Source organism: Camelus ferus, chromosome 2 (assembly GCF_009834535.1).
Source record: "Camelus ferus isolate YT-003-E chromosome 2, BCGSAC_Cfer_1.0, whole genome shotgun sequence".
NCBI classification, from domain to species: domain Eukaryota; kingdom Metazoa; phylum Chordata; class Mammalia; order Artiodactyla; family Camelidae; genus Camelus; species Camelus ferus.
The window spans coordinates 6,940,749-7,012,837 of NC_045697.1; positions in this window are offsets into that span (position 1 = coordinate 6,940,749).

The window sequence follows — 72,089 nt, forward strand, 5'->3', positions numbered from 1 at the left end:
TTCTTTTACGTTTAAGGTTCACTCACACCCAGGACTCAGAAACTAACTCTAAGTTTAGTGCGGGCAGTAAGCAATCATGTGAACTTATACCCAGTGGGAGACAGACAGTAAGGGTGGACAATGGCCAGACCACAGGTAACAACAGGACTGTGACCAGCAATCTCTGCAGCATCTGGCTGCAAGAGGTCAGGACTTGGTCAGTGACTGCCTGCTTCCCTGATTTTTGCCCTGCCCACTTTCAACTCAGGGCCAATCAGAGAAAGGCAAAAACATGTGGCCCTGAAATCAAGCACATGGACTCAGCCAGAAAGCCTACAAACCAGCTTCCCGAACCTCCGCTCAGCGCACTCCTGAGGCTTTCTCTTTCTCCTCTGTAAGGCTTCCCCACTCCTCTGACTGCCTTTGAGTCTCTGCTAAACCCAAGTGGTGGTGGTGGAGGCCCTTGCAAAGTCTAAATTAACAGCCTCTGCCTGTTCTCATTTTGGTTGTCTTTGTTAATTTCTCCAGCAGTTGCTGCCGCCACCCAATACTCATTAACAGACAAACGAAAACCCAACAGTTACATTAAGAGCCTCCCATCTCGTGCCTAGTTCATCCTTCTTTCATTAATTTTTGCAAAAGAAGTAACATTGATGGAAAAAAATATGTTTAATTATATTATACCCATTCACTTCAATATCAAGTGAGAATTAGTCATGATTAGTACAAATACAGTTTAGCAACAGGCAGTGATCTTGAGGTAAGTAAAATAAAAAAAGGTTTAAAAGACCTGGGTGTGTAAGTGCATATATGTGTATACACACGCGCACACACACACATGCATGCGCATGATGTAAAGGGACCCATTCAGAAAATAAATATGGAAAATAAGAAATAATAGGTTTGCTTTGTGATTAGATTGTGGGCTGCATTTTGAGTTTTTTATTCTTGTTACAATATTCTTTGTGAATTTGTTTTTAAAAGTGAAGGAACAACTCTTGCCTAAAAGGATTCAACAGGTCCTCCAGGTCTGTTCTGTGACAGAAGCCTTTGTATCTTGCTTAATTGCCACTCCTAACAACCCACTGAACATCCTTCACACACTGTAGAGCACTCTGATGCTTATCCTACAAGAAAATTTTTAATATCAAACAACCTGTTTTATATGCCTAAATGGGGCACTGGCTGAGGTGCACTGATTTTTGAACTTTAAGGATTGTGTGTTTGTCATGGTGCAACTGAGCACACCTTCTGATGCTGCCACTTCTGCTGACAAAGACGGTCCAGGATGGATCAATGGAAGAAAGCTGAGCTGGGCATCCTCTTGCTCTGATTACAGCAAATTACACTGACATGGGACTTATGAGTGACTAGAAAACCATGTAAAGCCATGAGAAATACCTACAAAATATGATATATTCAGCACTTAATCAAACCTTAAACAATGGAAAGAACCAGGATTCAGGAAAGAACCCTGTAACTAACAAAGCGTGAGCCATCTTAGGTGATTTGTGTACTTTGAGGTTCCCTGTTTCCCACTGGGTAAGACAGGATTTAGTATGTGATGATTTCAGGGGACCCCTGGAGCTGTGGCATTCTATTCCAGTATAGCTCCAGATACTGCACCAGACTGCATATTACTTCTATCTGGCCTTGTATCATTAATCCTCAACTGCACTGCTATACTGGTAGGAGAAGAGACTCATCAGATCAGAGAAAAAAAATCTAAGAATGTTAGGAGCTGGAAAGAAAAAAAAAGCTAATTTGTCTGTTACAGTTCATTTCACATGTAGAGGGAGTTAAGATGGGAAAAGTATATCGCAGAAGGTAATTACATTTTGTCTGTAATCAATAGAACACACTGGGGAGAGAAAAGCTACTTGTATTACACTTAGAATTAGGGGCTTCACATTGTAGCTTGAATTATCCTCGGTCACAGCAGCTGGAACAAGGCTGTCAAAGCCCTAGCGTATTCCAGAGTTTTCAACTCAAGCTCTGTCTTCTCTCCAAATCTCTGCACCCCGGCAGGCAAAAGCATCAGGTCACAACCATGATGTAGATCAGACTCAAGCACTGTGATCAGTCCTGAAGTGTGATGGGAATCACTTGTCACTATTAATATTTAATTAACTCATGATATCAAATGATTAATTTGAAACATGTAAATCAGTGAGGTTGATTGCATTATGAAATGCATCTTGAGTGAGCAAGGGTGCGGTAGAATTAGATTTAGTGGACTGATGGCTGTGCTTATCATGGGGTGTGTCCACTGGGATGTCACATGTGTGAGTGCTGGTGTGTGTCAGAGTGAGAAGAATCTGCTGATCACTGGGCTGACTGACAGGTGCCTTCACTGCTGCAAGTCTAAAACAGGACGTGTGCTGTCACCAGAAATTCTCAACTGTGGTCCTCATGCCAGTAACAGCATCTCATCGCCCTTTCCAAGATGCCCAGCTGAGAACCTCAGAGTCATCTTTAATTTCTCTATTGCACAGGACAGTAGTCTTTTGATTGTAGGGGTTGGAAGTACAGTTCAAAAAAGCTTCCAAAAAGACTGACTATAGTGGTCTGTGTTACCTGAATTACAGCTTTTGACTCAGCTGGATCTGAGGATTCCAGCAGTATCTTCAGGTGCTTGCTTTTCTTTCCCTTGTCTCCTCTAGAATTTTCTCTAAGCTAACTTCATTCTCCAACTGTTGTTCTCCATTTAGAAAAATACGGCAAAGGGTAGCTTGGGGGTTAAGTTGTTCTTCCATTTTCCCTAGGAAAGAGCAGATCGTTTTCCCAGTAATCCCAGACAACCTATATCAGTCTTTACTAGCTGTGCCCTTCACCCCAACAAGATGGGGCACTCCAGTTGGCCAACCTGAATTCTGTCCATTCCCCTGATTTGCCCACATGATTGGAGACTTGACCAGTGCATGAGAGAAAGACACTGAGCATCAGAAAGTGACAGGTGTCAGGTGCATCCACATTTCTTTTACCCAATGGCCAAGGAACTGGCAAGTCATATGGATTTTACATTTTAAATGCATCTTGGTCATTTCCTCCTTTAAATTCCACTGCTATTCTCTGAGTTGAGGGTCTTACCATTTCTCATCTGGGCAGCTTCCTTAGTTTGTTAATGGATCCCTGTATATTTTCAAGATCTTCTCTTATAACTTCAATACACCTCCTGACAGCTCCTTCCCAATTCCTCTCTGGGTGCATTATTCTTGAGACACACCGATCTATTCATCATATCCATCATGTTCCTTGATGCCTACCTTCTTTGGTAGACTGTGACAAGACTGTTCAGTACCTTTCCTCCTTGGTGACTGTGAAAATCACTGATCATGTTTTAACAAAGATGAATATAAGACTGTCTCCCGTCCTACATCCTTTTCTAGAGCCTTGCAACTCTGCCACACAGAGATGTCTAAGCCCCCTCCATTTGGATATAGGTGGGCTTTTGATTCATATATAAGCAACAGAATGGGCATGAGAGGTGCTGTGAAACTTCTGAGTTTAGGTGATAAAAGGCAATGCAATATCTACCCTGTAAGCTGGGACATTTACCTTTGAGGCCCTGAGCTGCTGTTGTAAGAAGTTTGACTTCTCTGAGGCTGCCGTGCTGTGAGGGAGCTCAGGCTACACAGAAAGACCTTGTGTTGGTGCTCCAGCTGGCAGCCCACATCAACTGCCAGTCCAATTACATGCAGAAAGATGCCTCCAGATGATTGCAGGCTCCAGTCATGAAGTTATACCAGTCTTCAAACCTTCCCAGCCGAGACCCCAGACACTGGGGAACTGAGAAGAATCTTCCCACTATGAGGCGATCAAATCCCTAAACCACAGAATCTGTAAACATAAGAAAATGCTTCTTTTACTCTACTACATTTTGGGTGGTTTATTGTGCAGCAATACTTTCTGGAGCCCTAACCCTTGGCATGCTCCTTCTCATCCCCATGCTTGGAAAATTGCTAATTTATTTTTTGATTCAAACTTCTGCGTAATTAATCCATGTGTGTTATTTCCTTGTGGATGTCTTAAATTCCTCTACTCTGCTGTGAACTCCACAAAGGCAGAGACCATGTCCTATTCATGCATGGTAAACAAGGTAAAGGAATAAATCAATGAATGAATAACATGAATAATGTAATCAGTGAGGCTTCTATAAGATAATGAGAACATAGTATTTGGACATTTGAGAAGAGATAAAATATGAATATCTTGCAAGATATCAATAACATCAAAAGTTATCAATAGTAGATATCAGACATAAGCTTGAAGTTCTGGGGTTTGGAAACCAGGGGCTGGAGCTATGGACAGAAAAATATCTGGCCTTAGAATCAGCAAAAGTTCAGAAAAGATATGAAAGGAAGGCACAATTTCAACTTGGGTAAATTAGAGCAGAGCTGAAGTTCAAGATGGGAGCTTTACAGCTAAGGGGGGAAATTGAGAACAGGATCAATATGTGGTACAGTTAGGCTGACTCATGATTGAGCCAGAAATTTCTTATCTTTAAGCCCAATTCATCTTGGAAATTGGACTCAAGCTAACCCTAAACATGATAGTCCATTGGTCCAGTTGGGTTGAGAGAATAAACGGAGGATGGGAAACAAGGAAGGTCAGCTTACTGTGTTCATTTTTATCACTATGATTAATAGATTCCCTTTCTCCAAATGAATTTGGCCCATTTTTCTTCTCCACTTTATCTCTGCACTAGCCCATGGTCCTGGGAAATGGCAAAGTTCCTTTTTATAACTACACTTTCTTCATTTGTTTTACTTCTTCCCGGAAAAGAGAAGTAATGTGGCATCCAGGAAATGGTTACAAGAGGACTAGGGGATGGAGGGTGGGATTGCCGCTCCCTGTGTTACTCCTGAGCTGCCTGTGACTCTACAGGGACTGAGTCCAAGGTTGAAAGTGAAGATAAGATGAAAAGCAACATCCGTGGTTCCATCAGCAAAAGGTATCAATGTCCATTGATCACATAGAGTTACCATGTATTTGGTTCCTTGACATTAATTCTTAAAATTAATTAAGAGATCTTTCAAGTGATGGTTTGTTTTACCATATTTGTTAGCTGCCTGATGATAGTGTAGTGCAGATGGTATGTCCATCAATATTATAGATCTCTGCCCATTGATTAATCTTCCTTTCCCGTGGTTAAAGGAATCAACTCAGATTACCCTTGTATTAACATATTCTCTTACCACACCTTCTACTGCTCCCTTCTCACCAAACAACATACTTACAGCTTCTCTCCTTAGCAGTGTTTTCCATCCTCCTATCTTGTTGCTCATACTCTCCTTCCACACTTGCACCTGACTAGATATTTCTCATTATTCTAGATTCACAGGATACTTTATCCAGAAATCTTTTCGAACTGGGTTAAAAGGATCTTAATCCAAGACCGAGTGCATGTGGCATTTTACTAAGGTTACATTATTAATTTCCCTGTACTGGCAACTTCTTAGTGAGCTACCCAGGGAAGAGGGACCAAATAGTCTTAGTTATTGTGCATTGATGATGTATTAGATGTGCTGGGCTCATGTTAATATTTATTCAGCTGAGAAAAGATTACCACCTTCTCATTCTTTTCAAGTACAATGTCTCCTTTAAACACCTCATAACCAACCCATAAGATGTGTTATCTGTGATTCCTTCTCATACTACATGATTTTTCAGAAACACAAGAGAGTAAGAGACTAAGTTGTCATTATTTTGGTTTATATGGAAAAACATGATTGGGATGAATTTTTCACTTTTAAGTTCTTTTTTGTTTGTTTGGCAACCATTGGCTGACACTTTAAACCAACATACAAACTTACATGATGCTCTTCACCTAATGTACCAGTTGCCAATGTGGTATCTGCCAACCCAATAAATATAACTTACTTAATGCATTGAATAAAAATTTGACCAAGATGCACACTGGTTTGCATATATAGAAATTAACTCTACTTCCGTGATACCCAAGGACCCAGATTTTTTTTAAAGCCGAAAAGTGGACTTTCATACTGACCTTCCTGTTGAAGTTAACATTTTGACTGAGTCATTGACATTATCTCATCTTAATTTTCACTATTGCATGTCAAAGCTTAATTCTGAGCCAGGCACTAAACTGAGCATTGTGCAAACATTTTATCATTTGGTTCTCATTTGACAGAACACAATTTATGCTCATTTTATAGAAGAGAAAACCAATTCTTACAGCAATTCAATAAAACTCAATGATGGGGCTCTGGGTGTTAAAAGTTAGGATTTTCATAAAGATCTTTCAGTCTCTAGAAGTTACACTCAAAAGTAGTAAGTTTCTCAATTTGACTCAAATTTAAGTATTCCGTTATAATTCTATATACTTTTAAATTATGATTTTATTGTTTTCTAAACACTTTTACATTCATTATTCCAGTGGAATCTCACTTCAGTTAGTGAGCTGGGCAGTTCAAGAAAAGGCTAAGACAAAAGAGGGTCATTCAGTGACTGGTGGGGAGAGCCAGCATTGGAAACTGGGTTTTCTGACTCATCCCAGGGATTATTCTCTTGAGAGGGTCATTTTAATCAAAAGCTTTATCACTTAAGTACCCTCGTGGCCTCCCCAAATGAATGCTTTTTCATCCTCCAACAAATTCCTTCTGTATCTTCTCTCTCTTTTTTCATTTAGAAAGAACATCTCCTTTTAATGCCCATTTTCCACTGCATTAAGGATGAGAAGCAGCTTTACTGTGAAAACTTTTTAAAAAGTTACTTCTGTCTGTACAACAAAAAAAAGAAAAGAAAAGGAATCTACTAAAAGGAAAAATTAAATTATATATCTGATAAGGGATTAATACCCAAAATATATTAAATAACTCATACAACCAATAGCAAATGTATGTGTGTGTGCATGTCTATATATATATATACACACACACACAATTTAAAAATGGGAAGATTTGTTGATACGGCCATTATTAAAAAGACAAAAAAAAAAATGTAAGTGAGGACAAGCGTGGGTGGAGAAAATTGGGAACCCTTGTGCATTGTTCATGAGAATATGAACTGGTGAAGTCACTGTGGAAAACAGTATGAAGTTTCCTCAAAAAATTAAAAATAGAACTATTTTATTATACTCAACAGTCCCATTTCTGGGTATTTATCCAACGAAAATAAAAACATTAACTTGAGAAGAAATATGCACCGCCATGTTCACTGCAACATTATTTACAAGAGTCAACAGATGGAAACAACCTATGTGTCCATGGAATGATGAATGGATTAAAAAAGTGTGGTATGTATACACAATGGAATATTACTCAGCCACAGAAAAGAATGAAATCCTGCCATTTGCAGAAACATGGATGAACCTCAGGAGCGTTATGCTAGATGAAATAATTCAAACTGAGAAAGACAAATACAATATGATCTCACCTATATGTGGAATCTAAAACTAAAATACAAAACTCATAGATACAGAGAAAAGATTAGGGGTTGCTGGAGGTGGGGGGCTGGGGTGTGTGGGAGAAATGGATAGATAAGGTCAAAAGGTACAAACTTCCAGTTATAAAATAAATAACTCATGGAATGTAATATACAGGATGGGGACTACAATTAATAATGCATATTTTGAAAGTTGCTAAGAGATTAGATCTTAAAAGTTCTCATCATAATAAAAAGTTTGTAACTGTGTAAGGGGATGGGTGTTGACTTATTATGGTGATCATTATCAATGTATACATATATCAAATCATTTGTTGTACACCTGAAATATGACATAATGTTATACATCAATTATATTTTAATTAAAAGTAAACAATTAAAGAAAAGAAAAGAAAAGAAATAATAGTTTGAAGTGCTACCTGTAGGCTTAAAAACATTCAGACTTTGGCATAATAACCACCTTTTTATGCAGACTCAAAGGGATTGTAGAAGGTAATGCAGATCTCAGGGGTTTAGAAGACATAAATACACTCACTTTTTGATGTTGTGAACACAGACAGTGTCCCTTGAATTACCTACTAAGTGGAAAGGTTGAAAAGGTTGACCCCTTAAGTCATAATCATGGTGTAGGTGCACATTTCATATGTTTGAAAGTTATATTTGAAAGTCTGAAACAGTGTCTTTAATAATCATAAAGTGTAGAGAAGGATTAAAGTACCTTAATTATATATTATTTTTTCAGTGATTACATCTCTCTCTATATTTTTAATGTATACTGAATTATAAATATGTGATCTATATGTATTTTTTCAGTATTAAAAATGTTGAAATCTGACAATGCTTTCATAAAGAAAGATGGGTAGAATTATTTCTTGTGAATCAAAATAAAACCCAATGTTTAAGGATCCTGGTTGTATTTTAAGACCCAGAGAACAAACCTTTGGAGGCATTTCTGGCCCCCAAGAGGGTGTGAAGAGAAGCAAATTAACATGTATTCAGCAAAGCCAGCGATCAAATTCAGGTCGGCTTAGCACAGCTGGTTTATACTCTCTGTGTGATAGTCATTTGATTTTTTTAAACTGAGAATATGTATTTAAACATACACACACACACACTCTCTCCATTTGTAAAAAATCAGCTAAATCTTCAAACAGAAACACACAATGTTCCAGCCCAAACAGTGGTGTTTATTGCTCATGAGCAGCAACCTTATCACTTCTGAAGGAAGGCAGTAGGTGAGCGGATGTTGGACCCTGTAAAACCTCCACCCCTCCCCCATCTTAATGCGAGGATCCCAAGGGATTACAGATTCTCTGGGACATACAGAACACAACTTGAAAACCACCAATATGATCCAAGTGCCCTGTTGGTTTTGTTTCCTAGGATCCAGAATTGGAGATCCAGAAAACCTCTCTTGTCCTAGGTCCCTCAGTTTCATCCACAACCCAAACCTATTGAACTTCATCCCTTGTACTTAAACCAGGTCCATCTAGAATGGGGATCAGTGCCCAGCACACAGTGGGACCTCAGTCGACACTCAGTGAATAAAGGAAACTATAGAAAATTACCTCCTATCTAATGGTGCTCAACAGATACTAATTTAATTTATCCCTCAACACTCTGGGTTTGTCGCATTAACCTTATTTTTTAAAGGAGAATCTTAAACTCAGTGATTTAAGAAGCTTATTTATGATCACAGTGTTGCTAAATGGTTGAACTGGGATTCAAACAGAACGAAATCTAAATCTAGTGTATTTTGAAAAGCAACTACCTTCTCTCTACAGGTACTGGGAGAACAAAATGATGTGGAAAATTTGATATGAAAACCTCTTCACAAAAGCCTAATTGACTATATAAATATAAAACATTATATTTATTTCAATGTTGCCCATTTTTCCCATAAGTCTTTCACTCCACCTTGTAAAATTGATTATCCAGCCAATGATGCAGGCCATCCAAAGTGATAGAAAATTATCTCTAAACGTTAAAAGCATATCGCACTGTTGGGATTATGTACCGGGGCAGCCGCAGTTCTTGCTACCTCGGCAGCTTCAACCCGAGGCATCATTCTCTCTTGAAAAGAGAGATTTGCTCTTTAACAGCGGTAGGACTATGAAAATTACATCCACGAGGCTCAGTTTCCTCCTTCCAAAGCCAAGAGCAGTCATATGCCTCTCGAAGGTTTACTACGTAGTAAGTGATTAGGACACAAGCCGACTGGGAGTCAGGCTGCTTGGGGTGGATCCCAGTTCCCCCACTCATGAATGAGAGTGTTACGTGATTGCATCCGTGAAAATAGTATTAGAAGAGTTAACACATGGAGGGAACCAAGAACACTGTCAGCACAGCACATTTCTTGTCGTAAGTGCTCAGGAAGTGTTGGCTACGGGTGTTTTAAAATTATCTCCTGTGTCAGGAACACCTAGCCCAGGGTTTGACACTGCCTGAAGCGGTGGCGGCATTCAGAGTTTTTTGCAGCTCACAAGGTGCTGTCGTGAGCTCCCGTTCATTTCATCTTCACGACCATCCTATCAATGGGGGCTGGGCATCCTACTCCCTTGGGGCTTATCCTGCCGCCTCTGCCAGATGTCAGGGGATCCCCATCTCGCTCAGACCTTTTCTCTACCTGGCTGTCTGCTGCCACACTTAGGCTCTCAAAGGAGCATGACAAGGACAGCTCAACTGCACACCTTTGTGAAAACTGAGTCTCACTTCATCCCTGAATCCTACAGCTTTCTAAGCCTGGGGTGCAGCGTTAGTCAGTGCAGACTCTGCAAGGATCTCTTTGTAACTTCAGCTTCTTAGAACAGGTAGATAGCTAGATATGAGTAGAGGAAGAGGGGGCACAGGTCAAGTTGTAGGAAACCATATGTCTTGTAAGCAACACATGTCCTTGGGCAAACAAAGAAAAGCAGGAACCTGTGGACTGACAGGAAGCCATATATCTTGAGGTGACATGGGTCCCAGAGGCAGATAAAGAAAAGTGGGAAAAGGCAAGAATCTCTGGCATCTGAATGTAACCATTTGCTCATTCTGCCTTTATTACAATTAAACTAGCCTTGCAGATAAGAAGCACACACCACGCACTGATGCCATGGCACTTCTGACCCAGTCCAAGCAAGGACAGAAATCCCCCCTCCCATCGGGAAGGTGGAGCTGGGATGAAAATCAGGAAATACGTTACCAAACCCTCCCTCTCCAGTGAATATCCCCTACATTCGTTTTTACACCTCATATAACCAGCTTGCCAGAGAGACTTAGCGCAGCCACTCACCCGAGTCTCCCTGCCCTCCCCTTGAGAGCATCCTATCACTTAATAAATCCTTACTTCGCTTTCCTGACCTCCTTGTTTGTCTCTGAATTCTGTGATAAGACAAGAACTTGCTCTCAGACAACAAGCTCAAGGTCTTATATTCATTCCAAAACGGGTTCTTCTGAACACTTGGCTGCAGACAGACGCGACAGTTTCTTTTTTTGTTGCTGTTATTATGGTTGCTGTTGTTTTTAATTCTGTAATCAAGTGAGATTAATAAATACTGCAAGCCATAATAAATTTTAAGCTTCTAAAAAGTCTTACAGTATTTTCCAAGCTTATTTAACTCACAATTTTCATTTTTTTATGTTGTAGTACCACCTATATAACTTTAAATGCACAAAGTACAGTTTTCATGTATATACATGTTTATATGTAATTGGAAAAAGAATAAAAATTTGAGATAGGTGACTCCACCTTAAGATTGCTGATGCCTTTGTGGGAGAATTAATAAGAGTAGGACTGGGTAGGTATTGACTTCAGCTGTGTATAGAACTTACTATTTTTTAATGGTTATCTTATGACATTGGATATGCCACCTCAAGAAATCCTGCTTAAGAGTTGTCTCTGTTTTTAAATATTATTTTTCACTTTTAACAAATGTTCCCTGGACGTCCTCTTCTTTTTTTGCCACACATGATATTTCTGTGGGTTTGGACTGGAAGGGCTCACAGGTGTGCTCAGAGATACCCCGATGAGAAAAGATGCCTGCATTTTTACCATCACACCACCTCTGCACAGATTCTTCAGAGAAAGTTTCAGCAGAATCCTTTCCTGTCAGGTGAAGGTCACGGTCACAATCTCCCATCAATGATTCATGCAGTGACCTTCAGGAGTCCAGCCACCATCTCCTCCTCCTCTGTGTCCCCTTCTAGGAGGCAGGCAGGGTGCTGAGAAAACAAGCTAACCAGAGCTTCCTGTAACATGGAACAGCTTCAGAGCAGGAGATTCAGAAGGAAGGGCTTAGGTTTACTTTCTTCCAGATTCCTCTTTCTTGGAAAGTCATAGAGAATATTGAATTATTCTCCCCTTTCCCATAGAACCTTCTTTGAGAAACTCTGCCAGGGAGACCAAGGACAGGCTTCAGCAGCCAGCTAATGACCCCCATTTTCTCTGAAACCCATCACAGCCTCCGGCACCTCCCACAAGGACAGCTAAGCCAGCTTGGAATTTCACGCTGGTATCAGGGAAACACGGAACAAGCACAAATAGCAAAAATAAAATGGACCCCTTTGCTCCTGCCACCAGTATCACACTTCCTTATGGGCACCCCTTTCAGTGTTTGGGGGCTTTCCCATTTCTATCTGATGCATGTCAGTTGATGTATGTTAGTGATCTTAACTTCAGCAAAGAGTAAGTTAAAAAAAACAACAACAACAGCAAACATGGCAGTGGCAGAATTAGATCTTGGGACTTGATTTGAAAGGAAAAACATTCCTAGTCTTCTGACTTGTGTCCTCAAGATTAAGGACGAGGGTGGGGACAGTCCGTGAAGGGAAGTGAGAGATAGCGGCTTGCATTACATGGACATCTATTCTGTCCCAAGAGCCGCGGTAGGTAGAGACAGTATTCTTCCTTCTGAAGGGCTTGACTATAAGGTGCCGTGGGTAAGACCTGCTCCGGAAAAAGAAGATCTTGAATTTTCTCCACTTTGTCATTAACTTACTTGTCAAAAACTATACTATTGTGTCAGAGATTGATGAATGCTTTCTGAGGTTAATCATTTATAGAAATAGGAAGGTGTAGTGTAGGGAGGTCTGCATAGGTAAGTTGACATCAAGTTCCCAAACAAAAGTCAAGAGATTGACAGTAAGTCTGAAAGATGATACAACAGTAGAAATCGCCCATGAATTAAAGGCAGGTGCTATGAACTGAATCCTTGTTTCTCCTCAAAGTTCATATGTTGAAGCCTTAGTCATCCTCAGTGTGAGGGTTTGGAGATAGGGCCTTTGAGGGTTATTTAGGTCACGAGAGTGGAGCCGTCATGAGGGATTAGCGCCCTTATAAGAAGAGACATGAAAGACATGCTATTTCTTTCTGACGTCTGAGGATATAGAAAGAAGGCAGCTGTCTGAAAAATAGGAAGAAGGTCTTCAACAGGCACTAAATCTGCCAGCCTCTTGCTCTTGAACTTCCCAGCTATCAGAACTGTGAGAAATAAATGTCTGTTGTTGAAACCACCTCATTTATGGCATTCTGTTGGAGCAGCCCAAACTGACTAAGACAGGAGGAATCACATATTCTTAAGTACCTTTTTTTTTTTAATACTCCCAGACCTGTGAATGCAGGTCCAGAGTCAGGAAACTTTTAACTCAAAATGAATATTTTCTCATTTTATATCAATATCCTACCTTCATTTTGCATCATTGCACCTAAAGCAATTGCATATCCATTGCTCTATATTTGGTGATCCGCAGTGCCACGGACAAGGCCGGTGCTGTTAGTGCTACTGAGCATGTGGGAAAGGAGGTGAATCCTGCTCAAGGTCATGCCATCTAAGTAGCACAGTTAGAACTAAATCAAAGTGTTCACCTTCTTTTCTTTACACCATGTTCATCCTTAATCTAAGTGGGTTAGGTAGAATCAAACCTCAGTAATCAACATGATGCTGCACTCATATTAGGTGTGTAGAAATAAGCATATAAGAAGGTTGAACTGCTTGGTTGAGACAGCACTTTTTCTATTTGGAACGCTACCTGTCCTTCTCTGTGGAGACGTTATCAATGGCAGCCTGCTAACTTTCCCATCAGAGCATGACTCTATTTGTTTTCATCCCAAAGTAGCACAGGAGTGATTTTTCTACTATCTTTTAATTTTTTTTCCATGGTGGGAAAATCCTCCTGTGAAATGCCCTGGAAAATAGGATTTGAAACTTTGATTAGCGGCAGGTTGATTTTATTTTATGGTGGTGTAAATTAATCTCTCCATGTTCAGAAAGTCCTGTCCCCGTAGGATCTTATCTTTTGTGTACTTCAAAGAACAGCTCCTAAGCCTGAGACGCTGTGAAATTTCAGCGTTAACACTGAAAAGTAATAGCTTTGGTTACACACAACAAAAGGCAGGTTTTGAGGTCAGATTGGCTTTTTTTGTTGTTTTATTTAGAATCAAAGAGATTCAAAACACTACGTGCTTATTAGCGTTTCACACTTTGTATTAGGTGTGTATCTTCAACCATACCTATGTCTCTTATGTCCCTTCCCCAACCCCCTCCTCATTTGGCTTACTCTTATTCATTCATTAAGTTATTGATTAATTTTCTCTTCCTCAAAAAAAAACCTTGATTCCTCTATACACTTGTCACCACTCAACCAGTGTCAGATGCCAAACCCTTTCCTTACTGTTGGTGTTCCTGTAGCTTCTGTACATAACTTCTATTAGCAGATATCATGCCAATTGTTAATTGTGTGCTTAACTCTCTCCCAACAGAGTATACACTCCTTGAGAATAGGAATGAAAGCATTGTGACCTCTATCACTTCCAATGTTTGGCAGACTAATCAATATTTGGTAAATCATCAACATGAATTTATTGAATTGATGATGAATGAGTCAGGGAACAAGTGAAGGATTGCCCTTAATCTCCAGAACAGCCAAAATGATAGATAAATGCACGTGAAATTTTGAGAAGAGAAAGCTAAGGATAAGAGAACTTAACTCATAACCATGGCTGTGCAAAGACTAAACTGCAAAGCTGAAATTAAAATCCAAGATTTTGTTATTTCAAATCTGATTCTACCTAGAAGCTGCAGATTAAAATTTGGAGAAAATGCAGTTATGATTGTTGGTTCTTGCATAATGATGAAATCCAGCAAGTGTAGCTTGGCAGATATCCTGTTTTTTATGGCACACGGTTTGAAAACTACAGAAGCTCTAGAAGTGTCTCTGAACTAGTACTTCAGTTGAAATCAAGAAGGGATCTGAAAACTCTAGCCTCCAAAGAGCTAAAAAAAAATGAGATGGCAAGACTCAAAGGGTGATGAGTTCAGTGTTAAAAACAATAAGAAACAGTTATGTATGGTAAAGCACAGGGACTTCTGAGAATGGATCTGGTGATTTCAAAAGAGCTTTGATTTTGAGAAGTGAGGTGTGTTTGATTGGGTTCTGCCACTTGGAGGGAGCATTGGTCAATAGGATCAGGAGCTCCACTCTGAAGTCCCTCAGCCCACCTCCTCCTGAGCTGCCCTGGAATATTTTCCCATTCTATCCCTAAGAAATTGAATTTAAATGAAAACAAGCTCTCTTACTACTGGCTTTTAACCAATTATTGTAAAGAAGGAAATCATCATTTAAAAAATAGAAATGAAATCAGCCTATATATTTGTGGCAAAATGTATATGTTTCACCACTACCCTAACACAGGCTTAAGAATATTAATCACTGTTTTTTAGTATTAAAAAAAAAGGCCTTAATTGGTCTTGTTTGGCAGGAACTTGAGTGTCCTTGAACAATGATGGGATGTGATGTTAGAACGTTGGAGTTGAAGGCCAGCTCTGCCAAATGAATTTGGGCTTATGTCATAGTTTCTCTGATTCTGAGCATATAAACTATGGGATTCCCAACACCCATTTCCCAGGGTGACAGACAGGACTGAAGGAGGCTACATTTGAGGAAAACACCCAGGACAACTCCCTGTGGAGGAGGACCGTGGAACTGTTGCTGGTTTCTTCTCTCAACACCATATTTACTAGTTGTGTGACTTTGGGTCATTTACATGATCGATTTGACTCTCATTGATTCTCATCTACGAAACAAACAAACAAACAAACAAAAGCAGTAACTATCTTGTATTTTTTTGTGTGTGTGTGAAAAGTTGGTAAATTAATATATACAACATTCTCAGAATGCTTAACATAGCAAATGCACTTAAAATATTTTTATTTCCTTCCTTCATCTCCGACTGGCACTTTCTTCAGCCATGAAAATGGGATTAAACATTCCTGTTACAAAAGGTAATTTTAAGAATTAGACTTACATATTGATTATGTTCTAAAGCTTTCCAAAAGTTTTGGTTGTTAATGTCATGACACAGCACTTGTTATGCAGCATGAAATGCCCATTCTCTCTCCATCTTATGCTTTTCATGAAGAAGGAACAGACAAAGGCACTCATGTCCAATAACCTTAGGGCTCGTGTTTTATCCAAACTTCTTGACGAGAACATTTCATGAAAGAGAGCTGTGCACAGTGGACTCAAGCAATCTATGTGGAGGACCATGCCTCTTATCCATGCTCACTGGGGCGTGCTGCGCTCCTGTATTCAGAGGCAGACACTTTCTCAGAAATAGACTATAGAGCTTCTGAAAAGCTGACAGCTGCTCCCAGGCTTCCCAGATCCTTTCTAAAAATCCTGATGATTGCTCTGTAAATGAACTGGTGGTGAGTAATAAATGCAGGGGCAGTGGCTGGTAGCCCAGTTGATCATAGAAGAATAGATGGGTTTTCTTCATGTCTTCTATTTCCATCTAAATTTACTTTTTCTGAGGAAAGCAACCATTAAAAGTTAGAGGAGAGTACATTAGCTTGGAACCAGAAGATATGAAACAATATTTTGTGTATGTTATTTTCCAGTGAAAACACTTTGAATGACTTTCCTTTGCCTACTGAACAAACCATGTGCTACAGATTGAGTGTTTGTGTCTTGTAGGGGCTGCCACCGCAGTGGGTGTGGTGTACAGAGCATCCAGCTTAAAGATCTCATGGAGTTTGCTTTGGTAGATTTTGGACTTGCTGGGACCTGTCAATCTTTTCTTTCTGATTTCTTCCTTTTGAAATGGTAATAACTATTCTCTGCCTGCCCCACCCTTGTATGTTGGAAGCACATAACTTGTCTGGTTTCACAGGTTCAGAGCTAGAGAAGAATTTTGTCTCAGGATGAATCATATCTCAAGTGTCACCCATACCTGATTTAAATGATACTTAGATAAGACTTTGGACTTTAGAATTTAGAGTTGTTGTTTGAATGAATTAAGACTTGAGTCCCATGGGGGGAGGGTATGGCCGAGTGGTAGAGCATGTGCTTAGCATGCACGAGGTCCTGGGTTCAATCCCCAGTACCTCCACCAAAGATAAACCTAATTACTCCCCCTTGCAAATAAAATAATTAAATGATACAATAATAAATAAAATTAAAAAAAAAGACTTGGGTCCCATTTGAATGGAATGAATACATTTTGCATGTGAAAAGGACATACATTTTGGGGATCCAGGGGTGAAATATTACGGACTGAATGCATCCCCCCAGAATTTGTATGTTGAATCCCTAATTCCCAGCATGACTGTATTTGGAGATAGAGTCTTCAAGACAGTCATAAAGGTTAAATGAAGCCATAGGATTAGTGTCCTCATAAGAAGAGACACTAGAGAGCTCTCTCTTTCTCCCAGAGTGCACGTATGAGAAAGGCTATGTGAGGACAGAGTGAGCGTGTGGCCACTAGCAAACCAGGAAGAGATGCCTCACCAGTAACTGGCCCCAGCAGACTTAGATCTGGAACTTCTAGCCCTGAGAGCTGTGAGATTATATACTTCTGTTGTTTAAGCCATCTAGTCTGTGGTAGTTTGTTATGGGAGCCCAAGCAGACTAAGACATTATGAAATCACCAATCCTTCAAACAGCCTCCATCCATCCTTCTGTTCTTCTGGACACCCCGTGGTCTGCCGAATCCTGGCCCGTTGATGCTCCAAGAGCTCCTTACATTCCACCTTTTACACTTTTGCTCACATGGGAAGCGGATACTCCATGCAACTCTATTTTATTGAATAAAAGTACATTGAGTTGAAATGAAGCATGTGGTAATTTTAATTTTATGGTTTAGAAAGGGCTTGATCTGGACAACTTAGGAAAAGGATTTTCATGGTAACCAAACATGGTGACCCAGTTAACGCCAACAAACCCGGCTACTCTGTTGTGTGCTCCCTAGATGCTTGAGGCAAGTGTGCTTTGATGGAATGTGGCATTGCATGGTACAATAAAAGGACACCGTATGGTGCCTGAGACTAACCTGGATGTGTCTCCTTGCTCTTTAACTTTCCAGATGCTGATGGCGAACATATTGCTGATCCTCCCTACACCTTGGTTTTCTTAGTCATTAAATAGGAATATTTTCTACTTGATTTATAGTTCATTTTATTTGATAAACAAATGAGAAATGAATGAGATCATAAGTGGGACAGGTTTTGTAAACCAGAAACTCTTGCAGTTGTAGGAGTTAGGTGTTCTGCCAACCAGCACCGTGCCTGACACATGCTGCAAGTTTCATAAATGTCTACAGAAGAAATGCTCTTGGAGACGTGTATTTTGTTTGGCTCCAGTTCCTCCCACGAAGCGTTACCAGCCCTTCCTTGGCCAGTGCTGTGCATTTCTGGCAGCAGCATAAAGATGTGGACTTTCTCATTCTGCTTTTAGTTTCATACATTGTGTATGAAAAAAGTAGTTTACCTTGAACAATTTCCAGGAAAACAGCTAAATGAAATCATGATTCATTGCCCTATTATATTATGCCTCTAAAATTGCATTTTATTTATGAAGAAAGGTTTCTTAAGCAATTTGGTCATTAACAGTAAGAATGTTGCTTCTTTTTAAAACAGATTTCCACTAGTATGTACTGTAATAGATCTCCAGACGTCTCCAACCGTGCACTTAAACATTGTAATGAAATAATCTGTGTGTTTATTCTGTTCAATATTTGCATTGACTTAATCTTATAAATCAAGTTTTTTATTTACCTTTTTTAATTTGCATATTTTATATCTCATTTTATTCTTTTCAAGTTTCATTGTTTCCAATACTTTGCAAACAACTTTAATTACAATAATAATAGCATGATAACAATCATAACGATATTAATGAAAGCCAACACTAAGTAGAACTTACTATATCCCAAGTACTCTTCCAAGTATTTCCACTTTCTTATGTTTATTTTTTTGTATTTACCTCAACATAAGCTCCATGAGGGCAAGCTCCGAGGCTGACTTGCTCACTCACTGAGAAATGATTAAATGACCTCATTATGTGCACACTAATTTCAAGTGTCTACCAGCCCTCTGTGGCATACCAGTAATGAGCTGATTACAATTATAGCATTTTTCCAGCAGAGCAGGTCTAGTAGGACCAGTACTTGCCAAACTTCATAAGCAGTTAGTGGCTAAATGTTCTTGAAACTACTAACTATCCATAAAATTTAATGTAATATGTCACTTTACAGTTTTCAGATTTACTTCAAATAATTCCCGTGACAGTTCTGAGCCATAAGCAAAATTGTTACCTCTATGTATTAGTCAGCTCCAGCTGCCTTAACAAAATGCCACAGACTGAGTGGCTTAAACAAAAGGAACCTATTTTCTCCTAATTTTGGGGGCCAAAAGTTTGAGGTCAGGGTACCAGCATCAGCGGGTTCTGGTGAGAGCCCTCCTCCTGGTCTGCAGACAGCTGTGTCCTCACACGGTCACGAGGGAGAGAGCAAGCTCTCTGGTGCTGTTTTTAGAAGGGTATTGATCCCATCATAAAGAACCTCATCTAATCACAATTGCTTCTTAAGGCCCTGTTTCCAAACACCATCACGCTGGGTCGTTAGAAGTTAAGGCTTCAACATATGAGTTTTGGAGGGATACCAATATTCGGTCCATAACACCCCATCTCCCCACTGAAGACACCCAGGCTACGAGACAGAAACTGGTTTGTCCGCATGCGGTTGGTCCAGAGCAGGCAGCGGGAGCAAGACTGGAGCCCAGCTAAGTTCTTCCAATCCCAAATTCTACAGTCTTGCTAGGGACGAAAGCTTTCCACGTCCCTTTCTTTGGAAATTCTTTTGCTCAACATCGATTCCCACTATTTCCTCCTGGTCTTCCTCCAAGGGACTCAGGTGAGTCATCCTCACATGGAGGTGAGTTCCCCGATGGGGGTTACATTTGACAATGTCTGAGACACACTGGCTTGTCACAACTCGGGAGAAGAGCTGCTGTCGTCCAGCAGGTAGAGGCCAGGGCTTCTGCTCAACATCCAACAAGGCACGGGTCATCTCCCCACAAGAGAGAGTCATCCAGCCCCAAATGTCAGAGTGCCAAGGTTGAGTGCCCTCGAACAACATGAACAAAGACTTCGCCCAGAGCGTAGCACATCTTGGTTTTTCGAGCTGGGACTTTTCTTCTCTGACAGGTAGATGTTTCAGGATTTCTGATCACTTTCCATGGCCTGGATTCTCAGTCACTGTTCCTTCCTCAGAGACATCCCAGATCGAAGCTCTGATTTCAATTGTGGTGTCTTACAATTTAACCCAGTGCAGAAAATACCCATTCTTGAAATTCCTGTCTACAATGTCAGGTGTCAGGGCTGTTGCTAAACTCTGGATTCCCCGGATAAAGACAGTGTGAGAGAGAATATGGAAAGGAGAGGATTTATATTAAAAGAAGGAGGAGGAGGAGGCAGAGGAGGAGGAAAGAAGAGAATGAGAGGGAAAGTGGAGTTGGGATTCATGAGGTTTAATTTTTGTCCCATCAGATACTATAATCAGTGTCACCATGGGACTATTATTGAATTCCTCCTACATAAAGTGAAAACAATTACATATGCCTTATAGGATTGAGTATTCACATAAAATAATACGGATATGAATATTAAAGTGATAATAATGGTGATTATTAACATTAATTACAGTTAATAATAATAACATACAAGTATTTATATATAATATTTATACTTTATATAATTTTATATCCATATTTATATCGATGTATAGTTTTAATATATTATCAGTGTATATTTGATATCATTATTGTATGATAGTAGAATAAAACTAATAGTTAGTAACATTTATTGAGCACTTTTTGCACAAATGTTCAATAATAGCAGATTTTATAAACAGTACATTCAGAAAGTGTTGAGAGTACAAAATGGTCAGGAGGTGGAATGTGTGAGGAGTCAAGACAGGAAGGTCAGGGGGAGTTGCTGACGTACACAGAGGCACAAACACTGTTATTATGTGGCACTGGCTGCCCCGGCAGGGACTGGGGAAGGTGACCTGTTTGGGTAAAGGGAACATAGAGGACAGAAACTTTCAAAAGGACTTGATTGAATGTCCTAGTGGATCAAACAGCTCCTGCCCCAAAGGTCCACAGCTGTGAGAAAGTGCAATGCTGTGTACTGTGTAAATGCTCCATCAGTCATCCTGTGTGGAGCATTTACGTGACCAGCTCTGCACAGAACATCCAAGGTTATCCCCTACAGCTTGCCTGCAGTGCCACCACTTCTCTGTCATCTTCAGAGAGCGCGCTCCAAGTTGGGCTCCTGGGTCTCTGGTTAATTAAGCATCTAAGGGACGGCACTCCTAATAGGTAGCACATTTCCTTTCATCCACGAGACCATTGTTCCCTCCCCACCAGGTACCGCTGACCTAGAAATAGGCTGTATTGTACCAACGCTGGGCCTATTTATGAAGCAACCTATTTTCTGCTGCAGGTCAGCCAACAATGGATGAGCCGGCACAGAAACAGGGGTGATGCCTGTGTCGAGAAGGGAGTTAAGTCACCAGTGAAGCCTTAATGACAAAAAGGAGAGGCAGCTGTGTGAAACTGATGGAATTCAAGGGCAGAGGCACCCACACACTGAGCAGCGGATGGGCTGTAATACTGCTGTCCTGTTTTCCTGAATCCCTGCGAGTCTCTCTGTCTTGACTCTCCTCTCAGAGGACAGCTTGCAATCTGCTGCCCAGGTCATAGTTAGTGCCCAGTATTGGTGACTCTTACAGAGCTGTAACATTGGTGGTGTTGCAAGGTAAGGTGTGAAGACTTGGAATTTTCCTGGAATGGCCTCACTATTCCCCAACCCTCTTCTGGTCCTGGTCTGGTGGCTCTCGACTCTAGGCTCTACCTTTCCATGATGCCCCCACTTCTAAGTTCTTGGGTGGGCGTTGGATATCATGCCCCCAGCCGTGTTCCCTCTTACCATCTCTAGATTATCTTCACCCCCATTGCTCACATACTATTTACCACCTTGGTTCTTCCCACATTAGACTATCCTTGAGGACAATTCCTCGCTGAGCAGGAATTAAGACAGGTAATCAATAGGTAATCAATATGGGGACAGATTGTGACATTAATAATCACAAAGAGAATTTGAGCATTTTTCATAGTGCATAGAAGCCAATCATATTTTCTCCTGTGTCAACAGATACCTTAAAAGTTGCTTCTAATCTTTCAGTTGATGCAAAATCCTACTATAGGTACAAACTCTCTGAGCAGCTGCCTGGCCCAAGTCTGAACAAATTTATGGGCAGGAAAAGATGTGGAAGAAGAAACGCTTGTTAATCAAGTACTTTGCACTGGGTAGACTTCTCAGACTGTGTGATCTTAGGCTGTCTTGGGTCAGGGAAGGGAAGGCAGATGGTAAAGGAGTGTTATGAAGCCAGTAACCTTTGTGGGAAACTAGAAACTGGGTCTGTTGCAGGAATTCTGGAGCTCATGTGGAACAGTCACCTCAGAATTATCCGAACAGTGGTGGAGGAGGTGTAGTATTTTTGCACAGACTTCTTTGTTCAGGGGTTAAAGATAGCTGCTTGGTGGGCATTCATTTCCTGGTCCATCCTTCTGCCCGCTAGGCAGCAAAATAAGCTCCCAGGGTGAGGGAAGGCACTGGGGAGGGAAATGCAGGTTCTGGCCCTGGACGCGGGGCTGCTGTGCACTGAGATGTTTAAGGCAAGGGGACACAGGCTGGCCACTGCAGCGTCAGCCACAAATCCCTCAACATACATTACTGGGAAGAAAGAATCAGCTTTTCTTGAATCCCTGGTATAAAACAGACCTTGTGTCTGGTGCTTTGTGTCCTGTCTCATGTAACTTAATCTTCACAATAATTCTTGGAAGGTGTTATCAGAGGTCCCAGTTTCATTTTCAGAGACTCAGAGCCCTTAATGTTTCTTGCCACAATCACACAGTGAGGTCAGGGCCAGCTGAGGGGTTTATTTGGAGGGACCCAAAGCCCCTGTCTCTTTCATTATCCCCTGTATGTCTGCAAGAGTTCAAGCACATCTCTTTCCCACCCTTACAGAAATTGTTTCTGAACTCACAGATTGAAAAGTGACTAAGGAAAGAGAGAGAAGGAGGAGAGGTGGACAGCCAAGTCTGCAGCAGGGAGGAGGCTTTGAAATGTGGCACTTCTCAGACTGGCTCCTCTCTCTATTAATGGTCTAGAAAGGGGGGGAGATGGCCCTTTAAGGAAATCTGTAGATGACACAAAATTGGAAGATGCTATAGACACTTGTTAGGATGGAGAGAACTGCCTGTGTAGACAACCTAGTGGTGGAGGGAGAGACAGAAACAGTGTACTCCTACGCGGCTCCAGCAGAACTCAATAAAGAATTGATAAAAAGAAGCGTTTTTGTTTGTTTGTTTGTTTGTTTGTTTGTTTGTTTGTTTGGAAGGGGAGCTTGAACAGGACAAGGAACTGCCATATGGCTGTTTTTTCAGCCCTAGAGCAAATTAAACAGAGACCCCACAGACGGGGAGGCTGAAAGAGTGAGACAGAAATTCACTTGACAGGAGCTTCAGAGCTGCACAGGGTCCAAAAATGCCAGAGCTATTTCCAGCGGTGGGATAATTGTAGTGACATTTGATAGCGAGGGAGGAAGAGAGAGATCTTTCCCCCAAGGAGACTGGAGATCCCATGACCTGATGCAGGGATCTTTCTCATTCCTCAGACTCAAAGGGAGTATGAGGTCAAGCAAAAATCAAAGATCCTAGGAAGAAACTGAGTGACTGACTGATCACATCAAATGCGTGAGAGACAATGCAGAGATCACTAATTCCCTGCATTTCTCATTCTCAACTTTCACATATATCCTGGGAATCCTTGTAAAAATTGCAACGTGAGAACTTTGCTCTCTCTCTCTTTCACCCCAGGTGGATGGGGACTGGGAGAAGGGAGAGAGTGAAACTCACAGAATTCATGCAACGTGCCCAAAGCCACACAATGCAGTGCAACGGACTTCTCCTGCTTCTGCCAAGATCTACTGCCTTTTTGAGCCCTACTTCTTGTCTTCATAAAGTGAGGGAGTTGGGACAATTCACTATTTTCCTTTTCCCCTGATTTTTGGATCTTAAACACATTATCAAAAATAATTGCACAGAACTTCTTTTTCCCCTAGCTTTATTGAAATCTACTTAACAAATGAAAATCGTATAAATTTAAGATGTACAACTAAATGCTTTGATATCCAAATACACTATGAAATGATTCCCACGATCAAGCTAACTAACATGTCTATCACCTCTTGTAGTTCCCTTCGTTGGTGAAAACACTTAACATTTATTCCCTCAGCAAATTTTAAATATACCATATAATATTATTAACATTGTACATGATTCTGTCTCCAGAACATATTTATCCTGCATAAGTGAAACTTTGTACCTTTTGACCAGTATCTTCCAATCCCCCACCCCCAAGCCCCTCGCAATCACTATTCTATTCTCTGCTTTTATGGGTTGGACTTCTTTAGGTTCTACATTTAAGTGGGATCATACAGTATTTGTCTTCCTTTGTCTGGCTTATGTCACTAGTATAAAAGGAACTTAACACAATAGCCCAGAGAACCCAAATAACCTGATTAAAAATGTACAAAGTACCTAATAGCTATTTCTCTAGAGAAGACATACAAATAGTCAACAGGTTCATGAAAAAGGTGCTCACCGTTGCTCATCATCAGAAATGTGCAAATCGGAACCACAGTGAGACAGCACCTCACTCAAAACTCATTACACTTACCAGACAAAACCTAGGATATTCTAAGCAAAATGAAAATGGGAGCCTAGGAATCCCATCTGATCTATTAAATTCTCACCCCTGAAGTTGGACCTTTCATGGAAGTCTTTATTCTCCAGGAAAAAGTTGGAAACACTATCTTCTAGTTGATCTCAAAATGTCCCACCAGTTCTAAAATATTATAGCTTAGCCTTCCCTACCATCAAATACTCCACAAATAATATTCTTTAGTTTGAACAACAGAAAATCATTGTGGAAAACAATTCATTTGAGGAGCTGGGTCCCAATGCTCACTTCTGGTTCAAAATCATCAGTCTCTGGGGAAACTGGGCTTTTCATTCATGCTCATAATCACCCAGTAGTGAAAATTTCCCTTATCAATCATTGCAGTGATAACATCTGAATGAATTTTAAGCACTGGAGAAATAAAAATTAGTTGGCAGATGAAAGGGATGGCGTCACTAGATCAAGCCTGGTTCTCTTTCAATGGAATTGGAGAATCTGAGAAATTGCTGTAAAGAACTTGGAATCCTCTGAAAATTCTGCATAGATATGGATGAAAGAAGAAATGAAAGGAAGGAAGGAAGGAAAGAAGATTCTTCAAGCAAATTTGGATTGTATTTTATTTGAATAACCATCTTGTTTTGAAATGCAGTCAAGAAATCAGAGCAGACTGGCTTGTGACAATTTAGCATCTATCCCCAAGGAGTAGCTGGTGAAAACAGACCAGGCTTCTGACAAAAGGCTGAGCCAAGTCCACGTGGTACAAGTCACAGACTGGGGATGAGACCCAAGGATCCCCTTGTCTCCTATTTCTGGCATATTTTCACTAGAAAGTGAGTTGTTTGATGTTTTTTCTAGCGGTGACATGAGAGTTAGCTTCCCTGCAAGATTTACATTACATTTAACTCCCAATTCATTCATTCACCCATTGCCATGCATCCAGTGGCAAAATCTCATTCAGCCTTCAGATGTGGTTAAAATGTTACTGGTTTTCTGGGAGTTCTTCTCTAGACAGCCTCCAAATATGCAATGAAAATGTGGGCTTCATAATAAAGGAAATTGGATTTTTATTAAATTAACATTCATAATCTCAAATATTGGTCATTTTATTCTTGTAATTTTTCAAAAGTAGATTTTTTTACATTTAATTGCTGAACACTCTACACACAGTTTTATATTTCATTTAATTCTATATTTTAATTATAAATTAGTTTGAACTTTAATTGAATTTTTAAGTTGATTTAAAAACTGTATTTTTGCAAGAACTTTATCTGAGATAGTTCTTTATTGAATACGATGTATATACTATACAAGACAATGAAAAGACTACTTTCTTAGCAGAAACAACGAAAAAATTACAATGATCTTTACAAATAATCTAAAAAATTAAGGAGAGTCTCCAAAGTGAACTTTATGATGAGTACACATAAATGAGGTCAGGGAACAATGTGTCTTGAACAGGCCTTTCCTTTGTGGCTATGTTTGTCTTCAATGTTCATGGGCCTTATCCAGTGGATATTCGAATAGTAGAGGACACCTGGATGTCTAAAATTTGTCACCTGAGAAGCCTCAGGAAGGAAGGACTCATTATGCAAAGTGTTCCCCAGTGACTCCAAGTGATGCCTAAAATTCCATCATTAGAAAGTCTTTGAACATTGAAAGTTCAAGTGATGTCTAAAATTCCACCATTAGAAAGTTTTCAACTTCTGTCCTGACGTGCTCAGTATACCACACACCCTAGTAGACTGAGATTCCACTAGACATCAGTAACCTAATTTACTGTCTGTCATGAGTAATTTACTCTGTCTGCTACAAGCTCAAACTCAGCCAGAAACACATTCATAGGCAGAAAGAAATAAACATGCTGTGGGATTATCATGTGTGATCCTCTTATGACTTGCACTCTCAGACACAGTGGGACCTGAACTTATGTGGAGATGTGATACAATAAAAGGGACTTGGGTTGTCAGTCAAGAACAGTGAAGAAGATATTGTGGGATGTGAACAAACTCTGGACAGCTCTCTTCATAACCACACTTCTGAAATCCAGCCAACCAGCTACAGTCGTGCTCTAATACTCAAACCCTACAGCCAAAATATCAGCCAGTCCCTGACACTTTCACTTCTTAGAGTGTTCTAATCCTTAACCCTGTGTTTCCTAAAACCACGTATAAGGTCCCAGCTCTGCTTTGTTCAGAGAGACTGCGTTTTTCAAGGACAGCTCTCCTTGCTTAGCAAGTGAGACCATCACCTCTATTTCTGAATGAAAGGTTGGTGGCGCCCTCCTTTGTATTCATGATAAATACACTGGAACAAATGAAACAGAGACAATATTAAAAAAATATATATATATATATAGAAGAAAAATTCCCTGAGCCAAAGAGCAATGAATCTGCAGATTAGAAAATGGATGTATTACCAGGAAATAAATATTGAAATATTCATATCAGGTAAAAGTTTTGAACTCAAAAGAAAACATCCAGAAAAGGTGGTAAAATAAATAAATCTCATCAAAACAAACAAACAAAAGAGAGAAATCCAACCAGTTGTCTACTTCTTTAAAAAAGAGATGCCAAAAATATTGGAGCAATGCTTGAGTTCAAGGATTAATGAATGTTACCTAAGACTTTGTTTGTTAGATGAATTTTCACTTCTATGTGTGAAATTTTGGGAAGAATATTTCAGATAGTCCATGGCTTAGAAATTATACCACCCTTCCAAAGGAATAGTACCTACGGAAAGAATACCTAATAACGTCAGAAAAGAGAAAAGATCTTGAAAATGCACACAGAACTATCTTAGAGTGTAGGATAAATACAAAAATTGTTTAATCACAGCTGCTGCATCTGCTGCATTTACAACCCCCAGGGCAACCAGTCACCAAAGATAAGGTGTGTGGCTGAATGGTACCTCAAGAAGTTTGGCAATGTGGCCCTGCTACGTATCATGATGCCTACATAATTGTTACAGAGACAGTCACAGAACAATACAAGCATCACTACTTCTAGAAAGGTGAAATACGTGCTATAATATAGTAGTGATAACTTGAACAAGATTTCACCAATAAATAAAATAGAAGGAAGGAGAGCTGGTAGGAAAACTATGGAAATTGACTTTGCAGCTAAGGAGTCAATGAAGTTTCTTTGGGGAAGTGGTCCCTTTTTTAAACTATTTTTTAATCAAAAAGATATGACTATTTGCAACCATTAGAAATTAGAGGGAACTAGGAATAAGAAATCTGAAAAACAGTAAGTTCACCAGCCAACGGTGATCAACATTACAATTGTGTCTTAAAATCATTGAAGTCCTTCCAGTTGCACCATGGGTGAGATCTAAGTGTCTGAATAGACACTTCAAGATCCATTGTGATCTGGCATCAATCAGCTCAACAGCTGCCTTTGTGCTTCTGTAACCTGAGTTCTCCTGTTGCATGTCACTTCTCTCTTCTGCACTTTCCTTGTGTTCTCCCTGGTGTCTCTGCTATTCATTCCTCCCTCCTTCCTCCATTCCTCACCTTACCTCAGCGAGCCTTTCGGATTCTGCTCTGCTCAGAGACTCCCTCGGCAACCTCGGACAGGGTTGGTTGCCTCTCTTGTTGCATGTGTGTCTGTTCGGCACTGAGCAAATTGGGTGATAATTATCTCTTGATGATGGATGAGATTCTTGAGGAAAAAAAAAAACAAACCTATTTTGATCTTCTTGGCGACCCCAGTGCTTATGGCAAACATTTTGCTGTACAAGTAAACAAACTTTCGGGAGAAGCTCTGTGCCTCTGGCCAGCCAGCCGGCCTGCTGTAGCTATTATTATTACTATCATTTTTGTAACATGCTTCATCTGAAGCCTAGTGAAAAAATTGTGTGTCTTTTGCCTGTTTTCAAATGTTGGTATGGCCCTCATTTTGGTCACAGTGCATTTATATTGTACTAGAAATTGTCAAAAAGAAAAAAAATCTAAGTCAAATTGCTGATTATGAATCCTTTTGCCCTCGATTTAAGTGGAAGGTAAAATTCTGTTCCAAAAGAAAAGTATGACTGTAGCCACTTTAGTTCCTATATATTCCTGTGTCCTCCTGTCTGTTATGAAATCCTTGCCCTCTGTGTTTTCAAGTCCTTCATCTGTTAATTCCTGCAGCTGTTTATGAATCCAAAACAAATAAATAGGTGAAGTGTTTATTGATATGATGGTATTTGAGTTAATTAATCACATTCCAAAGAATTTCAGTGAATCTTATATCTGTTATCAAAGTTTGCTAAGAAAGAAATCATAAACCAGCCCTGGAGAGTGGTCAGTAGGCAGAGTCTGAGTGCTTACAAAACTTTTGATTCATTAAGGCTATAAAAAATCAAACAAACTCCAAGAAATTTGATTTATATACATAAAAAAAACACATAAGGTAAAAAGTGCAATTAAAAACCATCAGGAAGGACATGGCAGAGGAATGATTGCTCTTAAACTGTGATATTAGCTCCAGGAAGGGTCAGGAGGTTTGGATGCCAATGACGCAGAAGACCTTGTATTATCTGTGGTTTTGGAGAAAAAGAGTGGAGTGGGAATTTCAGAGAAATAGTCCAGGCATATTGCATAGTTGGTGATGTGATGGGAGGAGGGAGGTGACATATGTATGGAGTGCCCACTGGGTGGACATTCTCATGACAAGTGCTGCATGGGAATTTTCTCATTTAATATGCACATCACCTTTTAAGGGAGACCATACATTCTCTCCATTTCACATATGAGGAAACTGAGGCTCAGAATGAAATTTACTCTCTGAGTAATGGCCAATGAGTAGCAGAGCTGACTGAAGACTAGCCCCATCTAATGCCAAGGCATGTGCTCTTAATCTCTGTGTATATGAACTTGGATGAGTTCTTAAAGTGTGGCAGAGAGAAAAGTGTTATGTAAAAGAAAAATAATGTGAAGGGAAAAAGACTGGAAATTTTCCCATAAAAATCTATATTAAACTGGACATATTAACAATCTGTCATTTTGTTTAAAAAAATTACAAAGAGAAACAGATCTCCTCTGTACTGATCCATGAATTATCAGGAAAGGAAAGATCTAGTTATTTTTTTTTCAGCAATAAATCTATGCCAAGAAAATGTATGTATGCTCATATTATAGATCAACCTCTCCTACATGTTAATTGACTTTCTCTCTTGTGGGCCCCAAGAACACACAGATTATTTTATTTAATATGGAAATGTGTGTGATTATCTCCAAAGTGTCCCCAGGTGCCCAGTAAGGGCAGTTACAGACACACGGTGTGAGTGGAGTGTGGCAGCGAGAAATGGTGCCTGTCTGTCTCCCAGATTAACAACGCTGGAAGGAATCATTCTCCCAGGCTGCCTCATTTTGCTTTGCTTTTATTTCTCCTTCATTATTAGAATGATAATAATAACATGAAGAGTTCTGAAATTTGGCCCTGGAGACACTGAGATGGCCTGAAATTACATGCAATATTTTGTGCGTTTTACCTCAATGGATCAGGCCTTCTCTGTCTCAGCAGGGAAACTCACCAAGAGAAATGCAAATCTCAATTGGAAAAGTTTGAAAAGCAAAGCATATTTTTAATGAAGTCCCATGAAGGCAGGCGTAAAAAGGGATTATAACAACAACGTAGCAAAACTTCTACAAAGATTTGCAAGGCTTCTACAACTTTCTAATTCCTCCTCCCTGTTTCTCCCAAACCCTCAAGCCTGAGTCTCTGAATCTCACCCACCCTCTTCCTCCTGGCCCAACACACACACACTCCTCTTCTTCAAAACTCCTCTGCCACTTGGAAGTTTACCTGAAGGTTAAGGACCATATAAAGAAAATAGAAAAATTCTGAAATCTGACCATTTGCATTTAAGTCCCAGCTACACAGTTCCTATCTCTGTGCCTTGATGCTGGCATCTGTGAAATGGAAATAACAAAAGTACCTATTTTTATTGGTTGTGAGTATTAAATGACTTAATGCAGGTGAAGCACATAGAACAGTGCCTGGTAGGTCGTAAACGTAATTACTGTGAGCTACCATGGTGCTACCTAAAAAAGAACCATTATGAGCAGAATGCATAGTTGGAAGGTCGAGGAGTCAGGACTTTCCTTATGGGAAGTTTTCAGGCACTGTTAATTGGTTGCAGTGAGTCCCCTAAAATTCATAAATTGAAGCCGTGGCCCTTAGAACTTCAGAATGTGACTATATTTGGACATTGGGCCCTTAAGGAGGCAGTTAAGTTAAAATGGGCTTGTTAGGGTGGCCTGAATCCAACATGACTTGAGTCCTTATGAGAAGAGGATATTAAGACACAGACAGCAAAGGACACCAGAAGCGTACCTGAACAGAGAACCAACCATATGAGGACACAGGGAGAACGCGACCATCTTCAAGTCAAGGAGATAGACCTCAGGAGAAATCAAAACTGCTAACTGTGTGATCTCGGACTTCTAGCCTCCTGAACTGAGAGAAAACGCTTTTCTGTCGTTAAGTCCATTTACTCTGTGGTACCTTGTTGCAATGGTCCCAGCAAACTAGGACAAGCACCCCTAGATCTATAGAGCAGGTTTTTTCTTCTCAGTTCTCATCTTGGGAAAAACAGTACTCACAGAGTAAAGTGAACAAAGGAGAAATGCAATGCTTCCTGGATGTGATGCCAGAGAGAGACATGTTATCACTTTTTGAGGCCTCTTTTCCTTCATCCCCTTTTAAATTAATGATGTCGTTAATTTTCTCCTTTTCTTCTTTTTTCAGACTGTCTGTAAGAGGACTCATAAACATGCATTGTTTCAGAATCTGGCTTCTTCCACTACATTGCAAGTTTCATGAACATTATTGCATAAGCCTGTGCTGCATTTATTTTATTGCTGTACAGAACTTTGTTTCATGAATATAGTGCTTACTTACTCATTCAACTGTTGGGGGACAGTCGAGTTATTTCTAGCCTACGTTACTGATAATGAAGTTGTTATGAACATTCTCATCCCTGTGTTCTGGGGCACTAATGCCCTTGATTTTCAAAAGTATATAATTAGAAGTGAGATTACAAGATCCAAATGTCGGCAGATGTTCAACTTCACTGGGTAAAGAAGGCCAAGTGTTTTCCAAAGAGATTGTCCCAGTATATACACACCCTCTTTCTGTAGATGAAACTTTCCTTACCAACATTTGATATTGACTTTTAGCCATTTTGGTGGGCATATAATGATATTTCTTTCCAGTTTTAATTTGTAATTCCTTCAGTAATAATGAGATTGAACACTTTTTCATATTTTTGAACATTTAAATTCCCTCTTACATCAAATGTCCAGTTACATTTTTAATCAATGTTTCAATTATTTTCTATTTATTTTCTATCTCTCATTGACTTGTTAGAAACATTTATGGATTTTGGAAACAACCTCTTCAGCAGTTATACATGTTGCAACAATTTTCCCCCTTTTTGTGGCTTACTTTTTTCACTCATTAGTGATAGCATCTAATAACATAAATTCCAAATTTTAGTGTAGTCGGTCTTATTCCATATCTTTTTTTGTATCATTTTTCATAAATTATTCTCATCCCTGCAGATATTATCCAAGATTATTTTTTAAAAGCATATTTAAAAAAATAATGTCTTTCAGCCTTGTAGGACATTCAGTCCTGCCCGATATATCCATAAGGCATGTGGTCCACACCAAAATGTTCTTGAAATTTGGTTCTATCCAAAATGTCTATGGGTATTTGTGGTCCCTGCCAAATGGTTTTGGACAGGACCAAATATCAAGAAATTTTGGCATGAACCAAATGTCTCCATGGATGATTTGGACAGATCCAAATATGACCGAATATTGAAAACCTTTTGGAGGAACTAAATGTCTTATGGAAGCTTTGGAAAGGTCCAAATGGTCCTGCAAATTTCAAGGACCTTTTGGCATGGGTCCAGCGTCTTATGGACCAAATGTCTTATGAATGTTTTGGACAGGACCAAATATCTGCTAATTTTCTTTTACATTTAGGTGTTAGGATGAATGGGGATATTATTCAGAAAAGTTTCACTTCCCTGTCCGCCTGCCCCCTATTTGTATATCCTTGGACCTGGCCTGTGACTTTCTGTCTGATAGAATGCAAAAGAGCTTTAGATGTGGTTGCATAATGCTGTTTATTCTCTAGGCTTTCTCCATGAAAAGAGCATACTCAGGGCAGCAATTGATGGATGGATGATAACAGACATAGGAAGCACACCTGAAGTTGATCTGCATCTTGAAAACAAGCCCAGCAACCTCAGACAGAAGCAGAGCAGCCTGCACTAGCCTGCAGAACTGAAAGCAAGAAAAATACTAAAGTTCCAAAGCAGTGAACTTTGTGGTGATACACTTTCTGAACCACTATGGCAATAACCAGCTTACATCCTTGTGGGTCCAGTCCAGTGTAGGAGATGGTTGATCAGGCACTACACATTTATAGCCTCTCAAGGTCACCAGAATCAACAATGGCTTCTTAATTGCATTTCCCAAGGTAGCAACACAGTCTAGGATAAAGGGAAGTCAAGGACTAAGCTCACCTGTCTGAGTTTCAGACCTTTGCTTGAACTTGGCTTGGTCAAGTTTTCTTCTCACTAACTTCTTTGCTGTTTAATGAGATTTTAAATACTAACATCAGGCACTTTTCATTCTTTTCAGTGGAAGTGATGGCTCCAATTCCGTTGCCCTAGCCCATTGCTGCAGGCTGGACCAATTCACTTGTCCTGAAAGGTGAACACATCCCTCAAAAAACTACTGATGAAGCCAACTTTGGGGTCATAGATGTTCAACATGTCTTACAGTTTTCTTGTTAGCTACAGTTTTAGCCTCATCCCTTGTGTGTGTTTGCCTCCCCTTTTTCTAACAGGCAACTAAGATAAACTCTCAGCTTTCTATGCTTTATATGATTTCTATATCTGGAATACCTTCCCTGGTTAAACTCAGCTGGAAGCATAAAGATGTGGAGTCAAGTGAGCTCTTTCACGCCATAGCAAAGAAGGGGAAGAAGAGGAAAGAGGCCCAGAATAGGCACATTATCTCTGTTTGGTGGATAATCTTCCAGAAACTCTATAGTTCTTATCATGGAAGGTTTTTGCTAAAGCGAGGTATAACGTGCACTCAGTAAAATACAGAGACATTAAATGTGCAGGGGGATCAATTTCCTGTGTGTATCCACCTATGAAACCACTATCTCAGTCAAGGTATAAAACATTTCCATTCCCAGAAGGTCTCTCATGTTAGTTCACAGTCTAAAAAAAATCCCCTGAGGTCAGCACTTCCATTTCCACAGGTTAATTTTTCTGGTTCTTGAATATCACATAACTGGTATCAAACAACATATATTCTTTTGTCTCTTGACTTTGGCTCAATATGGTTTCTGAGACTCATCTATGTCATTACATGTATCAGTTGTTCCTTTTCATTGCTACATAGTTTTCCACTGTGTGACCATAATGCAGTGTATTCTCCTCTTGATAAAAAATTCAAGTTGATCTTAGTTTTTAGTTATCATGAATAAAGCTTCTGTGGAAAATTTTATACATATATTTTGGTGAATGTTTTAAATTGAGATTTTCAGGTATCAAAAATATTTGATAGAATCTATCAGCAAAGTTATCCAGGCCTGTTTTTATTTTTTATTTTTTTGTGACAAGATTTTAATTAAGGACTCAATTCCTTAATAGATGTAATGCTGTTATTAGTATTTTTATTTCTTTCTTCACATTTTTAATAAATTATGTTTTCAATTAATTTGTCCCATTTCTTTAAACATTCAAGTATACTGCCATATAATTGTTTATGATATTGTCCTTATAATTTTAATATCTGGACTAGGTATGATGTTCCATTTTTTGTACCTGATATTGTTAATTTTTGTTTTCTCTTTTATTTTGATGAGATTTGCTCAGGGCCTATCAATTTTATGCTTCTCTTCAAAGACACTTTTTTAAAGAATGACTTAATTCTATTAAATAAATAATATTTAAAGCTGAAATTTATAAATAGTAATATTATCACATGATTTGGAAGTACAGGTGAGAAATAAGAAAGAATCTTCTAAAATACTAAAATTAATTGAAGTTGAAGGGGAAAGAGACTGCTTTTATTTTTAATAAAATTATTCATAATATTTTATCTTTATAAACTATATACATGTATCAATTTGAAAAAATTAAAATTCAATTAAAAGATGGATTGTAACTTTACCGCCTTTATAGAATGTTGTGAGAATTAAATAAGATTAAGTATGTATAGTGATTAGCATAATAGAGATATTTAATAAATGATAGCTATTTTAAATGTGATTTTTTACACAAACATCATTATAAAAACATTAATGCAACTCTAACTATAATGAGAAAATTTCTACCTTCCAAACACATTACATAGTGCTATTTGTCTTTGTTCTTTTCAATTTTTATTGCTCCACACATATAATTTTACAGAGCAGGAATAATAATGTACACATATGTTTGTATTTTTAAAAATCATATTAACTGAACTTTTCATATTTCAAACGTTTCTTAATCAGTGCTTTACATCTCATTTGACTGATATGATCCAATGTACTTATAATTGTGTTATTGTTGGTGCTTATGTATTTTTTTCTGGCTATTATAAATAATGCTGAAATACACATTTCTATATATACAATACTTTTGGCTTTGGGATATCATTTAAATTCTCAGAAGTGGGGCTGTTACTTCAAGGGATATGACTGCATGTATTTTTTTGACAATGTGCTTCCGTATTTCTTTTCAAAATGGTTTTGACCATTTACATCATTAGCAACATCTGAGTACACTGAGTTCAGCAAAACTTTAGCAGCATTGCCTACCATCAGCATTTTAACTTTGTGCTAAATTTAGAAATTTGATAATTAATATGCTATTTTAATCCAGAAAATTGACTAATATTGTTTCATATCATCATCATCATGATCATCATCATTATTTCAGATCTTTCTCTTGGGATTTATCTTCTAAAAAATAAATTTATTTGTTATATTTGGATTAAGATCACTTTCATTCCATGAACTCCTTCCACCATGCTACTGTCTGTTACAATCTTCTGGGACAGACAGCGGAAACTGTTACTCCCCTACTAAGCATCATCCTGGATAAACTCTGAGCTTCTCCTCCAGATACCCAAGGCTTTTCAACATGTGATGCTAACCAACCCTTCTTCTACCAACTCATCTTTCATTTTCTTCCCACATCTCATCTCATATACTGCATAATGGTAACCACTCACTGAGCAAAGCATGCTGTTTCATTCTTCCACCTGACTGTGATTTTATTCTACAATTTCTTCTTCAGAAACATCATTGCCCATCTTTCTACTTGCTAAATGCCACCTCCTCTATCAAGTCTCCCCTGATCAGCATCCCCTTATCAGCTGTTGCAGGATTCACTCTTCAGCCCCTATGATACTTTCCAAGGACATCTTTTATAGCTCTTTCTATATTGTGTTTAGATACTATATCCTTGTTTATTTTGCTAGCTACACTTCCTTGAAGGCAGGGAACTGTGTCTTATTAATCTTGTTATGTTATCCCTGGGACTTACAATTAAATGCATAATGATTTATTGATTAAAAAATAAATAACATTATTTCATTCATCTTGCTGATCTACTTTAAAAGGATGAATGCATATGTGTGTGGTTATGACTTTTTTTTCCATTTTGTAAGTAAAGGAGCTAAACATAGAAGTTTTTAGAACATATTGTTTCAGTTAAATTTATTTCCACGGAGTATGACAAAAAGTCAACTTCAATCTAAAAAGTCAAATTCAATGCTCTGTGGATCTAATTTTAGTCCAGAGTTTTACAACTTTCAAGGAAAGTATGACTTCCAGCTTCCTGACATGCCTATTCCTTCATGTCATTCTCCCCTGCCTCAGTTAAAATTTTCAAAATTTTGTGTCTGGTCCAGATTTACTTATGACTCTGCTGAGTAAGGTCCTCCCTGTGTTCAGATCATTCTTTTTATTTTGGACTGACTTTCCATGATTGGGAAGAATGAAGCCAAGTTCTTACTTGGGAATCTCAGCCTGACTTCCTGGTCTCTCCCTTTCCATTTCCAGTGTCTCAACAACCCCATTCTCCTATGTCATCCAGGGCATTTTCCTATTTCAGAGGGCAAACAATGCTACGAGTTGCCTCAAGAGAAGCAACACAGGGTAATGAGAAGAAGTATGACCAGTTGAAGAAGGAAACCTAAGTGAGACATATGGCCCCTGGTATTCTCCTGGTATTCTCAATTCAAATGCAAATAACATGCTTTGGAACCATCAGCCCCCCTTGCATTCTCGGCATAGATCTTCCAAGAATATACCATACTGAGGACTTATTGGACATTTCAGAGAAGTTCAGGTATCTCATAAATAAAATAAGGATGTTTATTCAGGTTCCTAGGTGTCTCTTAGATGTGAAATTCTGTCATTTTAAGATTTGCTTCTTAGATGCATGGTTATGTTACCAGAGAGTAGGTTCTTGTCTTGTTGCAGAGGGAATGCAGAAGCGAGACAAATAGGTCAGGAGAGCAAAGCACGAATTTAATACTAGGTGACAGTACACTCTCAAGGAGAGAGTGGGCAGACTCAAGTGAGTAGCTGCACAAAATTTCTTTGTCAAGATGATTATATGGGGTGTAAAAATGAATGGGCAGAATATTCACTGGGGAGGGAGGGGTTTGGGGTCACATTCCTTGATTCTCACCCCAGCTCCACTTTCCCGGAAGGAGGAGGCATTTTCATTCTTATGTAGTCTGGACTGGAAGTGTTATGGTGTCGGTGCATGGGCGCTTCTAATCTGTAAGGCTAATTTTATTGTAATGAGGGCATAATGAGCAAAAGGTTACATTTGGATGCCAGAGGTTGCCACATTTTCCCACCTATCTTTGTCTCCAGGACACTTGTCACCTCAGAATGTGTGGTTTCTTATCACTGAGGAGTTTCCTGCTTTTCTTCATCGGCCCAAGGAGCCCCCTTGCTTATAAGCTGTATGGTTTCCTGCCATTTGGCCCATGCACCCTTTCTCTACACTTATCTAACCATCTGCCTGTGATAATTTTTATATAAAAAGTTAAAGTTTAAAGTCTGTGGCGAAGGTAACTGGATGGAATAGGAAGAATATGAGATGGAGCTCTCCAGAGATCTGGGCTTGAATTGTGACTCTGCTATGCTCACATTGTGGAACCCAGAGCAGGCGCACAGACGCTCATGTAAAAGCCAGATAACGTCCCTCGTCCTGCCTGCTGCAGAGGATGCACTTGGGGTGACAGGGAGGAGGGCACACTTTGTAAGCTGGGCCGTGTTGCACGCACCCACTGGAGATACCTGAACTCTCTGTCTAAAACTGTCCAGTCCTGAGATCTGAGCCTTCAGAGCAAAGCTGCTCCTGCTTCTGGCTGCTTGCACAGCACCTTGTGTGGCGGCCAGGACAGCTGGGCCCTTAGTAAATACTTCGGCTGATGCTGCTGTGACTTTTCCAACAGCCCAAATGGGCGGTGATGGGTGATAGGTGATACAAGCTTGGCGACCTCCACAGACTCGACGGCTATCTGGAAAGCACGCCCCTCCCATTTCAGGGCTCAGGATGCTTTTATAGCAGTTCCTGGCAGGGGGCAATATTGAAAACAATGAAATGTGCAGCATCTCATTTCTCAGAAAGCCGCTTTGCCGTCACACCCCGGAGTCCCGGCAGCGTGTGGGTCGGGCAGTCAGCTGTGAGTTTATGTTTCTGTGAAACAGAAAACTTGCAGAAACTGCCTAATGTTTTCTTTTTATTTCCCTTTGTCAACTTGCATAAAAATCAGATCAAGACTTACCCCAGCCAAATCATATTCTTGAGTTACATAAATAAAGTATTTGTAAATAAACAACATGGGTCTTTCTTCTCCCAAATTGGATGGGTCTTACTCCCAGGCCTAGGCTGTTATCAGACACTCCAACTGCACCCCACCCCTAGACACACGCCAGCATCTCTGGGAACTTTGTGGAACATAAGGAAAAGATGACCCAGGGTCATTAGAAAGCAGTCTGCTGCAATTGCACTGGATATAGTAGGTCTGAACAGTATTCATTTCATTCAGATTCATACCATAATGGGAAAACACTATGCATATTTTAAAATCAGCTGGAGGGGGCCAAATTCTATTTCTGGCACTTACTAGCTATGTCACCTTAGGAAAGTCACATCAGAGAAACAGTTCCTGTAAAATGCCCAATGTCTAGTTTATGCACAATAATTATTGATTGTCTTCCTTCCTCTGTGAGCAGAATTAACTTTGAACATGAGATCGTTGAGTCCATGTGGTGTTATGTGAGCAAATGGAGAACAGGAGTTGTCTTCAGAGATTGAAATGGAATATAAATGCCTTGTTAATAAAAGAAACATGTCTGTGTGTGTGGGTGTGTACGCAAGTGTGGGGGTGAGAAACTGGGAATGAAAGGGAGAGACAGTACATGGATTTCTAAAAATACAGATTAATATGATGAGGATTACAGACCAAATAAATGAGAAATAACTTAATGGTAGAAAAAGATTCTTTGACCAGATATATATAGACATGATTTGTGAACATATGGAGATGATTATCCCACATGGATTTTGAAGAATCAATTATTTCAAATAAAATATTTTCTCTCTTTGAAAATTGGTGAGATAGATCAGAAACGTTGGAGATGAAAAGTATGTTTGAATTCAACAAGGTATTTGGAAAGTTTCTGTATAGTACATTTTAGACAAAATCAATTATGTACAGTAAATGGAAAAATAAGTAAGATTTGTACATTTGGTCAACAGTAGAAAAAGGTGGGGGAAGCAAGTTTCAATATAATAGTTACTTTTGCTAGACACTGTTTTAAGAACTTTGCTTTGTATTACCTCATTTGATTCTCACTACAGTCTTGTGAGCTGGTACAAATATGATCCCATTTTATTTTAGATGAAAGTAGGCACATAGCAAATTAGTCACTCATTTGGGACATGCCGCAGATAAGGGTCAGGGATGGTATTTGAATCCAGGCCATCCACCCAACTCCATGACCTGTGCAGCTCCCCAATGGAACCACTGTCTTTCAAATAACTCCTCAGGAGCGCTGCCTGATAGACAATATCACACCAAGGAAGGTGCAATAGTTTAAATTGTGTCCCCCTCCAGATTCCAGTGTTGAAGCCCTAACTCCCAGTATCTCAGAATGTGAGCTTATTTAGAGATAGAGTCTTTGCAAAGGCAATCAAGTTAATATGAGGTCATTGGGGTGGGCCCCAATATGACTGACTGGGATCTTTATAAAAAAGGAAACTTGGAGACTAACACATATACAAGGAGAACGTGATGTGAAAATAAAATGAGAGATCCAAATAATGCTTCTACAAGCCAGGAACACCAAAAATGTCTAAAAAAGCACCAGAAGTCAGGAGACAGCCATGGAATAGGTTCTCTGTCACAGCCTCAGAAGGAGCCAATCCTGCCAAAACCTTGATCTCAGATTTCTGTCCTCCAGAGCTGTGTGGAGAATACATTGCTGTTATTTTAAGCCACCCCGTTTGTGGTACTGTGCTAGAGCAGCGCTGGGGAACTCATACAGAAGTGTCTCCTGGGCACTCAAGCTCTTTCTTCATCCAGGTTGCTGAGAATGAGTTGAATGAAGAAGACACAGGAGACCTGTTGTTCCTCTTTGGGAATGTCGTGACGCTGGTGAAAGTGACAAAATGAAATTGTTTGAGACGACAGTATGAGATTTTAAAAATATAGGCTTCTGCTCTGTAAATGAGTACACAATGAGCCTAAGTGAATTCAGTGGACTTAGAATCACACATTACTTGGTTGTACTCATAGAAGAATGGTGCCAGGGCCAAGAAGATGACAATCTTATTCTGCTTTGTGCTTCTGAGGCCACATCTGCAGAACTTAGTCTCTTCTCTTGCCACTTTCCAAGAAAGATTGTGGGCAAGGTGAGTAAAGGGTGGTCAAGGCACTAAAGTTAAGAGATTCATTCATTCGTTTATTTTTCCACTCAAATTATCCCTCCATCCATTCATCTATTATTGAGTTATTTCCACAAACTAAGGATACAAAAATGAATAAGATTGTTCCTACTCACAAAATATTTACAACTCCAAATGTGGCAAGCACCATGTGTTGCTGACTCAGCAACTAATCCTGCCTTCTTAACCTGTTTTCTTGGTCAACAGTGGTCCCAGTCCCAACAAGATAACCACTTTTCTTCCCTTCTCCTCAGCTAGGCATGAAACAATTAGAAAGTCATCAGGGGAACTTTTTTTTTTATCCTATAATCTTGCTAAACTTAATTAGTTCTAGTAGCTTTCATTATATTCTCTACATAGATTATCTGCTAATAAAGATAAGATAATTTTATATCTACCTTATTAATCTAGATGCTTTTTTTATTATTTTTTTGTCTTAAATCTTCAGCTAAACTCTTCAATACAGCGAACAAAAGTGAAAAGACATTATTGCTATGTTCCTAATCTTAGTGGTGGAAAAATTTAACCTTTCACCATTAAATATGTTATTAGCTACAGGATTTTTTTAATGCTTTTATCAGATTCAGAAAGTTCCATTCATTCCAATTTAGCTAAGAATTTTTATCATTAATGGATGCTGGATTTTGTTAAATGATCTTTCTACATTTATTGAGAAGATCTCATTTATTAATTTCTTGTCTGTTAATACACTGAATTACATTGACTGATTTCCAAATGTTAAACCAACCTTGCATTCCTAGACAAATTCCACTTGGTCATCATGATTATTCTTCTCATATACTTTTAGTTTCTGTTTACTACATCTTCAGGGGGCTTTTTATTCCTTATAAAAAGAATGAAATAATGAGTCAACAATTTGGCATCACTCTTTCTCTGCTTTTTGCCTTGACAGCAGCTATGATATCTAGAAACATCTTGCAATTATTAATTGAAGAGAAATAAGACAAAATTCACAAATCACGAAAAGCAGAGAAAAAAGCTCAAAGAACCTTGGCTTCTTGATGGCATGATTATGTTGCCAAACTAACCATGAACCTACCTACCTCCATATTTTTTAACTTAAGTGAAAAAATAGCAATAATTTTAAAGTAGTATTCTTTGGGCTTTCTGTTACTTGCCATTGGAAGCATTCTTAGCTGATACAAACTGTGACTATAGGCATATAATAGATATTAGATAAGAGTGTTGTTAGAGTACAGTCAAAATCTCATGATGCTTGGAGAAGGAGCACTGGCTAGGCCTGGAGAACGCAGGGAAGGCTCCTAATATAGATCTTGAAAGAAAATATGAGAACAGTTGAATAAACCAGCAATGCTTACATTGAAAAATGAAGACCAAGATAGCTGATATTAGCTTTCCTCAATATGAGAAGGCCTTTCATGCATACATGAGGTCTGACTAAATTTACAAGGTTTCAAGGAAATAAACTTGGATGAAGGGATAGATAGATGGATAGGTGGATGGATTGGACTGTGGATATAATATGAGAAAATAAAATTGACTCAAAATAAGAAAGACATCTATGACAGGGTAGCCTTAAAAACATGGTATGCCTCCATTGACCATGCACATGGGGATGCCTAAATAATGGATAAATGATAGATGTGATTCAAGCACCTGATGGAGGTTTAACCAAACATTTTTTAAAAATAAATTTTTATAGTTGGCTGAGGGATTATGTCTTTGGTAGTTTCTAAGAACTAGCTATATATTCCTGAAAAGGACTGCATTAATCTCGTGAGATAAACAATCTGCCTCTATCAGTATAACACCATCAGGGAGAAAGCCAAAAACAATGTATGTGATGCTCAGATGTTGGAGCGTGACATCAGTCTGCTGTAGACGGCTTGGACACTTGCTCGCTATTCAGCCGTGTCTAGAGGCGACTGTGTATGTAAGGGGGTCAGGAGGTTGTTCAGGCTTATGATCTCAGTGTGGAATATAATTGTCATAAAGCTTTTAATGGCTTTATGTGAACTGAAGGAAGCACTGGGTTGAAATGCATTTTATACTACTCATTTATAGTGTAGGACTCTCCCCCTGAAGGTTTCTCCTACAGAATATTTTTATATAAAGAGATGGGAGGTGACAGGAGTAAACAAATTGCTTCTGAAAAAGAAGAGAAAATGAACTTCCAAGTCAATGGGAGCATATTTCACAGGACTATTTCTCCTTGGCTCTTGTGTTGCTTTTTCATGCCATAATGTTGTTATTGCTGTGATTCTTATGCCAGGATTAGGAGAAGTAGCACCACTCTTTGCAGGCACCTGGTCACTAGAAACTGGCCTTTGAATAAACTCATGAATACTTGAACTGAGAGCATTTACATCTGTCACAGAGATCATCGAAAGCACCTGCCAACCTCATTCTGTTTATCTATAAATTATACACACATTGTACCTGTGTGACATTGAATTTCCTGCAGTTAAGCACTCCTGGAAACACTTTTGACACTTGAAAAAACTACTTTTGATCAGCCCAGAATACATGGCTGGTGAAAAAGGAAAATGGGAAAAAGATGAAGAGATACTTCTCTCATTATTCCAGGCAAAAGGAAGAGAGGGCACTATTTTTCTAATTATTAACATAGCAGGGCAGAAGGACTGATCACAAAGGAAGAGGTAAAGAAAGTCATGGATGTGGGCTTTGTAGCAAATTATGAAGGGAAAAAATTACACAGTGGCTTTGTTGCAAATCAAGGCTGTCCTCTTAGCTAAATGAAAAGTAGGAAAGAAGACCAAGAGAAGTAACAGAGAGTCAAAAATTGTCTTCAGAGCATAGCAAAGCACTGCACAATAATATGAGCCATAGCAGATCAGTGAACTGCGGTAAAAGTGGAAAAATATTCTGTGCCAAAAGTATGCTTTTAGATTGATTTAGTGACTTTTGTAATGATAGCACATGGTAGCAACCAATCAGCTACTGCATTAACTGTTCTGCAGGAGAGTAATGAAAACTCTGGCATCAATTCCTTGGTGGGGGATAGAGTGTACCTCTCACGGAGATGCTAGATGCGAACCCTGAGTTCAGACAGTCATGTATTCAAGCTTCAGTTCTGCTGCCAACTAACAGTGGGACCACTGACGCATCTTTTAATCTCTACAAATCTTTTTCCTTCATCTATAATATAAGGTTAATAATTTATTTTCAACAAATATCAGTACATAAGATAAAATGTTTTAACTTCTAGGAATAACGTAGATGTTCAATAAATATTTCTTTCTTTCTTTTCCATTGGAAATTCTGTAATCTTAAATTAACATTATAATTTTCAGTGTTGGTTAATTGTGGGTTATTTGGTTAACTCTATAAGGATGCATATTTTTATCAACAGAATCTGTGACCTATAATTTCATTGTGTTGGGTAAGAGTCAGACACATGAGTGGTGTGACTTCAGCCTTGGGGTTGAATCCTAATTCTAACACTTGGGCAAATTATGCTGTGTGACCTTAAGCAAGCTACTTAGCCTCTCTGTGCCTCCATTTTCTCAACTATAGAATGAGGATGAGTGCTTACCTCAAAGGAATATTAGGAGGATTGAATGCATTAATACTTGTAAAATTCTTAGAATACAGACCGGCACAGAGTAGGTCTCATATAAGTATTTGTTAAATAAATAAATTTTGCAATTTCAATAAGAAGCATCACTACCTCATTAACAAACAAATATTTACCTAACTCGCTCCCCCAACCCCCACAACCTCACACGAAAGTAATAACAGTTCTTTTCTCTTTAGAAACTGAGAACAAACCAGATGGGTGACCCTTCAGGTCTTTTGTATCACTTAACTGCAATGTGGTTTAAAAACAAACAGAATCCGTGTTCTAAATGTTCAAAATGACACACCTGGTTTCCTAGTAGGGAAAGGTCAAATCTACATATTATTATAATTTGATGAACAACAAACAGCCTTGGCTGGATTGTGCGGGAAGTACCATGGATCTTCCAAAGAAGAGAGATTTATTTTTCAATGGAAAGAATTAAGGATAAATTATCCCAAGGAGAAGGAGGGATAGGTAAGGGAACGTTCACTCTCATAACTGCTATATTTGGTGCACAGTGAAATCACTCTGGGCTGTTAGGACAATCACAGAAGACTTTTTGGAGGAGGTGACACATATTTTGAATGAAGAAAGCTGAGGAGAGTTTGGAATAATAGAGAGGGCCATGACTTCTGACATTCAAAAGGTGCTGGATAGGCATCAGACATCTCTCTTTGACACCCAGCCTTGGCCCTTTCAATGACCGTGGGGGAGTCACTTTCACACTTGTGAACTTTCTTCCCACCTGTAAACAGGGGTAACAGCACCTGCCCTCACAGGGTTGTAAGGAGCGCTGCTGGCACATCTCACTGAGACAGCATATGTGAAAATGCCTGGCACGTCTTCCAGTAGCTGCTTCCAAACCTGCCTCCCAGTGCTCCGGGATGGACCTCTCAGTCTCCAGGAGGATACAGATCACATCAAACTCTTTATGTGCTCAAATAAGCAAGCAGAAATTGCCCATTAGTCTACATATACCAGGAGAACAAAGAATGCTTTATTAAGTTTACCTTGTTCTCCAATCATTATGTTTTCCTTCTGCAGTGGTCACTGAGCTGTGTAACTACCAGTGGTTATAGAACAGATAATAGAGCTTATTAGCATAATAGCCTGTAAAGGACAGCAGGAGAAAAAGGTCTGACACTAAATGCTCTGACAGAATCCCTGGGATTTTAATTTCAAAATTAGGCCATTGAAGGAAGCAGGGGGTTCTTTGATGGGCACAGTATTTAGCACTAAGCCCAGAACAAGGATGGCAGAGGAACACTGACATCAGTATGCAGCAGGGTTGGGTAAAAGATATTTCAAGCTTTGGGGTAAAAACATCAAGACAACATTATTAAATACCATTGTTCTGCACTGAGACCCAGGCTTGTCTATTGGTGAAGGAGAAGACACATGAGTGGTGTGACTTCAGACCTCCCAGAAGGAAGGCATTAACATTTCCAAAGTGGCTATTACATGACAAGCATGCCAGATCCTGAGACTGAGGAGATAAAAATAATCTCTACAATTATGCATAACATGATAATTGCTCTCACAGAGGGAATGCGGAGGAAGGATGCCTAAGACGTGAATCTTTAGCCCAGGCTTCCAGGCTACAAATTCATCAGGAATTCATCAGGAGTTCCATGCATAAGAGTTAAATGGTGGATAAGTCTATAGCTGGTCTGAGTATTACTCTCCAAACTCATATTTGCAAAAGTTGGCCCATTACTCATTATCTGTTTTTCTGAAATCAAATGAAACCTGATACTAAGCACCTCCCTGCCAGGCTGTTGTAGAATTTAACAGAAGACATTCTGGTTTATTCCTCCCTGGGCATCATGAAATGCTCAGATGGTCTGGTAGGGACCTAGGTTCTGACTAAGTGTCTCTGTTCCCCTGTAACTTTGGTCTACACAGGTAACTATGGATATATTCATTGGCCAATGCCTGAACTGCCATCAGAGATATGTCTTGCTGCTTCTGGGTCAAGCTAGGGCACTGAGGGTCTTTCCTGAGACTAGGAACCTACTGCTCAGGGCCCAGCATCCTTCATGAGTAAGGTCCCCAGTGCCTTTTGAAGCTCTCATTGCCTCCAGGGACCTGCTCCCCATGGGACCATGGGCTTCTGTTCACCTCCTAGCTTGTAAATTTTTCCTACCTGTAGCATCAACATTTTCTGCCTAAAACCTTCTACATGAACTTCTTGTGTACGTCACCTTATGCAAGGGTCAAACCTTCTTCAGGATTCACATCTAGGTGAACACTTGTTGGGTCAATCATATTCACATCTTCAACTTCATTAGATATTACCACAGTGCTCTCAAAGACAGCTACATGAATCTACCATCCCCCAAACGCATAGTTCTTCCCTTTCCCCAACATTCTTGGCAAAAGTGTGTACTACCAGAATTTTGTAAATTTCTGCCAATCTGGTATGTTTGTGAAGTGGTTTCCTTGGTGTGGTTTTGATTTTCATTTTTCCTATTAGCAGGAAGGCTAAACATCTTTTTTCATTTTATTTATGGATTATTCATGTGTCTTTTCTGTATATTGTCTATTTGATCTTGTGCCCATTTTCCATTAATTTTTTTGTAAAAATTATTTCCTTATGGATTTCTAAGAGCTTTTCTTAACTGCAGGAAACTAACCATTTGATAGTTACATATGTTGTCAATTTCTTCTCACAGTCTTTTAATTAAACTGAAAGTCTTGATTTTAAAGTAGTAAATAAAATAAGCAATTATTTTATTGCTTATATATATTTTTTTCAAATAAATCTTTTCCTGCCCTGAGGTCTTAGATATTTTCTTCTGTATTTTCTTCTTAAAGTATTACAGTTCTGGGCCTTAAAATATGTCTGATATCAATTTTTGTTTATGGTGTGAGGCAGGGATTTAACTATTTTCCTCTCATTTGCCAGCACAATCTATTGACTATGCCATCTACCTCATATATCACGTTAACACACAAGTATAGGACTATTTTAGGAATCTCTATCTGTGCTTTTCCATTCAATTGCCTAAAAATATGGTGATTTTAAATACTGTGATTTTGAAAGTCTTATATCTCATAGGGCACTTTCCCCCATCTTGTTTTTTGCTTCAAACTTGTCTTAGGCTTTTTGGTCCTTTGCTTTACATATAAATAATAGTAATGACTTGATAATGTCCATTAACAACTCTGTTGAGATTGTACTGGATTAATATTTAACAATTAATTTGAGAAGATTAACATTTTTGTTATACTAAATCTTATATTCATAAATATTTATCTTTCTCCACTTACTAATATATTTTTAATATTATTTAACATATTCTTTAATAATTCTTTAATCTTTTACAACTTCTTCTATAAAGGTATAGTGCATTTTTTTGTTACATTTATTGCTGAGGATCTTATCATTTGTTGTTATAGTGGATGGGTTAATTTTATTACAGTCTCCAATTAATTATTATGAAGTATACAAATGCCATTGATTTCATATGCTAATCTTGTTTACAGCAACATAGATGCACCATCTTACTAGTTTTAATAGTTGTAAGTTTCCCAGCATTTTCTTTGTATATAATTCTGTCATTTCCATTTTTAATTATTCATATTATTCCTTTTTCTACTTTAGATAAGAGTTCTAAATATAGGACTAAATATAAGAGATGACTTCCAGGATACTTGTTCCATTAATTTAAATGCTTCTAAATGTCATCATTATGTACAATATTTGCTGAAAATTTTTAAAAGATGTCAATTTAAAGAATTTCTTTATATTCTTAACATTTAAAATTTTATTTTTTTAAATATGAGAATTTAAGTTTTTTTTTCAGGTTTTGCACCTATTTAGATTAGTTTTTCTCTTGTAATCTAGTGATATGTTGCTTTAACTGATTTTCTAATGTTGAACTATCCTTGAATTTCTGAGGTAGGTTGTATTCATTTGCATTTGTTGGATTTAATGTTAGGATTTTCACATCATAATTCAGTATATAGATCAGTTTATAATTTTCTCTTTGGAAATGCTCTTTTGTGATTTAGGAATTTATTCTACTAAAGTGAGATAAGGGTTTTTTTTTTTTTTTCAAAGTATAGTTGATTTACAATGTTGTATTAGCTTCTGGTGTGCAGCATAGTGATTCAGTTACACACACACACATATATTCTTTTTCATATTCTTCAAACCTAAGTGCTCAATACATTAGCTTCTGTCATTAAAGTTATTATTGCTGTTGTTACTGTTGTCAGCCATGGGTCCTCTCTGCTTCCACCTCCACAGTCCTGCAAGTGAAGTGGGGCATGCATTTTTAACAATTACAAATTGCTTTTGCTCATTGAAAGCATTTCACACATGTTAAGTTCATTTGCTTGGTTTCAAATTGGAACAACTTGCTTTCCCAAGGGGCAGTGTCCATTGTGTGGAATCCCTTTGGAAAATAAATAGCAGATATTGCCACCCTTGGATGATTCAGAAAAGCAGAGAAGGACTCTAGGATCCTGTTTCTATGAGATTTTATCAGTGAGACAGGAGTGGCTTGCCAGTTCCCATTCTGTCCTCTGTGCCCTTCCCCACTAGGGATTGGGAAAACTACAGGAGCAGGGAGCCAGTGGAGCCACATACTGTCACTCCTCTGGAAGACTGATGGGTTTCTTTTCATATTCCCAAAGCTCAGGCTGTTTCCTTCTGCAGAGGGGCAAGGTGGCCCCCACCAGCTTCCAGGCTTTGAGAACAATGTCTGCATATCACTCAGGAAGAACCTTAGAGAGCAGCTGATGTGGAAACCAGAGATCTACAGCCCTCCAGGAGGAATTCAGAATGGAAACCCCACAGCATTCTGAGAGGAGGAGAGCCAGTGCCAGCTAAGCCCAGCTGGGATTCCATGAAGAAGGCTATTTCCTTCCCCTGCCTGCGATGCTGGCAGCTGGTAGAGCACACAGCATAGTCCCAAACAGAACTTGGGAACTTCAGAGGCTTTGATCTTTTTGGAGTAATCTCCTAACAAGAATTATAATTTTTAGTTTGCTGAGTTTGAAGATGCTGCTTAAGTAAGAAGCATCATTTACACAATGGTCATTTCTAAGTGAAAGTTCTCATGTAATTAAAAAGAATCCATACACACATGCAAGAAAACACACAAAAAAGTGTTTTCTTTCTCCTTATCTTTATACAGAGTGATGACTAGATTGATCATAATAGCAATCATTAGATGAAAATGATTTAGACATTTCCTAGTGAAACAACATGTGCATGTGTATACATGGTGAAAACATGGGTGTAAACCTACAACGGTGACAGGAGTCAGGGCATGGCATCAGGATACCTGGGCTCCGTTTCTCCACCGCTAAGGTTTTCCTTACCCCAGTGTCCCTCCCTATATGAACCAGGGATGATGTTGGTGTGATGTCTCTCACAAGGCAGTCTTGAGACTCAAACACGGGAATGGATGTGAGATGCTTAAAAGTATAATCGCCCCTCAAATGTATTATTTACTATGATTATCCTGGACTGCTATTTGCTGGTTGCTCACTACTTACATTTGAAACCAGCAATGAAGGAGACGACCTACTTTCCAACTATTTTAACATCCCTTCCTATGAGATTTACATTAGGGTCTTTAGCACTATAAATGGCCTTGTTAATGTCATGAAATGGGCTTACTTCCATAGAATGTGTAGCAGATTCGATACATCCATGGGTTCACCGTACTATTCCTGTATAAGGAAGTTTTTTACACTCTCAGAGTTTTCAATTTACTCCTTGGTAAATTTGCTTGGCCCCCTCATCTCTTAACACCTTGCCTTGATATCTCCACATTTATCTTTGTTTATTCAGGTGATGAAGGCAAATTTTAATGGGCTTGGTAAGTAGATTTTTCCAGAATTAAAATCTTCACCCATCACAAGGAAAACTTCTGAAGAGACCTGAGGCAATTTACATAACGAAATCCTCCTTAATCCTAATACTTTTCTTAATGTGGTTATATTTAATTTGGTCTTCACATTTAGAGAATTGCCAAGCTTCTAATTTTGTGACTTGTCTTCTAAACTGTTCCCTAGAGAAGTGTCCATTGTTCTTTCCATGTATTTCCTCACTACTTCTGTGAGTGTGGAATCTCTTCTGCTAACCTCCTGCTACTATGATTATGTGTGCACCTCATTCAGACTATATCAGAGAGTATGTACTTAGCTGTTTTTACTGAAAGGACAGACACTAGTTTATTTAACTTATTAGCATTGGCATAATGCCTAGCACATAAGGAGGATCGATGAGTATTTGTTGAATGAATTAATGACTGAATAAGTGATGGCTAGCTACATTTTTCTGATTTCTCACGTGGTTGTTTGAATCCATGGAGAGGCAGATGCCAAGATGAAAACTGCATGTGCAAGGGATTTACTGGGGAAATTGTGAATGAGAAAGGTGAGACATCAGAGTAGGTGGGGAGAGCAGGCAGATCACAATGATGTTCATATACCTGTGAAAGGAGACGAGAAGGAAAGATTGAGTAGGAAGAGCCTCAGACCCAGGACAGGGATCTGAGACAGGCCTCTAGACTGATGGGAGTTCCTGAGCTGATGGCACCCATGAGAAGTGTCCTACATCAAGAGAAATGGGGCAGAACCAGTGTCCCTATCAGGTTCAGTCATTGTGTTAGAGCAGGCAGATAGCTAGATATGAGCAGAGAAAGGGGGACACAGACCAAATGAGAGGAATTGGGCAGAAAGGAGGGGCACAAGCCAAATGCAGGAAACCGCACATCATGTAAGCAGCAGGGGTCCCTGGGCAGACAAGGAAAAACAGGAACCTTTGGGCTAATAAGGGATCATGGTTTTTGGGGTGACAAGTGGCCTGGAGAAGAACAAACAAAGGTGAGAAAAGGCAGGGATTTCCAGTGTCCGAATGTAACCTTTTGCTCATTATGCCCTCATTTCAATAAAATTAGCCTTGCAGATCAGACGTACCCATCATGCACCAATGCCATGACACTTCCGATCCAGACTAAATAAAGACAAAACTCCCTCCTCCCTTTGGGAAGGTGGAGTTGGGATGATAATCAGGAAATACGACCCCAAACCCTTCCCTCCCCAGTGAATATTCTGCCCATTAATTTTTACACCCTATGTAGCTAACTTGCCAAAGAAACTCAGGGCAGCTGCTCACCTGAGCCTGCCCGCTCTCCCCCTGAGAGTGTACCATCCATCCTTAAATAAATCCTCACTTTACCTTTCTTAACCACTACGTTTTATCTTTGATTTCTTTCTGGGACAGGACGAGAACTTGGAACACCAGTTGCATCTATCGGCAACAATTGGATGGGGCCAGCCTGAGGGAAGTGTGGTCTCAGCATTCACCATGGCTGCAGCTGGGTATCCTGTCAGTCAAATACACTCCCTGCAGCTGCTGCTCCTGGAGAAAGATCTGAGCAGTGGAGTTCCATGGCCACCAAAGTACATCCTTGGTGCCATGCTGGTCCACTTCTCCATATAAGACCCTACCCTAGCAGGGGACAGTTCAGAATCATGCCCAATAGTCCTTGCAATGTCTGGCTGTTTCCCTTTCTCCAGTGCATACTCTCCCTATAAACAGCTCTAGGTCCCTTTGGGGGAGGACTGGGGACAGTATTACAGGACAGACTTGCAGCAGCATTGTAGAGTCCTCCCCCTAGGGACTCAGCTACCCCTTTATTTCATGGCTTCTGGACCTAATATTGGGCTCAGAGACTACAGCTGAGCAAAGGATCATGACTTATTATTGAAGTGGTTGCCTCCATCTCCTGCTCCACCATTCTTGCTTTTTTGTTGCTGTTGTTACTTGTTATGAATTAATAGCATCCTTGCTGACTGACTGCCCATCTCTTTTTCCCCAGGGACGCCATGTACTGTTACCTGTCTCCAGGACTGTATGTAGATCAAGTCCTCTTGGTTGCCTTTTTGGCCTTGACAGTTGTAGTAGTAATTGCATCCTCCTTGCTTCTGGCTGGTAAAGGCTACTGCCTGCTTCTCTTGCTCCAAGACTTGTCATCCCCATACTATTGACAATCTCAGTTCTGGGATCACCTCTCCTATCTCTCATCCTGGCCAGTGGAGGAAAAGCCACCACTGAATATTTTGGTGAAGCTCTCAGCAGTGTGTCTCTGATGGTTTTGGTGTGTCCTGTAATCCCCTCTGTGGAATATAATCATTTGGTGGGTCTTGTAGCCCTAATATTATGTTGATTCCACATGCTTACTACTCTAGACCCTTGATTTCTTCTCCTACCAGATGCCAGGGCAACTCAAGCATTTCTACTTTGCTCAACTGAGGCCAGTTTAGGAGTCAATTTGCCTTATTTCTCTGGGACCCTTGCCAAAATGTTAACTCCTATGTCCTGAAAAAGTGGCCACAATTTAAAAGCTTCTTACCTATCCAGTCTTATGTGCTGGCCCTTGATGAAGCATGCCCCAAATCCAACAGCAGCAGTACCGTACCCATTTGGCTGACTAATTTGTGTATCTCCTTTGACATGTAATCTTCTTCCTCCTGTATCAGGCTGAGCAGGCCTCTGGTTGATTTATGCTAGGATTTAACCCTGGTTATTGATCTGGCAGCTGAGGAAGGAGTTGAGGGCATCTGCCAAGGTGGTAAGGGACCTGTCTTGTGGGGAACAAGTTTCTGCAGCATCTTCTAATCCAATAGAAGTGTTAGCTCTTAGTAGGAACTAGCAGGACACTCCTAAGCTGTGAGGTTTCAGGGGCTTCTGCAGAGCCAGAATCCTTGGGGATCCATTTAGGTGTCCTTATTCCATATTTCAGAGGTCAATATTCTTGCATCCAGGGCCCAGACTTTAGCATAACAGACTTGCTTTGGCTGAAAATTTAGTTATGTTTCTCTGCAACGATCAGGTCCCGAATCTTCTTGTCAAGATCTGTCTGCTCTTCCAATGCATGAAGTAAGAGCTTCTTTATTAGACACCAAAGTGCTCCTCTGGCTCTACACTTAGCCTCTGCTCGTTAATAGTTTTTCATTATTCTCCTCTAGGGCATAAATACAACTTAGGCATAACCAGCCAACTCCACTGTCCTTATAAGCATCGGGCACCTCATACATTGCCAATGCCAGAAACATTACATTGCAAGTGGGATCTCCTCCCCAGGCCAAGTGTCCCCACTGTCCAGTCATTGGCTGTGAGCAACCTGAGTGAATCATGGCCTCAGAACATACATGGTAGTGGGTCAGAGGTGCACCTGCTGGGGTTGTCATTCAATTATTTCTCCCCAAAGCAAGTGACCTGAGCAGCACATTTTCAAAAATGCTTGATGTCTTCCTGAGATGCTTCTTCTGTCTTAAATGCAACACTGACTCCTAAAATGTAATGGGAAGATTCTCACTCCAGGATTGCATAGGATGCAACAACAATGATCAGATACCAAGCTGCTAGTTTCCTTTTACAATGTCTCTAGTCCTATTGATGCATCTCTAGATAATTATCATCCTACATACTCCCAGGGCAGCACCTGCCCCAGGTGACCTGACCCTTCACAAATCCTTTAATTATGCAAGCAGATCGTGTTTACCTTCTTCATGCATGGCAAGACAGAGTAATGGCAGAGGAGGGGAGGACAAATGTGAAGGTATTAAATGTATTTATGCAGAAGTCAAAGCCAAGTTTTGCCTGGAATATTGATGTGGAAGTGGTGGGAGTTCATCTAAAGACCTGTTAAATAAGAAAGACATTTTGTCTCTTCTCTACTTAGAGATTTTGATAAAATGACTGAGTAGATTCAGGCAAGGAAAATTAACATGTATTGACTACCCGTCACGTGCCAGGCATGAGGCTTGATGGTTCTGCAAGTATATTCGCCTTTAATTCTCACAACAACCCTAAGAGGTAGGTGCTCGCATCATTTAAAAAATAGGGGAATTTAAATTCAAAGAGATGAAGTGATCTGTCTGAACTCCCTTAACGTATAAATGACAATACACAAAGGACTAAACAGCTTAATTTTCTTAATTAATTAATTAATTATATTCACAAACTGTTAGCACCTACAAACTTCAGAGATCATTCCATAGATCAAGATTTGGGAAGATTTTTCTGTAAAGGTTTAGAAAGTAAATATTTGAAGCTTTGTGGAACAGACAGTTTCTGTCACAACGACAACTGTTGTAGTACACAAAAGGCCATAGAAAACATATAAGTGAATGGACATGGTTATGTTCCAATAAAGCTCTCTATGAAACTACACATTGGCTTTTGCCCATGAGTCATACGTTGATGCCCTGGGCTTTAGAGGAAAAAATATCATAGCTCAGCGAGTTGAAGGAACTTGCCCATTGATCACGTCACACTTACTGGCAGAGCCAATGCTAAAATAAAGGTCCTTTCCTCCCAGTGTATAATGAATCCACTGCACCAAGCTTCTCTTTTAGGGTCTTCCTCTATTTCAAGACACTGGAATATGACACTTACAAAAGAGGAGAAAGAGAGGAGAATGAAAGGCAGCCTGTGGAGGGCTTGCAAGGCCACCATGAGCAGGCATTGGGAAGACACTGCAGGTTAACAGGGAAGTTCCTTGATAATGAATTGGGCATGCTAGAGGCCAGACATAGGAGGATGCATTCAGAGGTGACTGCAGCGTTCTGACAGTGACCCTGAATAGTGAGAGATTTATACCAGGCTGCTGTGGTGGGCATTAATGTAAGATACAGATGGCATGGTAGAGGACATGAGATTTGCTGACTGTTTGGGAGCATAGACACGGCTTGTGGGCGGAGGGTAGCAAGCAGCAGGCCGGGCACAGTGCAGTCGCAGCTGCATGTCAGCGTGACTGATACAATGGCAGCTCCATAAACAAAACAGAAAATTAAAAGTTACTGAGCAGGAGGAAAGATGCATTGTGCAATTGATGTATCTTAAGGGATCATAGAATCTTGCTTTAGATGCCCAAAACCTGAAATTGATGGCTGCCTATTGAGGAGAGGTTGATGCCAGAGACACAGCTGGGGGAGCCAGCAGCTCTGGTGCAATCAGAGAGGGCGGATCAGATGACTCAAAGACAGGACCATGGACAAGCTGGTAAAGGAAAGAAGAAGCAAAAGAAGACAAAGTGCTGATCAGGGAGTTAGATGGAACCAGGAGAGGCCAGCATAGCAGAAGCTGGAGGAAGATCTGTTTGCAGCTCTCTGTGCCTTTGCATGAAGAGCTAGCTCTTCATCACACCCCCATATCCCTCCCACATCCCGTCTCCCATGTGAGTCCTCACTGGTCCTTCTGGGCTGCATGGAAGCATCACCCCCTCACCAGGAGGCCCACCTGCTCCTGCCCCAACTCTACTGAGCTTAGGGGAATGGAAGGCACATTTCTCTGCACCTGAAGGCATTTTAAGACGTGCCACCCCAAAATATGCCACTTTGGTGTATTGATTATTTTGGGCTGAATTCACTTGTAAAACAGCAAACGCAGGGGAAGTTTTCTCTGAACTCCCCTTATCTGCCTAAAGACAGATCCTTCAAAAGGAACTAAATTGTCCTAAGTCCCTTCCCTGGAAGTTTTATCAACCAGAGAAGATGGACTTATCACAGGAAAGGAGACTAGGATTTGACACCACAGCCAGACAAACTTTTCACAAACTATCACACCTCCCAACTATTTTTCCAAGGACCCATTCATCTTCCCTGAAAATTACATTATCTCCCCTAAGGGTCCTATGAGCCCTCTCTCCTCCTCTTATTAAGCTGGTATATAAGCTCTCAAATCTCATCATATTTTGGGTATTCACTTTTTTTCTGTGATGCTCTCATCCATGTATATTTAAAATGAATACATTTGTATACCTTTTCTCCTGATAATCTGCCTGTCATCAATTTATTTCATAGACTCAGCAATCAAACCTAGGAGAGTGGAAGGAAAGTCCTTCCTCTCCTGCACAGCCCTCCATGTCCCATGATACCTTATACCCACATTCTACTCTTCTGCCTCTGAATCCACACCCCATGGAGGAGGCGGCTCTGGAACATTCACAGGTAGGAGGGAAAGGGGAACAGATACAGGACTTGATTTTCAACCATACTTCCTGAGGCTCTGGAATAGTAAAACACACTATCTCTCCTCTGAGTCTTCAGAAAGAATTCAACTCAGATGCTGTGTCGTGTGATCCCAGTACAAATATCTGTTTCCTGGTCAAGTCCAGAGAGAGAAGCAGAGGTCAGCCCCGTGAGGGTAGCATCCAGCACATCCTGTTTGTACAGTATCCCTGTCACCTAGCACAGTCCCAGGCCCTGGGATAGAAGAGATGCAGAATAAATCTTTGTTCAATAAATGAGCATATAAATGAGTGATTATCAAAGAGCAAGACAAGTGTTGTAACAAAGATATATCAAGTACAATCAAAGCATAGAAGAGGCAGAAATTCACTTCCCAGGGGGAAGATGGGAAAGAATTGCTGAAATGATGTAACTTTTGAGCAGGATCATGAAGAATGAATATACGTTAATGAGCTGAGCGTCATATCCTAGAATCTCATTATAATAGACCTTATAAATGTGTACATTTTGGAAATAGAAAGTGAGGGGAAATAAAGGTCCAAGGGGAACTTGCATCTTACATCTACTCAGTGTGGACACTTGCAGGCATGGTGTTCCTTTTTAACATTTATAACAGCACTTTGAGGTGGGTTTTATAATTGCTTCAATTTTAACAACAGGGAAACTGAGGCTCAGGGAAACTAACATTCTTTTCCCAAGGTTGTGCTGTAGATCTCAAATGCTGTATTCCTTGAGCATTTCTTCCGATGAGATCTCAAAATGGAAGATTCTGTCTGGCATCATTGCTGTGAGGAGAGTCCCACACTTTCCAAAAGCTTTTACAAGACTGAAGCCATTTGCAGCATGCACTGGCAAGCTGGTCAGCCTTCAAGTCCTGGGAAACTACCAGAATTTCCATAGCAACGGTCAGTGGCTGGTTTAAGCAAAGTGTATGGTGTCTTGGACACAGTTTTCCCTTGAAAATCACTGGCTGGAGGCAGATTAGAGAATGCCACACTAGTCCTCCAAACACAGCCAGCCCACCTGCCTCTCTGATAAGCAATGACCAGACTGCAAGACCTTAATCTGCTTTAAAAATGTCTTGTCCCAAACAAACTCATGAGTGTATTTGCCTTCAAAAGCTGGAAAGAAAAGGCCAGATTTACCTGCTCTTCAGACCACAGTGGTTAGGAACACCATGATTTTTCATCTATGTAAATCGTCAAGTTTCATGGCTAGTGTGAGAAGTGACTGCAAAGCCAGCCTTATCTCTGGGTGGGGTGTTCTCTCAGGTTCCTGGCTGGGATGCTTTATGTCTACACCTTGATCCCAGCCTACTGTCTCATATGCTTACAACCTACACTTCCACTCGGCCACCATTTTGTCAGGATTTTTCCATTCATCTCTACTGATAGCTTTTTTTTTTTTTAACATTTTTTATTGAGTTATAATCATTTTACAATGTTGTGTCAAATTCCAGTGTAGAGCACAATTTTTCAGTTATACATGAGCATATATATATTCATTGTCACGTTTTTTTCTCTGTGAGATACCATAAGATCTTGTATATATTTCCCTGTGCTATACAGTATAATCCTGATTATCTATTCTACATTTTGAAATTCCAATCTGTCCTTTCCCACCCGCACCCCCTTGGCAACTGCAAGTTTGTATTCTATGTCTATGAGTCTGTTTCTGATTTGTATTTATGTTTTTTGTTTTTGTTTTTGTTTTTAGATTCCACATATGAGCAATTTCGTATGGTATTTTTCTTTCTCTTTCTGGCTTACTTCACTTAGAATAACATTCTCCAGGAACATCCATGTTGCTGCAAATGGCGTTATGTTGTCGGTTTTTATGGCTGAATAGTATTCCATTGTATAAATATACCACTTCTTCCTTATCCAGTCATCTGTTGATGGACATTTAGGCTGTTTCCATGTTTTGGCTATTGTAAATAATGCTGCTGTGAACATTGAGGTGCAGGTGTCTTTTTGAAGTAGGGTTCCTTCTGGATATAAGCCCAGTAGTGGGATTCCTGGGTCATACAGTAAGTCTATTCCTAGTCTTTAGAGGAATCTCCACACTGTTTTCCATAGTGGCTGCACCAAACTGCATTCCCACCAGCAGTGTAGGAGGGTTCCCTTTTCTCCACAGCCTCTTCAGCATTTGTTATTTGTGGATTTTTGAATGATGGCCATTCTGACTGGTGTGAGGTGACACCTCATTGTAGTTTTGATTTGCATTTCTCTGATAATTAGTGATATTGAGCATTTTTTCATGTACCTATTGATCATTTGTATGTCTTCCTTGGAGAATTGCTTGTTTAGGTCTTCTGCCCATTTTTGGATTGGGTTTTTTTTTTTTTTCTTATTAAGTCGTATGAGCTGCTTACATATTCTGGAGATCAAGCCTTTGTCAGTTTCATTTGCAAAAATTTTCTCCCATTCTGTAGGTTGTCTTTTTGTTTTACTTATGGTTTCCTTTGCTGTGCAGAAGCTTGTAAGTTTCATTAGGTCCCATTTGTTTATTCTTGCTTTTATTTCTATTGCTTGGGAAGACTATTCTAGGAGAACATTTTTGAGATGTATGTGAGATAATGTTTTGCCTATATATTTTTTTAGGAGGTTTATTGTATCTTGTCTTCTGTTTAAGTCTTTGATCCATTTTGAGTTTCTTTTTGTGTATGGTGTAAGGGAGTGTTCTAGCTTCATTGATTTACATGCTGCTGTCCAGTTTTCCCAACACTATTTGCTGAAGAGACTATCTTTATTCCATTGTATATTCTTGCCTCCTTTGTTGAAGATTAGTTGACCAAAAGTTTGTGGGTTCATTTTTGGGCTCTCTATTCTGTTCTTTTGGTCTATATATCTGTTTTTGTACCAATACCATGCTGTCTTGATGACTACAGCTCTGTAGTATTGTCTGAAGTCTGGGAGAGTTATTCCTCTAGCCTCTTTCTTTCTCTTCAGTAATGCTTTGGCAATTCTAGGTCTTTTGTGGTTCCATATAAATTTTATTATGATTTGTTCTAGTTCTGTGAAATATGCCCTGGTTAATTTGATAGGGATTGCATTAAATCTGTAGATTGCCTTGGGCAGTGTGACCATTTTAACTATATTGATTCTTCCAATCCAAGAGCATGGAATATCTTTCCATTTTTTAAAGTCTTCTTTAATTTCCTTCATCAATGGTTTATAGGTTTCTGTGTATAATTCTTTCACCTCCTTGGTTAGATTTATTCCTAGATATTTTATTACTTTGGGTGCTATTTTAAAGGGGATTGTTTCTTTACTTTCTTTTTCTGTTGATTAATTGTTAGTGTAAAGAAATGCAACTGATTTTTGAACGTTAATCATGTAACCTGCTACCTTGCTGAATTCTTTGATCAGCTCTAGTAGTTTTTGTGTGGACCTTTTAGGGTTTTCTGTATATAGTAACATGTCGTTGGCATATAGTGACACTTTTACCTCTTCTTTTCCAATTTGGATCCCTTTGATTTCTCTCTCTTGCCTGATTGCTGTGGCTAGGACTTCCAAGACTATGTTGAATAGGAGTGGTGATAGTGGGCATCCTTGTCTTGTCCCAGATTTTAGTCGGAAGCTTTTGAGTTTTTCACCGCTAAGTAGTATGCTGGCTGTAGGTTTGTCATATGTAGCTTTTATGATGTTGAGATATGTTCCCTCTATACCCACTTTGGTGAGAGTTTTTATCATAAATGGGTGTTGAATTTTATCAATTGCTTTTTCTGCATCTATTGAGATGATGATGTGGCTTTTGTCCTTTCTCTTGTTGATGAGATGTATTACATTGATTGATTTGCGTTTGTTGAACCACCCTTGTGTCCCTAGGATGAACAACACTTGGTCATGATGTATAACATTTGTTAGGTGTTGTTGGATTCTATTTGCTAATATTTTGGTGAGGATTTTTGCATCTATGTTTATCAGTGATATTGGCCTATAATTTTCTTTTTTGGTAGTGTCTTTGCCTGGTTTTGGTATCAGGGTGATGATGGCTTCATCGAATGAGTTTGGGAGTACTAAGAAGAACTCATACTAGTCCTTCTCAAACTCTTCCAGAATATTGAAAAGGAGGGAATACTCCCATCTCTACTGATAGCTTCATGCTCACAGTACATCTGTAAAAGGTAGGCATCCCATTACTCTTGAGTCCTGGCTCTCATTCCCATGAACAGAGTGAATTATCTCCAACTGTTGTGTGAGGCAGGCTAAGAACTAGGGGGCCCAGGGGTGTTAAGGGGCCACATAGTTTCTAAAACATCCCCTTGTATCCTAGGAAAATAGTGAATCATACATTTTTTTAAATTGAGGTATAATTGAAATAACATTATATTAGTATCAAATGGACAATTTAATGATTTGATATTTGTATATATTTCAAAATCATCACCACAATTATTTCAGTTAACATCCATCACCTGTATAGTTACAAATTCTTTTTTCTCGTAATGAAAACTTTCAAGAGCTACTCTCCTAGCTACTTTTAAGAATGCAATCTGGTGCTACTAACTATAGTCACCATGCTGGGCATTCCCCAAGACTTCATTTTATGACTGAAAAGTTTGCTCCTCTTCACCCCTCTCACCCACTCCTCACCTCATCCTCAGCTTGGGCAACCACCAATCTGTTGTCTATATCCATGAGTTCAGCTTTTGTTTATTTGTTTGTTTCTTTTAGACTCCACATATGGTATTTATCAGTTTCCCTGATATTTCACTTAGCATAATGCCCTCAGGGTCAATCTGTGTTGTCACAAGTGACAAGGTTTCATTCCTTTTTGTGCCTGAATAATACTGTATATATATACTGCATGTTATTTATCTATTCATCCATTGATGGGAATTTATGTGATTACCTTTTTCTTGTTTATCATGTTCATTAGCTTAATTTGGTCCAGAAATCTAACCTTGCCCCTCACTTTGGGGATATCTAATTTCTGCCCAGTCTAGCACTGTGCATTTCCAAGGGTGCCTTGTCACTTACAGATGGTATAACTACAAATGCTTAACTTCTGATTATTTATTGTCTCACTACTAGTGTCCTATGAAAGTCTCAGAGGGAGGGACCATGGCTTAGTATCTCTGCATCTCTAGAATGTAGTAGAAAGTCTTGCACCTGGTAAGTGTCTGAGGGACACTGAATGAATGGATGAATGTCTCCTTTCCCCACTACAGAGAAAAAAAATTGGCTGAGACTATGATATGAATGTTATGCTATGGATTGAAAGGCCATGTCTACTCCCAGCAGGGTTGAGTGGTGATCTGTTTTTTCTTGAAGTGATAGTCTAGGTAACCTTAAGGACAACCTTATATTGTCTTATCCGAATTTCTAGCAACTGCAAACCTTTGTGAGCTGGAACGTATAGCCTCTGCATTTCTGAATGCTTTCCATTCAATTACACCAATAAACACATTTTTGTGCCTCTATATTCATATAAACTGGGTTATCTGTTCCTTTTTCTACATTGTCCAGACATATTTTTCTACTTTGAGGGCTTCAAAAATTTTAGGAATGTGAATAGATACAATGGAAAAAAAAAAAAAACTGAGCAGAAACAACACTTGACTCTCAGAATCAGGTACACATGGATTTGAATCCTGGCTCTGTCATTTGCTAGGTGTGTGACCTTGGAAAAGTTACTGGAATACATTGAGATGATCTTTCTTCATGTGAAAATAATTACACTAGTCCCCATGAAATAATGTATGTTAAGTCCTTAGCATAGTGTTCAGCACATCATGGGTGTTCAATATATTTTATAGCCTCTATTCTGCTTTTTTAATAGAAAAGACTGGGCAGAAATCCATCCACTGAAAATATATTAATGCTGGAATGCATTCACTTATAGGTATTTTTAAGCACTGGTACCGTTCTTGGCTTCTGATTAGGCACTGGGATGTGGTGTGTCACTGGTGGAACCAGCTCCTGCCCTTATGGAGACCAAAGATGATAATCAATCATGCATCAAACAAATGGGAACCAAGTGCCCAAAGTGTCAAGACAGTAGACTCTCCCACTTAAGAGTCCTTTGAGGAAAGGCTCATGTGAGAGGGAGACTGAAGGACTCTTAATGAAGAAAGGCAAGTTCCAGGACAAATAAGAGGTACACATTGTGAATAAAAGTCCCTTTGTCTAAAACACTGCACTGTTTTGGGATAAAGGAACTTGTCCAAGGTGACCTTTGTGCCTGCAGCTAGTGCTGAACCTGCTTCCTCAGAGAAGGGATGGACAAGTGCCAGGCAGTCAGTCCCTTGGTCTTCAACAAATATAAATATTATCATTCTGCTGCTGTGAAAATAAAGTTCTCTGGTTGATCAACTTCCTTGAGATAATAAATCACTTAGCCTGAGGTCTGGTGTGAGCAGGGCCCCCAAAGACAGGGAGGTGTGTCCAGCATTAGTGAAACGGCTGGCAAGGAACTTTCTCTGCCAGGAAATAATCTCCAGGTGTTTCCTAGAAGAGTTCTGATCTCTTTGTGGACTATCTTGGGCGAAATTCTGAGGTTATCCCATTCAGTTGCTTATCTGATGGGACACTTTTTCAGACGTCCAACATCTGCAAACAGGAAGCAAAGATGGATGAGATAGAAATCCTGTGAAATACACCCACTCACACATTTGATGTCCTTTTCTGAATTACTTTTCTGTCTTCTACCTGGAATCCCCACCCAACCTTTTAATCTTTGCTTATTGTTCTCTCACAGTCTGGGGTCCTTAACACAGTGCATCCTGAATCAAACAGTAAACCCTAAGGCCCCGCCTGGAAGTGAAAGCTGGTTTGTAAACCTGAGTTGAGCAATCATTAACGTTTGCACACAGGCCACAAGATCTATGTAAGAAGAGAAAGCGAGGTTGCCTTCGCCACATCTCAGTGGAAAACAGCAGATGTTACAACACAAGTGTGGGCTTTGGGGTCAGATTGAATGGAGTTGATTTTGCCTTCTTGTTGTGTCGACTCGGTCAATTATTTAAATTCTCTAATCTCAGGTCCTCGACTGGAAGAGAATAACACAGCTCAACTTGTGAGGTTGTTGGGAGGTTTCAGGGAAATGACAGAAGCTCAGAAACATTGTAGCTGCTTATAATGGGGTGTCTTTTCTCCCTTCCCTCCCTATGTTTGTTTGCTTGGCTCAGACTCCAAGTGTGTGCATACAGGTTCTTCCATTTCTTTATGAAACCAACACACTTGAAGCAAAGGGTGCTCCTTCAGGCACAAGCCATTTTACTCTGTGCAGAGAAGTCCCAAGGACTTCTGCTCCTGCAGAGAAAATCATCTCTCTGAGTTTGAGAATGGCTTTGGGTGACAGGTGTGCATGATTTGGCTTTTAGAACTCTTGTGGCTGCAAGGTGGGAAATGGCCAGCTTCTTTCTCCTGCTCCTCGTCTCCTGTCAGAATTTCCCTGATCAGATTTCCCCTCACCTGCAATTAGCAACGGGTGGCCTTTAAAAGCACCTTGCCACACTGAGCTTTTTACTTGTCTTTCATGGGAGACCTAAATGCACCTTGACTCTAATAAACCTGGAATTAGCCCATTTTATCAAGTTGTAGGCTGACAGCAAGGATGAGAAATCACACACACACACACACACACACACACACACACACACAAACAATCACCACATTATCCGTTATCTTCGGGACCAGCTTGAAGTATCTGCCAGACGCCTCAGCCACACCATACGTTCCTAACACAAGCACCAAACAGACTTTAGTTTCCTTGTGTGTGGGTTTCTTGTTTCACGTGACTGTTCAGTTTAATGATTGTATCCATCGCTACGAAAATGTCTGTCCTTGATGGGTATGTTAGGCTCATATTAATATTTTATTCTTCTTATTCACTAACTCAGTTTCAGGTGTGCTGGATTCCAGTGTCTAAAATTAAACTGTACTTTTTTAATTTAAAGTGGATATTTTGGATATATTTGTGTTATTTCAGTGCACCTTTTATATCTCAAAATCAGCAATATGATAATATGTGAATTATCCTATTTGTAGGCCTAATATGATTATCCATGTGAACAGTGATTCATAAGTGTGTATACACACACACACACACACACACACACACACGTACATATACAACCTCTGTATGTATATAAACAGGCTAATACTGTTTCAGAGCTATACAGCCTGAGCCTGCTAACCTCCATCTCCCCGTGAGCTGCACCGGACATCACTGAATGCCAGATTGGAAAGGTGATCTTCAGAAACTGTTACTGCAGTTCTCAAACAGAATCATGGTGAGGAAGACCAGCTCTGGTCCTAGACTGCCTGGGTTTGCCTTGACTGCCACCACGTACAGACTCTGTGACACAATAGGGCAAGTTACTGACTCTTTGCTTCCATTTTATCATTCATAATAGGAAGGGAAATTGTATCTACTTCAAAAGGTTGTTGTGAGGATTTAACAAGATATGAGCTTCCAATATAACAGTGTCTGGTTCAAAGGAATCACTCAATACATGTTAACAGTAATTTATTATATTGCCTGTGAAAAAACTGAGGTCCAGCTAGGGCATGATCCGCTCCCCGCTTCCACCCCCACCATCAAGTCCACAGCATGAGTTATGGGATGAACCCAGGCTAAGAAGTAAGTTTCCAAATAATCGCTCTTTAACCATTCTTCGCTCTGTCTGTGACACTTCACTCACAGACTGAAATATCTTTTGCCCTTCTGAGCTTCACAAAAGAATCCTTCATCCAGGAAATAAATACGTCTGCCTGAACTCAATCTGGGTATGTGGTCTGTGACCTTGAAGAGAACAAAGTCCAAAGGCGGACCTAGACAAAGAAATATACAGTTCCAATATTAGAAAATATTGAAGTGGATGTTGCACTCAGGGCTGCAGTGGTCCGTTCTGCTGTACAGGTGGGTGTGGGATGAGTGCTGAATGGTTCGTAGAAGAGGGGACTCCTAAGTTGTCATGAAAGATGTGTCAGAGCATGTCAGGAGGAAACTAACATGATGGGGGAAAGGCACAACGAGTCTCATTATTCACACATGGGTGTACACGTGCAAAACACATTAAATGAGAATTAAAATTGTCCCCTAGTCCAAGCTACATTCAGTTTTTATCTGGGATATTGCAGTTGCTCCCTGACTGGCCTGTCTTCATACAAAGCTTACTCCTAGCTTGTAATCAGAAGGATCTTTTGAAAATGCAAATTTGATCATGACCCCACACTCGGACACCTGCCCAGCAACTCTCATGTGACCAAAAGACTCTACATGATCTGTTTGTTGTTTTTCTTACAGACTTCACTCACTCCATCTATCCCCTGCTCTCTGAGGTCCAACCAGACGTTCTTTACCTCTTACTGAAAACCCCACTTCTCTAGGACTCCTGGCCTCAGAGCACAGAGCAGGTGCCATTATTACCACCTCTGATGGCACCAGAAGGTTTACACCCTTCCGAGCACATTTTCCAGGTTACACTACATCTCCATATGTGTGATGATTTTTACCAGGCTTCCCTAGTGGTCTTAAGCTTTTATTTGCCACTGCTTCCCAAATGCCTAGCACGTTGAATGGGACATAATAAATACTCCATTAAGCTTTGATGATGGGATGAGTACTGTGTCGCTTAAAGGTAGTGGCCCCAATATCAGCCCTGTACAAGGAAGAGTGATCAAATGAGGAACTACATCAAGTATAATGGGAGACAGTTTTCTCCCACTGGAGAAGGGAGCTGCAAACAAGAAAAGGAAGGAAGCTACACTGAACCCTGCAGTGTTGTGTATGGACTGGAGTTTGTGTGTGTGTGTGTGTGTGTGTGTGTGTGTGTGTGTGTGTGTGTGTTGAACTTCTAGTTTTAAATATAAATAGACAGAAAAACTAGATGTAAATGTGTGTGAGAGTACACATACATATATTCCTCAGCTCCGTCCACTGAGGGGGCCTGGATTCCTTAGCTATGTCCCTGGGAGGGACTGAAACAAGAGCCACCTAGATCCCAGATCTTGGATTCTAAATACTGTTATCCAAAGAGGAACCAGTGCTTGTTGGAAAACATCTTATTCCATGGCTGAAACCAAGAAAATATAAGATGAATCTGAAACATCTTGTTATATGATAAAGTAAAACAGTGCTTAAGGAATAATAGGGCAAGTCAAAGTACGTAGAAACCAGGTTCATGAGGATTCTAGTGGCCAAATCTGGAAAAATCCTGAGCATCAAAATAATAATGATGGTGCAGGATTATAACTCATTGAATAAACTATGAAGCCATGAGTATATACTGATCAAAATTGTATATGTGATATACAATTTTTTTTAAAGTTTGATGGAAATGTTAGAGTCTTAAAATTACTCCCCACTCCCTATTTACTGATTTCAAATGGAAGAAGAGTGGGTTTACAGTGAAGGAGTAGGACAGAGACTGACTTAATCAAGATATCAAAATGAGCATGACTTACTCCTTATGAGAAAAAATAAAATTGTGTGTCAACTGATGGGATGCAATGAGAATTTAGTATCAATTCTATGATATTCTTGCCAAAAAATGCATAACCCAAAACATAAATAAACATCAAACAAAGCCAAACTGAAGGACATTCTACACATTCTATGAAATAGTTAGCTTATAATCTTCAAAAATGTCAGTTATGAAAATCAAAGACTGAGAAATTCTTATAGATTGATGGAAACTAATGAGAAGTGACAAACAAATGTAACTTCTAACCATGAACTAGATCCTTTTGTTCTAGAGGACAACTGGGAACATTTGAATAGTGTGTAAATGTTAGATGGTAATGCATCAGTGTTCATTTTCTGACTTGAATGTTTGTGCTGTGGCTATTTGGAAAATGTCCTTCTTGTTAGGATAAAATATTGAGTTGTGATGGAGTACCATGCCTATTGGTTCAAGGGAAAAAAAAGTTCTTTATTCTGTACTTACAAATTTTATGTTAATTTGAGTTTGTTTCAGAATGAAAAGGAGAAAATTTGATACCCTCCAAAGGAGGTAAAAGAAAATAGGAAAGAAGGAGGGAAAGAAAGGAAGAAGAAAGAGAGGAGAGAAGTTTAAAAAGGGCAGAGGAAAAGCTCAAACCAATGAGCCAAATTCAGCTTGCAATCTGTTGCTGTTTTTCTTTTTAATAATCATGAACTAATAATGCTTTTTACATTTTAAGTGGTTGAAAAAAATCAACATAATAATAATATTTTTGGATGCATGAAAATTGCATGGAATTCAAACTCCAGTGTTCATCAGTAAAGCTGACAAGAACACAGCCATTATCACTGGTTTACTTATCATCTGTGACTGCTTTCATACACGACAGAGTGAGTAGTTGGGAGAGAGACTGTGTGTGGTCTTTTAATTACTCCACACTCCTGGTTGGCATGGAATTAGTTGCAGGCATAGTTATACCTCAGCAGGGGTTTGAGTTTCATAGATGTCACCATAGTACTTTATTTTATTAATTTTCAATGCATCCCACCTTGTCAAAACAAAAAAAAAAAGAAGAGAAAAAGTGGATGTCACATGTACTTTTATGGCATAGTGGAGTGTGGATTATTCTACTACCAAACTAGATGTCAAAATATTGAATTTCTTATGTGATGACATGGTAGCTATGCTGAAGGAATGCAGTCTACATCAATATTACCTGGCCATGCACTCATAATATTCCTAACTTACAGGAAGGTAACCATCAGAAATATTAGAACATTTGAAACTGAGTCTCCCATCACAGCAAAATTTCTTCATAAAAGTAATACATGAAAATGAAATTTCAAAAGAAAAGTAAATTTTTGAGTGGCTTATTTGTGTGCCAAGCTACATAAAACATTCACCAACCATGAGTTAATTAAATTATGGTTGAATGCAGCAGCCGAAGACACTATCCAGAGAAAATAAACTTCAGGCTCTTAGCTTTCTGTGAGAAGAGATGATGGAAGAGTTGAGGATATTGGGAGAACCATCAATAGTCAGTTAAATTTCTTCAGGTGGTATCCCTGTCTCTTGATGAGTCTACAGATGTTACTAATTCTGCTCAATAATTGTTTATTTGAAAAGTCTGTACTGAGTTCTATGTGCTGAATAATTAGCTTCCATCATTAGTCTGAATGGGAACTATAGATGAGAATTTTTTTAAGAGGTAAACAATAATTCTAGTACAACCTGAAGTGGAATCTGCTAAGATTTGTTATGCTCAATGGTGGTGTAAGTAGGTGTAAAACAGGAAAAAAAAAAAAAAAGGTTTACTTGGTATAATTTACAAAATTTGTCAAAATGTGAGATATTAGAAGCCTAGGTTATTAATTGTATTCAAGGATTACTTTGTGGAAAATATTTGAACCTCTCGTGTTATTGAACTAATAATGTCAGTAGTGTAGTTCATTTGCTCTCATGAACTTAACCATTGTCAGTTCTGTAAATTTTGGGGGGGGGAAACTAAAAGCTGATTATCCTGAATTTACCAGCAGTTCATTGGCTTTGAGTTTTATTATAATTGTTTGAGCTCCAGGCCAAGATAAAATTGTTTTTTTTTTCTGAATAAGAAACAGAAACAGACTCATAGACATAGAATACAAACTTTTGGTTGCCAAGGGGTCGGGGGGTGGGAAGGGATAGACAGAATTTCAAAATTGTAGACTAGATAAACAAGATTATACTGTATAGCACAGGGAAATATACACAAGATCTTCTGGTAGCTCACAGAGGAAAAAATGTGACAATGAATATATATATGTTCATGTATAACTGAAAAATTGTGCTCTACACTGGAATTTGACACAACATTGCAAAATGATTATAAATCAATTAAAAAAAAAAAGAAAGCAATTCTGTCCTCGACCACTATTGTATAACATTGACTGGATTTAGAAATTAAATTTTGCAGTAGCCTTGAAAATGTTGGGAGATGATTTCAACATGAATTTACTAGGTGAAACAGTGATAATGCAAAATGTAGACTGTGGTAAAGTCATTTCAATGACAACTAATGTTTGCATCACAAGTAATACCAACCTGCTTTATAATCTCCCCTGCTGTCAGAAATTAAAACAAGAAGCAAGATCTGTGTTCCCACACAAAATTGCAAAGATAGATTTTCAAAGCTCTAACTACAGTTTCAGGAGTGTTTTTTCAGATCTCAGTGCAAGTGTAAAGGAAATTTCTGTATTTAAAAACGTATTTTAATGTGCAATTGAGGAGCTTCTACCTAACCTTCAATTGAAAGTGATTAATCTGTAATGTAATAACATATTAAAAGGCAAACATAGAAAAGAACCTAATAAAATCCTCTAAGTGCCTTCCAAATGGTAAATATGCTCAGTCATATGCTGGTAGATTGATATCAGTATTTAGCACTATCTAACTGTAAAAAACATTTTAAAAGATGAAATAGGAAAAACCTTATTACAGATCAGCATTAGCAGATGAATATTTACAATTGATCTGAGGAGAGGAAGCACAAACTTTGAATCTCAATTAAGTGAAGTGTTACTCAAATTCCATTATTCTCATTACTAGGCATTTAGTACCAAAAGCATGTACTTGATTATTACTGTATTTTGAATTTCAGCAATATAAAGTTTTTGGTAATTTGTTTTCTCTTTTGTTATACAGGAACTTAATAACATCTTCAGTTGAAAAATCCTGACCCATAAACCATAAAGGTCCACAAAACCTGAAATCTATTACTGTAACAGAGAACAAACCTGAATCCATGTTGGGTCTATTCCTTTAGCTCTAACCCTTGTCCTCTGTTGCCTGTGCTTAGTCATGCTGGATCTACATCTTTGGAAAATTATGTTGCCTATAGTCTGAAATAATATAGGATAGCCCATTCTCAAGGTTCTGACCTTCAAAGGCATAACATGTTTTTATTCATACAGAGATAAAAAGTTGTAGAATGGAAAATAACAATTGTCTTGCTGGAAGTTTATAGGAGCATTGCGACCAGTCCTATGTGGGCAGCTGCAAGAACGAAGGATTCCAGCACCAAGAAGTTTGCAACAACAAGCCACACTCTCTCCCCTTTTAGTATAAAAGGAGCCTAAATTCTAACTCAAGTAAAATGGTTCTTTGGGACACTAGTCCACCATCTTCTTGGTCTGCTGGCTTTTTGAACAAAGTCACTATTTCTTGCCCCAACCTCTCATGTCTTCATTTATTGGCCTGGCATGCTGTGAACAGCAGGAGCTTGGACTCAGGAATATTATTGTTTGATATTGTTGAATTAATGTCAAATTTCTTGGTTGTGATAATGATATTGAAATATACAAAAGAAGAACTTTTACAAGCTAAATGCTAAAGTATTTAGGAATAAAGTATCATGATGTCTACAATTTGATTTTAAATAATTTAGCAAAGGAAAAGCATGGCATGTGTGACAAAAATGTGAACAGTTTGTAAATCTACATGAGTGGTATCAATGGGGCATATTCTTTCAATTGCTCTGTAATTTTTTAATTTTTAAAACAAACCTGGGAAGAAAAGAAGTCTTCTCTGACCACACTATCCAAAGTAACTCCCAGTCAGTTGCTAAACAGTTTTCCCATTTTATTTTCATGTTACTCATTATATAACATTTTATATATATAAAAATTTCTTTATTGATATACATATCATCTACTCCCCTGAGATCACATAAGGTCAATGAGAGTAGGCACCTGGCTTATTTTGTCCTTTGCTCAGTCCTCAGTAGCCAGAACAACCCCAGTACATTGCAGACACTCAAGAGCTTTTGTTGAATTGATAAATGAAAAGAAAATGAGAAATGTAGAAAACAAATGAATAAATGAAGAACAGAGCATTGCTTCCAGACACTTGGCGGCTATGAGACAGCACATCACCTCTGCTCTGCATGCCCTCCAGTTACCTAATGGACTGGCAGTTTTGTCCATAGTCCTGAGCTGTGGTCTCAGTTATTGCCCTACCCTCACTCCATACTCTTGACTCTTCCTGATGCTCCCAAGCTTGTTCCTGACCCCAGACTTGATTTTTAGGTCTGAGCCATTTTGGTTTGATGCTTACACTTAGGATTTTTGATGTGTGAACCTCCAGTTTCTCCTATAATTGGCCTCCTGCCCTTCCTGTAATAAAGGATACTTCTCAGTTCCAGGTCCTTACAAATAATCCCCAATTATGGGTCATTCCTGCCCCATTCCTATCCCTGGAAATGGTGGGAACATCACCTTTCAGACCCTAGGCCAGTCACAGGGGCAATGGCCATGTCTTTTAGTGTCCTTTATTTCTCCCCCAAATCCTTCAACATAGATATTGTCTCCATCTGGTCAGTGAGAAAACTGAAACGCATGAAGATGACACACCTTCTCCGAAATTGTAGCAAGTTTGTGACAGAGGCAGGACTAAAACCCAAGCCCCCTTACTGCAATGTTCCTGAGTGTGCTTTTCCCTCTACCATTTATGCTGTATTTATTTCACTGGGCCTGTAGTAGAAGCAGTTGGCAAGGTTATCTGTTCTTCTACTGCGTCGCTATTTTTAACAACAGTGATTGGGTCTCACTGGGATCAGTACCAAATCTTGCTGGGAAACTGTACTGATTCACAAATTGAACCCCATCCCCTCCACTAAGGACTTCTTGAATTAATATGACTCAATAGCCCAAGCCTTAAAACATTTTGCTTTTCTAAAATGCCATCATTGATTTGTGCCAGCTCGGTAATTAGTAAATTAATCTCTCAGCAGCCTGAAGGGCATGCAGATGGACAAAGTGCATATAGAGCCTAACTGCAAAACCTTAAGCTCTGGAAAGTAAAATAGTTCCCAAGTCACTCCATTTCCTGGATTCTGCTTTCTTATTATAAAAATTGTTTATAAAGGCATTGCAGTGCATGATCACAAGGACGGGCTTAGGACCCCCACTGCCTGCTTTCAAATCCAGTTCCTCATTCACCAGCTGTTGAGACCTTGAGCCAATCCTGATTTCTCATCTATGAAGCATGGTTGTTGGGAGAATTCAATGAGGCTTCCCACAGAAATTGCTTAGAACATTGTCCAACACATAAGTTTTTGCTATTACTATTATTTATCTATTTGTTTATTATTCAGAGTTCTTACCATGCTCTACAGGACCTTGTGCTATCCAGCTCCTGCTGCCTCCCTTAGTGGCCAGAAGCCACAAT